This window comes from Chanos chanos, chromosome 2 (assembly GCF_902362185.1).
Source record: "Chanos chanos chromosome 2, fChaCha1.1, whole genome shotgun sequence".
Lineage (NCBI taxonomy): Eukaryota > Metazoa > Chordata > Actinopteri > Gonorynchiformes > Chanidae > Chanos > Chanos chanos.
This window is the reverse complement of record NC_044496.1, coordinates 56653044-56725132: the sequence shown is the minus strand read 5'-3', so window position 1 is coordinate 56725132 and position 72089 is coordinate 56653044. Positions and strand designations below refer to the sequence as shown.

At 43.5% G+C, this 72089-nt stretch overlaps 1 protein-coding gene across 2 annotated transcripts; it reads left to right on the top strand.

Moving 5' to 3' along the window:
• Positions 1 to 17353: 17353 nt before the first annotated feature.
• Positions 17354 to 46190, top strand: tsc22d3 (TSC22 domain family, member 3). Of its 2 annotated transcripts, none has more exons than XM_030764688.1 (3): positions 17354 to 18182; positions 44109 to 44160; positions 44557 to 46190. In XM_030764688.1, exons 1-3 carry the CDS (start codon positions 17872 to 17874, stop codon positions 44809 to 44811), a joined length of 618 nt encoding a protein of 205 aa, XP_030620548.1. In that variant the 5' UTR covers positions 17354 to 17871; the 3' UTR covers positions 44812 to 46190. The 2 variants fall into 2 exon arrangements, with proteins under 2 accessions (XP_030620548.1, XP_030620549.1); XM_030764689.1 differs by lacking the exon at positions 17354 to 18182 and adding an exon at positions 43326 to 43698.
• Positions 46191 to 72089: the final 25899 nt, after the last annotated feature.

Genomic DNA, 72089 nt, shown 5'->3' with positions numbered 1-72089 from the left:
CATCAAACAGGTTTCGTTTCAAATCGTCATATCGTCACAGGGACTCTTTACAAAGACACATGATTTCTCTGCCTCAAGATTAAAGCCGTACTGAAGAAAATGCCAGAAAACAAAGCCAAGCTGTGTTTTGCTCCTGCTCTGTATTAAGTGTCCCATGTGTTTGTGTAGATTTCCGTAGTAACGGACTTATGTTGTAAGCACTGTGTAGGAGAAAACTGTGACAACAATAGCCATTAGTCATTAGTAATGTGTGTGTAACTAAGGTTTTGGCAAGTGGTGTACCTCTCTCCTCCGGATAATCCACCATGTAATTAAAGACATATGGTAATAACAGAGGTGTTGAACAGATACATCCCAATTCTACCACAGTGTTGACAGAGGATGTTGTTGACGGATTAGCTTGCTCATGTTTTCCCCACTCTCCTGAATGAACTGGAAAACGTCAATGGAAAAAGTTTGTTGTCGGAGACATGTTATTGTGTGGTTTGTTGTTTTGTGGTGTGTCTAACACTTCGGTCTGTTTTTGTGTGTTCTCTCCACAAGCCTTTTTTTTTTTTTTTTTTTACGCCAACACAAAACGCGGAAAACAAAGCCGCTTCTCACATCACGTAATAATAAAGGAAGAAGTCGTGTTCTGGACTCTCTCCGAGGCAGGACACGTTGAGGCTATAAATAGAGAAAGGGAGGGGCCTGATGGGACGAATATACCTGATTCTTCTCTGCTGTCATTTCCCCACACGGACTGGGAAGCGGCATCAGAATGCCAGGGAAGCAAGTGCCAATGGAAATTCAGTTCTGCCCAACAAGAGCCCTCGTCACTAAAGCTTGGAGAGAATAAGGGGCAGATGTGGTATTCCTTTGTCCCGTCTACTCTTATCACCCCTGTGTTAATCCAAGCGTTAATCCAAGCTCTCCTGCTCCCGAAGCCAGAAAACGGCAACAGTCAACAGGCCTTTCGTCACCTCCAGCACTCCAGAAAGAATGTAGTCTATTTAGCATGACATAAGCCGCCTTGGGAACCTGTCAGTTACGACCTAACAGCTTGTGCAGCAAAACAAAGTGGAATGAAAAACTTTTCAGCGCACCACTGTAATAGTCAGCTCTCTCTCTCTCTCTCTCTCACCAGTAACAAGCTAGAGCATGCTACAGTTTCCCCTCTGTGTTGATCAAACACACTGTCAGAGCACAAATCGAAAATTTGTTAGTCAATTACAGAATAAGGAAAAGGGAAAGTTCTCCAGCTCGCTAAAAATTGACGTGGAACAACTTTAGCCCAGGGCCGATACAGAGAAACTGTTTTTGAAGCCGTGTTTTGAACCCCGGAACGCTGAGGCATCCAGTCTTAAAGGGGATGCGTATGACTCAAAATAACACAGGCGGACCCAGACTCATTGATGTTGAAAGCGACGGTGGAATGGAAAAACACTCCCTGAAGAGCACGGCAGATGTTCAGCCTCTCCAGTTTAAGCGTACTTTCTCAAAACAGCCTGCCTGGGGATCGGGAGCTAAATTACAATTCTGTGCCCAACAAAGAGAGGGCTCAGTGCTCTCCACATCGGAGGGCCTGAATATTTCTGCGCGAAAAAAAAAGTCTAAATGCTGCTCTTCAAAGGTGAGAGGCAACCTCAGGTGAGAGCGGATTAAATTTTCAACAAAAGAGCTCCAAGCTTCGATCAAGAACCTTTGTGATTCCAGAATTTAATATTAACAAGAGAAAACTTCAAAGTCACGCTTTAAATGCCAGTCAAGTTAAAAAAGAGAAAGAAAAAGAAATGGTAAAAAAAAAAAGAAAGCCCAGTGAAAAACTGTAAAATGAAAGTGTAGACAGTCCTGGAGATTCATGTATTCAGGATACATTTCCTGCATGGCACTGCTGTCAGGCACATGGTGCCCCTGCCAAAAGACTTGTTTTTGGCCACGCTTTGAGAAAACACAGAACCCTGTTTTTCCCTTCTAATAACTCTCAGATACACACATTTCTCATTATCGCATTGTTTCTAAACCTTGCTCCTGGGGGCCTCTCTCAGCTCTAATGCACCTGCAGCTGCTAATCAAGGGCTTGATCATTAGCTGATGAGTTGAATCAGGTGTGTCTTCGCAGGTAGATCTGTGGAATGTTCCCTCCAGGATCTAATTTGCAGGATTTGCTCTGAAGAAATTCACCATTAGACAACAGCACAGAAATGCTACAGTAACTCTGGAGCAGCGTTGGACAATTCTTCCAAAATCTTTTCAGCTGCAGAGCATGGTATAAAATTCAGTGACCTGCATTTATTCAAACACCTCATTCGAGTGACCCCAGACATGAAAATCTCTCTCAACATGACAAGCCGGGACAGTGAATGAGGCTCAATGCAAAATCAAGAGGGACACCTCAAACAGATGGAAATACCGTTAGGGTTTTGATTGACAGCTGACCTGTGGACGGCTCGAACAGCGAGGTCAGACGCAGCGGAGACAGAAGGTCACCTATGACCTGGATTTAAACAGAACAAAGGTACAGTTGTAACGGTGCACGTGTTTTACATAAATTTTGCTGTGTGAGTGGTTGGCTCACAGTCAGTACTGTCTGGATCAGTGCTTCACTCTGCTCGGGAGTGCTCAGACAAGGAAACAGAAGGGAAATTATCCAACCTCAAAATAACTGGCCAAATACCTGCATATTTACTTGTTTAGTGTGCAGCTGTAATGCTTCTCTGAGGATATTTTCAAGCCAGTGTAAATGTATAAATAGCTCTAAGGAGAAACTAAGGAATATCAGAGGAATGAAAAGGAAGATATCTAGGGGCAACATCTTTATTGTACGTTTAATATTTTTACATACGTTTTATTTGTATTTTATGAACACGTCTGTCAGTGTGTCTGTCTCCCGGCCTGCCTGTCTGTCTGTCTGTCTGTGTGCCTGCCTGTCTGTTGATCAATAGCAGCGCCTTGGCAAATCCACAGAATCCGATCTAGCACATGCTACTGCTAAACTTGCTAATGATGACTCTTGGACTGTAAAGCTGGTACAGGCAGCGGTTGCCCTGACCCCTGATCCCCGACCCCCGACCCCTGCCGTGTACTCCTTCTCATCCAACTGTATGACCTGTGAGAATGTGAGCAATGCTAAGAAGTACTCTGACGCTCTGCAGGGTGCCCCCAGGGTCACGCTGACCTGACCCCAGGTCAGACTCACAGCAGCCTGACCATCTGAGCTCTGAGCATTGTTCTGCCTTTAAAGTTAACGCTCAGGAAAATCACACACAGAGGCCACGCAATGGACCCCAGGATTATCTCAGCATCCATCTGAGACTGACCCTCAATGACATCACTTCCTTTTTGTAGAAACAGAACAATGTATGGAGATATATAACATTTACAAAGAGAACAGCATTGCCAGAGTGAACGAATGCCCCTGTCCGCTGTGTTAGAGAGGACCCACACATATATTACCACTCATACTGACAAGAACAAAATTATACACTCATCTGACAGCAGGTGATAGGGCTGAACTGAATAAACATTTTCAAAAGTGAAACAAAACAAACTAAAAAAATAAAACAGGATGTGGAATATAGAAACCAACAACAAAGCTATGAGGCATACACGAGTTTGCGGTTTTAATACACATTAAATAAGTTTTCAGAATAAGCAGTCTTTGGATCCAGTGGAAGCTCAGAGTGGATTATCGTCAGACGAGGCGTCGAAAGAGTAAAGACATGACGCTGGCGTCGCGGCCCCTTGGTGCGCCAGCGCTATGTACCATCTTGGCATTCTGCATTCGTGCCAGGCACCCTGGGTCACAGCCATAAGTGCCTTTGATTACATGTCCAGAGAGAGACATCAAACGCCTGAGCTGTTCCCATAGACACGCAGACCCACTAAGCGCATTCACATGCATGTTAGATAGCCGCTTCGTGCTGGAAGGAAAAGCTGTTTTTTCCCTTTATGTACTAAACAGGCCAGTGTCAGCTTACTTGTGTACAAAGGCTATTGAAGTGGTTTCCAGCATAACTAATCAGCCTAGGGGCCCCTTGGATCTCCGAAGTGGGGAAAACTGAAAGCAAACAGAAACATTTGTTTGCGCTAAACAAGCAAATGGAGGAACTCTAATATGCGGTATTTAAGGCCAACATCACTCTATTACGTAATGTTGTTTAATAATGCAGGGTACTCTGGCCTCTCGTGCCATTGTGTACCACGATATTGCTCTGCCCGAACGTGTTTGCATCTCCATAACAGTAAATCTCATGGACAGCACATTAATGTAGCCGCGGAAACAAAAACAAACAAAATAAACCACTGTACACTTGGCAGTAACATAACTCAGTATGACATGGGCGTGAGGGTATGGAGGTTCAAATGAATAGAACATGTCCGTGTTTACTGTGTCTACATTTACCTAAGTGGCTGGAGTGTTTTTGTGCTGTCACTGAAAACGACATTTCAGTGCTTCTGATGCTGCTTTTGATTTGAAAATGTTCAGTCGTAAACTTTTGCCCTTGCTTTATCAATGTATTGATCTTTAGTTATTTATGAATTTATTTATTCTTAAAATGTTTTTTTTCCTCAGTATTTATTCAGTGTTGTAAATCAGTCATCAAAGCCTCAGTATCTCTCTCTCCCTCTCTCAGCCCGACGACAGTCAGATGAATGTGGAATATTGTTCCATGTGAGACATGACGAGAGGGTGAACCACCGAGGAGTGCAGAACAGACTGAACATTGGGGGCACCCACTGATGGAAATACGAGGGTCAGTGAAAAATGCCCCTCATGCTCCTCTGCTGGGGAGGGGAGGGGAGGGGGTTGGGGGGGCATTAATGCTAAACACAATCGCTTTGTCACTGACAACATACAACTGTCGCAGTTGCTTTTTGCTACTAATCGCACGTGTCATGTACTGAAAACTGACATTGTCAACGTAGGTCATTCATCTTACATATGACCAAGACGCGGCGTAATTCAGTGGCGTCGTTTTGTTGTCTTTGAGAATAGCATGTTTCAGTCCGTTCCCGTTTTCACTCCACGTCTCTGATCCGTCAGTCGTGCAGTTGTCATGGAAGCTCTTAAGGTGACGGATGCCTCCTCTCAAAAAGCGGATAAAAACTAATTCGGTTGAACCCGAGTTTCTGTCAACATAAAGCTGGAGACAATGAGCCAGCGAGGCAATAAACAAACACTCTCTCTCTGAGCATTGTGTGCACGGGTTGCCTCGGTTTGGCTATTATTAGCAGCGATGCCTTTAAAAGCCAAACGGGCAATCAATTTCTATTGCCCGAAAGAAAAAACAGAGGGGTGGGGGGGAGATTCTCTTTAGCTAGTGGACATAATCCCAGGATGCTTCCAATCAGGGAGGCAGACCGGCCAATTTTCATCACAAACACAAGACCCAGGGAAAACACAGACAAAAGAAAGCACTGTGCAGGAGAGGAAGATCATTACAGAGACGAAAAGACATGACAAACAAACATTGTTTGGAGGACTATGAAAAAAAAAATATATATATATATATATATATATATATATATATGTGCACTCTTCTGTAAAATGTTTATGAATCTGAGATGGAGTGTGTATGAAAAATGTAACCACAAAGCTCATGTTTTTTTACATTTAATTTTAGAACCTACTAATTATTTTAAGAATACCACGGTTTGAGAGGCATCGTAAGGACTTTTATCTGAAAGTGTATTAGTCACAGAGGGACTTAGTGCTCAGACATACAGAAGATTCGCTTTTGACAAAATGTTCACAGAGAACTATTTGTGTCTCTCTATGGAGTAGTTTTTTTTTCTACCTCAGATTAGCTAGAAACCAACGAACATGACAGATTGTCTGTCTTCGTCTAACATTAGCACCATAATAAGAGTAAATGAACGAGTGCTCTTCAATGTAACATTCATTTTAAGGGACTTTCATTAAGGTCTCCCCGAAGTGGAGTCTGTGCATTAAAATATTAAGAGATCGTGGCACAGCCATTTTAAAACAGCGTTGTTAGATGTCTCTTAAATGTGACAAATTGCATGGATATAAAATCTAGCATTTGCCTTGAGGGAGTTTAACTCTTGTACCTCCATTAAAGGGAATCAATTTTTCATTGATTTCTGTTAACATTTAACAGTTCCCTGTCTCAACACACATACACACACACACACACACACACACATACACAAATTTGATGAAAGAGGGGGCAAACACCCATAACGCACACCCTGGGATTTTTAGAAAACTTCATAATACGTTTAGAGAATTTGACGACGTCAGTTTAATACTTTAAGTGAACTTTACAAAGGGAGGTTGCACGCCAAATGACGACTGTGGTCACATACATGTCATTCAGTTTTCCTGTAGTCACTGTCAGGACATGCCCTTGACCTTACGTAACCGCTGACAACCGCCTCAGTAACAGAGTGAACAGAGGAGTGCAGAGTGCAGAATGTTCCAGTCCACACGCCGTTCGTCAGGATGGCAGCTTAGCTTTGAGGCTACAGAACTCACAGCTTCTCAAACAGTTACCAGGCAAGTTAAAACACACACACACACACACACACACACACACACACACACAAAGAATCTCTCAGAATCATTATCATATACTGATGAACAGTGAAAATTCCTTTACCCATTCCTTTACCCCACCCCCCCACCTCCCACCTGATTTCTCTGAAAGAGAAAAAAAAACCCAAAAGTTAAATCAGATGACAAGTAAATTCTTACTGAATTTGGCAATATGGAAGCCAAGGCTATTTCTTGCTTTGAAAAAACAAACAAACAAAAAACAGAAGACAATACCACGGTAGGCAGCGAGCCAAGGAGCCAATAGAAATGTTAAGTTGAAAAATGACCAAGTGACTACGGAGTCGTTTCTGTGCTGCTGGGTGCTTGGTCAAACACCATAATCAGTGCACTTCACTTTCAAATGGACTCTTTCCTTCACAATGTGATGAATGGAAGAGGATCAGTAATGAAGTCAACGGGGAACTCAGAGAAGACGATGGTGGCACCCAGTCTTAATGAAAGCCTGTGCGCATGTGTGTACACTTCAAAGGGTGCTGTGCTGCCCCCCACCGCTACTCAAAAAAAAAAAAAAAAGAAAGAAAAATTGTGTGAGCACCACTGGAGGCCTTATGAGAAGTGAATGTAGCTGGAAAGCTGTGATCTGGACCACACAGTTTTTTTTCCTGGAATGTATAAAGCCGTAACTAAAGTAAAGCTGACCGTGATCTAACCTGACTGAAGATTTCGTACGCATGCAATTCATGTTTTAACCTGCACGATTAAAAAATATATTATAGTCGCTTGACAGAAACATGCTGCTTTTGCTTAAAAACGGGCCGTGTGAGCGAGTGTATTCTGTTGGAAATAGAGCAAAGCGAGATTTGAACATTATGTTTGGCTGCACTGTTTCTTAGGGCAGTGTGTAACATGATGTGTTCATGTTGGGTGCACTCTAGATTTAAAGCTGTCATAAAGAGATCATCATCACCTCTTGCCAGACAGACGGGGGTTGTGTGTGTGTGTGAGTGTGCGTGTGTGTGTGTTGGGGGGGGGGGGGGGGGGGGGGGGGGGGGGGGGGGGGTGAGTCTATGCACCTCAGGCTTCAGACGCAGCCTCGGATAAGACAGAAGCTGCAATCGACCTTGAGCTCTCTCACCCTGGAAACTGCCTGAAGGAGATCTCCGGGTTGTTCTCCCCTTCTGGAACATTCCGAGGAAACCGAGGTAAAAACTGAGGTCTGTATCCAGGGCCTGGCACGACAGCCCCTGTCAGGCAGATTCAGGTGGTCTCCTGAGTGGTTCTGGCATGTGGGGCGGGAGTGGGGGGGGGGGTGAGAGGATCGATGGACCCCGTTGGAGCGGGTCTGCGACAGAGACCACTCGATGGAGACGTGCACTGCTGTGAGTGAGAGCCTTGTTTTCCAGGCCTGTGGTTAATCTGGCCGCTCCGCTTGCTTAGCTCATTGATTTTACCTCCATAAACATCCGAGACAACGCCAGACTCTGTTACTTTAGGAAAAGCGCTTGAATGTTTCAGACGATGAACTAATTAATTGGTCCTGACGTGCAGATATGTGGCCACAGGCCTCAGCCATCTGCCCTGGATTTACAGCGATTACTTAACACAATAAAAAAGGGAGGTGTTATTGACAAACTAAAGAATACAATTACAGAAATCAACTACTGCTGGTGGGAAGACAGGAAAGGCTCTTTGTAAATCATGCTTTAGAACCTCTTTTAAAGAACCACTGTTTAGTGGGTACTTCCCTGCTACACAGTACCAAACGTAACTTTCGGACAAAACCAGTGGAGTCTTTAGGTCTGATCGTTCGGGGGTCCAGCCCCATATATTTTAAGCCTAGCCCCGAATATTATCGCCCTGAAAAAGGAGGTGTTTATAGCAGAACAACAGACAGACTGTGAGTAACAGAGCGGAGTTTGACTTGTAGTGTCTGAAGGAGGGGGGAGTAATCAAGTGCTGCACAGTACACACAAAATCGGAAGACGCGCAAACCCAAATTTTTATTAGCCCAAGACGTAGCCCCGGATCTTTTCAACAGCTAGAATCGCTCCTGGACAAAACAATGAGGTAAGTAAAGCTACTGTAATGCCCTTCCAACGGGTCTCCCAGCATGCACAGTGAAACCCCTACAGATGGTCCAGTACGCAGCGGCGCGTCTGGTTTTCAATCAAGCTGAAAGGGCACACGTCACACTGCTACTCATTGACCTCCACTGGCTACCCGTGGCCGCCCGAATCAAATTCAAGTCAATAATGCTCGCTTACAGATCGACTTCAGGGTCTGCACCCTTCTACCTGAACTCCCTAATACAGGTTTATGCTCCTTCTCGCCCATTGTGTTCCTACAAGGAACATCGTCTGCCGTTACCATCTCCACACACAAGGCAATCTCAGCCCAGACTGTTTTCATTTGTGGTTCCCCGATGGTGGAACGAGCTGCCATCTGCCATCAGGGCAGGGGTGTCCCTCTCTGTCTTCAAGAAACTCTTGAAGACTCACCTCTTCTGAGAGCACCTCCTCTCCTAACACCTAACACCTCTAACATCCTAACGTGCCTAACTCTCACCTACTGTGTTCTTCTCTATCTAATCTCCTTTCTCCTAAAATGAAAACTCACACTAATTTCTTGCACTTTGACCTATTGAATAGATGCAGTACTTACTGCTTACTCATAGGTCTCTCACTATACTGTGGCTTGAATTGTTTCCCCACCTGTAAGTCGCTTTGGATAAAAGCGTCTGCTTAATAAATGTAATGCGATGTAATTAAAAGAGATGACATCATAACCGAGATATTATGACACTGTAAAAGAGGTATTATGTCATGTGTTGTTCTTTATCTTCAGATGTGTGAAAAATGTGTAAAATGTAATGAACTTCCATGAATACACAGAAATGTTTACTGAAGCAGCCAGCAGGACAGGGCACATTTACAGAAAAATGAACGCCTATTTATAAGATGGCAGAAAACTAGACTGTACATGGCTTTCAGATATAATAATAACGAAGTAAATCATATATTACCACATCCACTTCAGTTTATGTTCTTTGTGCTCTTTTTTAAATTTTTAAAATGTCAAAAATATAACAAACATCCAGAACTACACAGTGATGTTGTTCTGAACAAACCAACCATATGACTGAACAAAGAGACTGTTTATGAGCTGTGGACATCAAACACTAACCTCTGTGGACTCACGATAAGTCCCTGACTTTACGCTAAGTCTCCTGCTCTACCAGAGGACTCTCTCTGTGAATGGAGACACAGACGGCACATCGTTCTCCCCAGGCATCACTCAGACATGTGGCCTGGGAATAGCGTGTTCCAGCTAAACTTCCACGGTTTTCCACGCTCTTTCGGCCTGTTTTCCACCCTCCTCGACTAAGTGGAGGAGGCCGAATTGGGCAGAGTTTGAGAACGACCCCCCTGGTAGGAAATTCAGAAGGGCATGTAAAATTATGACAGATCCAGAAATGGCAACAGGACAGTTATTTAGCTTGGAAACAATGCCCTCTAGTGTTGGGTTTGATTGTTGCTCTCAATTATAAGTGAAGGCGGGGAAAAAGTGACCTTTGTACAGTTGTTTTGTGAAATACAGAGAGATTTGATTTCTCACAGAAATAAGCAACTAGTGGAAAAACAAACAGGACAATATCAATATGCATCTCCACATGCATCTTCCCACAAAGTTTTTTTTTTCTTTTTTCTTTTTAGTTCAGAGTTTATTTTCTTTGTAGACAAAATTTGAAATGTCTTTCCAACTGCCAGTGCAAATACAGTTGGACATTTGATACACACTGACAGTGCCAGACTGATATCAGACACTAAAACACATTACAAAAGGATAAATGTCCATGACAGGACTAAAAGAGATGGAGGTGGCAGTTTCAGTGTGTAACGTAGTGCTGGGATGGAGCTTTTTCCCTTCTAGTAGTACTGATACAGGGTTCCCTTTTGACAATGAGAAATGCTGTTACCAAACAAACAATTAGTTTAGTGCAATAACAACCCCCAGAACGCCAAGGCTACCATCTGATACAGCCTGGGGCAGACACCCCCCCCCAAAATAAAGAGAAAAAAGAAACAGGGATAAACGATGTGTGATTTATTGTGCCTTTCCTCAGTCTGCCCTACTTCTCTGGTCCTCATTTCTCTCTCTCACTCTCTCTCTCTCTCCCTCTTTCTTTCTCTCTCTCTCTCTCTCTCTCACTCTCCCTCTCTCTCCCTCTACCTCTCTCTCTCTCCCTCTCTCTCTGTCTCACTCTCACTCTCTCTCTCACTCTCTCTCTCTCTCTCTCTCTCTCTCTCTCTCTCTGAGGCCCAGAGTGAGCTAACCCCCGGCCCAGGTTTTTGTCTGAAAACACTGGTAAAGAAAAAGAGGAGATAGGAGAGCAGCATGTCTGAGTGGAGACAGAGAAACAGCTTCATGCATTACAGCCTGCATTACGACCTGGCTCCGCGCTGAGAGTTCAACATGTTCACTGTTTAGACGCACTGCATTTCCAACCCCATCTCTTACAGCCAGGACCAAAAAATAGATTTCCTCTCCTAAAAAGCAGACATGTTACACATCTAGGAATGACCAACAAAACACATTCATCTTATCTTGATTCATTAACACAGAGAGAGAGAGAGAGAGAGAGAGTAGTCTTTAAGGAGGTGAAAGAAGGAAGTATAATTTTGTTCTCCAAAAACATTTGACAAACAAGGATGGGGACACAGCGACCCACAGTAAAGCGCAGCTTCTATTAAGAAGGGAACATGGATCCAACAACTTGGAAAGAACAAGTTAATTACTGGAGTGTAAACAGAAACAGAACACGGCCTAATTGAGTAGTGACTGCTGCCTTTTTTTTAAGGCCTTCAGGAAAACTTAAGCTGCTTATGGCGTCTCATCCTCCCCAATGACTGGACCTTTTCCAGATTCATAGCTTTTCTGGAACATATGGCTCTTCACCGTGCCCACAGTAAATGATGAGCTGGCCTAAACTCTGAAACCAAGTCTGAAGCCACAGTTGGGCTAAATAAATATTGATAAATTATTTTTTTCCACAAGACACGCAACCGAAACCTTCCAGGGTAAATGTAACCCTTATTTTCCATGCTATATGGCTGATTTGAGGAATGGACCAATAGGCTAAACAAACATATGTAACCTATCCAACAGAAGAACAGGCTGACCTTTTGTACAACAGAGATCGTGAAAAAATCGACTGAGACCGGTCTTGCTCAAGATTTGTTTTGCGCACCTGTCCTTTTGCCTTTGTACCGAATCTGCCACGCGCATGGAGTATTCCCGAATAAAGGTCACTGACGGTCGGTCGTCGTACACATATCGACGTAACGAATCCTATGTGCTACGTCGCTCGCTGCAACACTATGCATCTTGTACCGTAATGATGCCATGTCTGGTGTCCCACGTACCAGAGGAAGCGTGTAGCAAGTACAAGCATCAAGACGCAGGACGTTGTAATTTCACATAAAGCTTTATGTGCTCTTAGAAGTGTCGAAGAATGTGACGACTTAATATTGACAGCATAGAAGTATTCATATGGCTAGATTAATAGCCACGAATGACTGAACTGAAAATGGATGAATGAACACGAATGGAACATAGCATTGGAATCTGTAGTTCAATATGATCAGACCTAATCTACGCTGAGTTTCAACATGCAAAGAGATTTTTAGCCAGAAGAGGGCGGCAAAGTCTGCGTTTCTGAAACAGTAAGGCGCAAACAGGCAAACAATTGCACTGTTACATGGCTTAGCAGGAGTGAATTTGTGCTAAGTTTTCACTCAAGCAAAAAAAAACAAAAAAAAAATTAATTGCTTCGAAATTCGCATAAAACTTTCTGCACCTTTAGAGATGCCAAAGAGTATGAAAACTTGATATATAAAAAACCTTAACTGATTTATGAACAAAAATCATCGCCCTAGGTTCTCTGGGTCATTGCAGGTCATACAAAAATACTGTGTTTATGTAACAATCAATTAGAGGTCGAGTGTTTAATGTTAATATTTGCCTCAAGGGGAGAAAACCTGATTTATTGGCCTTGCAGGTTCTATGGTGAAAAGAAAGAAAGAAAGAAAGAAAGAAAGAAAGAAAGAAAGAAAGAAAGAAAGTATAAAACATAATTATTTTGATTAACTAATGTGCTGCTTTGGCTGTCTTGTTGATGCCATGTAATAACTCCTATTAAAGGCAAAATCTGATCAGGACGTCCAAGCGAAAACATTTTGTTTTTCTCATCCTTTGCTCTTTACATAAATCAATAGATAAGGAAATGCACTACTGAGTGCAAATCTTAAGTCCCGTTAGCAGTGTGAGTACTGTTGGTCTGGATCAATACTGTGTCTCTGTGGTCATCCAAACATGTACATACACCGTCCCATCATTTTCAATATGCTTTTGCTTTCCTGTTTTTCTCATGTGACGGACAGGATTTGGAGTCAGTCGTTTGGAAATGGGCTTGACCTAAATGAAGCGTGATTGATTAATTGATAGCTGAAGGGAAGATGATGGCTCAAAACCTTGACCACAAAGAGCGTTTGTGTGGACAGGCTGAGATACTTGGCCCTGGAAGACGAGAGACATTTGTGTGTGCGTGTGTGTGTGTGTGTGTGAGTGTACGCGTGCACACGTGTGTGTGTGTGTGGTGGTGGTGGGGGGGGGGGGGGGGGGGGGGCGCTGTGGAAGACACAAAATTGTGTTGGTTGCAACACAAGAGTTGCAATTGTATCACCTGCTAAATGACCCAATTTCACAGTGTCACAGACAAATACACAGACAGAGAGGCACACACACACACACACACACACACACACAAACACACAGACACAGGCAGCCAGACTCACATCCACACACACACACACACACACACACAGAGACACAGGCAGCCAGACTCACCTCCACACATACATGCACACACACACACAGGCATACACACACAGGGTTTCAGTAAAGTAAAAGACTCACAGACAGAGATGAGAGAGCCTACATACTTCACACGTTTATATTAGTGAGTGTGAGTAAACACACAGCTGCTGAGCACACACTGGGTAGGCATTAAAGAGACTAAACGCAGTCCGTTCTGTGCCGTACACAGGCTCCAGGTGCGTACAGCCTCACACATAAACCACAGGAAGTTTGGATCCTGTAATAAGGCCCCTTATGAAACAGCACAGACAGGTAAAAGCCTTGTTAAACTCCGCTTTGACCACGTGGAGCGGATCCCGTTACCGTCTCAAGCTGGAGAGAGTAAAAACACTCAGTGGAATGACTGTGAGATGTACCTGATACACCCACACAGCACAATGCTCAGGAAAAGCACAAACCGTTCTCAGGAATCAGACTCATGGCCATTATTACTGACATAATTGTATGGTTACCATGGCCCAGGCTGATGGCTCTGTGTTGTGAAACCATTTAGATGGGGAGGAACGACTCAGAGTTGTTACTTGACTGACTTAATTTATGGCTTTACCCCGAAGGCCTGACACAAAGAGAGAGAGATGAAGAGAGAGTTTTAATTTTTTTTTTTTCTGTTCCCATTGCTATCTAGAAGAACAAGTGTGGTAAACAAAGGAGGAACTTAGGCAAACCACCTATTCTGGACTTCTCTAATTCATCTGAGTACCACCCCCCCCCCCCCCCTTTAAACTCACACCCTGTACAGACAAACACATCAATGTCTTTGCATAAAATGAAATCAGGAGATATCATATGATATCAAATGATGCCATAAGGGAATAGACCAATGACTGTGAGTGTGAAAAACTCCTACACTGACATACCCTGAATGCTCCACTAGGGGGCAGTTCAGATTTCATTTGAGACCTAACATACCCGTTACCTCAGGACGACATTACACACTCAATAAAACAGTTATAATACATTTAGTTTCTGCTCCATTAGTTGCATTGTGAGGTTTTTCAGCAAGACATGCCAAGAGTGAAAGTGAATTCATGCTGTGTATGACAATAAACTGGGGCCTGTGGCATTGTCTCATGGGCTGTAGCTCTTCAGTGCTTCAGACGGAGCTGTAGCAGCCCATTGACCAAGGCCTGGAGGAGACAGTACAGCACAGAGACCTCTGCATCTGCCTCAGCTCCGCTCTGAAACTCACCGATCCACCGCAAAGCACGAACGCCACTCCACGGTTCTTTAGCATGTGACGAAAGCAATCTTTCAGCTGAAGAAATCATTTAGATCCTTCAAACCACAACAACAATGCATTAATTCAAAGATTTAGCACCCGCGTCGGGCTTGAACAGCAATGTATGTTTCTTTTGTTTTCAGATCTATATGGTTATAAAAGCTAATATTATGCTTTGTGACCCCTGTTATGTTAATGTTTGTGTCTGTTACATAACACAGGCTTCACTGTTAACCGTAATCCATTACTCATTCTTCCTTGTTTTAATCTCATAATTCCTAACTGAGTTATCTAATTTGATTAAGAAAAAAGAAAAAAAAAATCTGGCTCTGCTGAGTGTCTGTGTGTTTTGTAGTGACATCACTAATCTCCAAATTCAGGCTCGGTGTTTTGTGAAGATGGTTTGTGTCTGAGCAAAAGCAACGTGTCCCCCCCCCCCCCCCCCAATTATTACTGTAAAACAAAGCAGTTTCCATTCACTGTCCACTGTCACCACGAACGCATGTGAACTTCGAGTGTGTCACATGAAAATGAAATGACTACATTTGTCTGAAATGACCAAGACTGAAATGCATAAGCATCTCTTTCCTGATCTTACCCTAAATTTTGACAACTTTTCGACTCTAGTTTCTCACTAGTCACTCATATCAAAAACACAACCAAAGCTTCCTTTTATCACCTCCGTAATATCGATAAAATGAGGCCCTTGATGCAGAAACCATTGTTCATCTCCCCCCCCCCCCCCCGCACACTGCACTCTCAAGATTCTGGACTGTTAGTCATTAAGAGTTAAAAAGAAGTCCCGTTCCAACCAAACCTTTTCCTACCGCTCTCCCTTCCTCTGGAATGGTTTACCTACAGAAACGAAACTAAAGACTTAGCTATTTTCACTAACTTATTGATAATATCATTTTGATTTGACTTTGTTGTGGTCATGTAAAGCCCTTTGAGACTATAAATAGTGATATTGGGCTCTAAATAAACTTACGTTATTATTATTATTATTATTATTATTATTATTATTATTATTAAGTATGTGAGCTGCGAGTGTGTGACATAAAAGAGGAAACAGAAACGTTTGTCTAAATATGGATTACACTGCTGATTGGATGGACTGGACTGTATTGATAATTAACGTGATCACATGTTTATGATATTTTTATTGAGGGAGCACTGGAGACAGAATTTACATGGAATAGTACAGATGGACTTTGCACAATTATAAATAGCTCATCAAATTTTCCACAGAATTGCTGTAGAAGCATTTCTTGTAAACACTCTCACTCTATCATTCAGTAGTACATACACACACACACACACAAACACACACACCCACCCACCCACCCACACACACACACACACACACACACACACACACACACACACACACACACACACACACACTCACACGTATGTAAGCACACATTTAGTCCTATAGACACTCTCACAGACTCGAACATGCTTTGGTAAATAGATGCGTGTTAATGGTGTTAGTGACAAACGGTTCCATGCTTCACACACACTGTTGCTTTTACATGTGTGGGCATGCGTCTCATCCAGACAAACTACACAAGAACATCTACAGTCTGAACTGGAGCATAGAGCATGAGGTTTATGTTGCATTTATGGTGCTCGTGTGTTTAATGAAGTTCAAAATCTGAACATAATTTTCATTTGGATGTAGCTTCAAAAGCAATTTGGGCCAGACTATCAAATAAGAATGGCCATCAGTCATCAATCAAAACTGTAGAAACAAACAAACAAACAAGAGGAAACAAACAAATAAGAAGAAACCAGTTTGAAAGGCCAGTGTGTGAGAGTTGGCTATATACTACTTAGACTTATATACTTACATACTTGGACTATGTATAAATTATTTATATATAATATATTTACATATTATACAGATATATTTATATACTTATACTTCTTCTTACTTTGATCCTTTATTGTTTCTCGGGAACACAGTGCCCTAGTAAGCCTATCGTAAAACGTGCAGGGGAAAAGTTTTATTATTTCATTGAAACAAACGAAGTAGCAAACATGCTGACCCCTGGAAGAGACTTTAATTGTGTACAATAAACTGAGAGGAAGTCCTGTCCTTGGCTGTTAGTCAGAGAATGTCCATCTGTGTGTGTGTTTGTGTGTGTGTGAGTGAGTGAGTGAGTGTTGGTGTGTCTGTGTGTGTGTGTGTGTGTGTGTGTGTGTGTGTGTGTGTGTGTACGTGTGTTTGTGTGTGTGTGTGTGTGTGCGTGTGTGTGTGTACATGTGTTTGTGAGTGTGTGTGTGTGTGTGTGTGTTTGTGTGTGTGTGTGTGTACGTGTGATTGTGTGTGTGTGTGTGTGTGTGAGTGAGTACATGTGAGTGTACGAGGGAGTTTGTTCTGTCTCTGTGGAGACAGTCAGTAAGACACACAGTGAGCATGCTTTGACTTTTTTCCCTCCCCTGTCACTGTAACAGTAACGTGGAGCTTAGCTTAGCGTGCGTGTTTGTGTGTGTGTGTGAGAGAGAGAGAGAGAGAGAGAGGGAGGGAGGGAGGAGGGCTTCCTCTGTGAACTAAAGAGAGTCTCTTTACCAATCACAAGGGTTTCCCCACCCTTCCCTCCTCTCCACTCCCTCTCTCTCTCTCTCTCTCTCTCTCGGTCTGTCTGTGGGCTGCGTGCAGGCACAGGGGGCAGAAAAAGTGCACTGCAGGAGGAGAGAGGGAGGGGGAGGAAAAACATAAGCAGCTTCTGGTTTTGCTTTCAAACACATTCCCGCTGAATAACCGCTCTCCGTCTCCACTTCTTCTCACACACACACACACACGCACACACACAGGTACTCACACACAAAACCAGCGTAACACACTTACGTACACTCAGTCGATCTCTCGTCTGCTCAGTCACTCACTCGCTCACTCACTCACACACGTCCACACTCTGTCCGTCGCGCTCAGGGAGGACCGACGTGCCCAGAGCTGTGCCTTGGAAACCCAGGACATTTCTCTCTCTCCGCCGAAACACCTGCACCTACAAGCAGTGAGATCTGAGATTTTACCCAGGGAACGCCTTAGCACGTGAGCGGACGCACACACAAGCAGACACACACTGTGGTCTGGTGCTGTGATACGGTGAAGGAGGGACCTCTCGGTTTGGCCGTCGTCACTTTTCTCCACCTGCCGTCAGGATCTCCGTCCGCGTTCACCTCCGCTCCCGGGGGCGCCGGCACCACCATGTCTGACGAGGAATGCCGCTCACCCATCGGACTGGACTGCTGCAGCTGCTGCCTGGACCTGGCTAACGGCTGCGAGCCGGACGCCGGACGCCAGAGACACGCCAGCCTGGGCAGCCCCACGGTCAGTCACTTCAGACAGCTCCGCGACCAGCTGCTCTTTCACAACCTCAACACAGACAAACTCAACAGCATCATGAGACAGGACTCCCTGGAGTCTGTGGTCAGAGACCCCTGTTACCTGCTCAATGAAGGGATCTGCAACAGCAACATTGACCAGACCATGCTATCCATCTTACTCTTCTTCCACAGGTATGTGCTCGTCTCTGTCATAGACACACACACACACACACACACGTTCTCACACATACGCACGTACACTCACAAACACGATTTTACACATGTACACGCACGTTCATAAACCCACACACATTCACAAACACACAGTCACACACATGTGCTGAAATGCTTCCTCCCTTTCTTTTCTAAAAGAGAAAAAGGAAAAAAAAAATGTCATATTGGCTTTTCTGTGTGAGTGACTGAAAGACTCAGGGGAGGGAACTCTGTGGCAGGAGCTGAAAAGTCACTGGTTGTGAGCTGTTGTTTCAGAGCTCCGGATTCTTATGTAACTTTAAAAAGGAAGAGAAAAAAAAAAGAAAAAACTCCTTCAGAACTCTGCTTCATCTCTATTACAAACAGTCTCTCTCGCTCTTCCACACTGGTCTTTAAAGATTTTTCCTTCTCCAGAACATTTATGTTACTTAAACATTCTTCTTTTTCATTTCGATTGTTTGCCCTGGAATAAATCTGTAATCTTATTTTTTCAAAAATAAGATTACAGTTAAAAATCCTCCTACCTGTTTATGAACTAAGACACTCAAAACAGACATCAGACGTCAGTGACACTTCTGTTCATTCCTACCTTGTCTTATTGCTGCTAAGGATTATATGCAAAGCCAAAGCAGCTTGTCAAATGAGTTTCTCAGAAACTCTGTGCGGAGGAATGTTCGTCTTTGTGTGAAAGAATGTATGGGACACTCAGGGGAAGATTCGGTGACAGTCAGAAAAACCAGTCCCAGACTGATATAAAGCGACACCCCAGGCGTTGTGTTCTGAAAGCCGCAAACACCATGTGAAAATTTCTGATGTCCAAAGATGTCAGTCAAACATATCTAATACAAAGGAAAAAAAAAAGAAAAGAAAAGAAAAACTAAAACCTCAGAGTGAAACATGACTTAGCCTCAGGGCTCAAAGTGCATGCGTACGTAATTAAATTTTATTTCCCGAAGGATGCATGCCATTTGACTAAATTCACTTTCACACTACAGTTAACACTAAGCAAATAAGAGCTTTAAATTAGACATGTGACTCGAATCTTATTTCGCCGGTCAGAAACACGCGTGTTTATACATTTTTGCGGGCAGGACATTTATTCAAAGACATGATTTTAATGACGTTCTGGGAGTCTGTGACGTTTCATCAAGGCCAATCATTGACAAATAGATACATTATCATGTTCTGTACACGACCGCCACTTGTTTGCATGGATTAAATTGTTGAGAGATTAACACGTGATCAGTTGTGCCTCTCAGTTACCTGCAAGAAATGTTGTTGTTGTTTTTCTTTCCCTTCAGTAAAACACATATTACACTATTACTGAAGCTACCCTTATGATGTAATAACTCACGGAATACTGTCGGCATAAAACAGAAAAAGCCAGAGACACAGCAGGAAGGAGTGGAAAAGAACTCTTATGAAATCCTCTCAGCCGTAACGAAAACGAGCGTGGGGTCGGCGCTGATAACAACCTATTTCAAATGTCATTACCTCTGTAAATTCTACCCTTGGACTTCCAAATCCCTAGAAATGCCTGATTTCGTGTCAGTCTGCGGAAGACTGACATAACGTGCATGCCGACCCAATGGCCCGAGGTGATGTAAAACAGGTAGTTAAGTCTTAAAAAAACGAAAGAAAGAGAGAAAGAAAAAAAAGGTTTTTCGTCTTCGGTTTCCGCTGCAGAGCGATGTGGTGACATCACCGTACACCTTTGCTCGTGGTGTCACCACAAGCTCCTTCTGAATATTGAGAAATACTGCAGGTATCAGCAATCAGCAGCAAACACTCTAGGCTGTGATTCATCAAAAAAAAAACAAAAAACAAAAACAAGCCTAGTGTAGTTTAAACAACGCTTCTTGTCTTCTGGTCAAGGACGCACACTCAAAAGAGTCGTTGTCGACCAGATGAATGAACAATTAGAAACCTGTTTTGAATGGGCTTTTCGGGCCTGCTTGTTCAGAGTTAATGTAAGTCTAATGAAGTGACACGGACACTCTGTGTTTCTGTCACAAAATCCTCACGAGCAGATCTCTGAGAAACGAGCATCAACACACTTTGGCTTTGGGACTTTTTCATAGATGTAGGGTAATCGAGGTGCCGCTATCCTTCAGTAAGGGGGGAGTTCATTTACCAAGGCTACCTCCAAACAACTCGGTTAAACTTTAAACCTACTTATCGTTTAAGCGCATTGCACTGAAAGTGGACGGTCAACATGATTAATGTGGGCTGATAGAGGGAAGCTGGGAGCTCGAGTGAGATTGGTGAGCGTTCAGTAAAGACGCTGTCTGAGCGACACATGACCTTACGTGAGAGAACCGAGAAGCCATTCAGCGTGCTACTCTGTCAAATGGCTTTTCCCAGCTAAAGCACTGCCTCACTGTTGTTCTTTAACACTGGGTCTGTTTTTCAGCACGTGTTAATAGGAAAAGTAGTTCTGTTTGAGGCGGCTTGTCTGCAGCTCCACTCAGGAACACTGACCTTGTGAGGCAGGAGTAATTTAAACACGTGAATAGCTTCTTCTTCTCAGGGCTGGGATGTGCCCCCCCCCCCACCCTCCCCGCGCCCACCCCCCACCCTCCCCGCGCCCACACCCCACCCTTCATTCATCTTATGTAATGTCTCATCCTTTTCTTTAAATCCGAACCACAGCAAAAAAACAAAAAAAAACAACAAAAAAAAACACACACCCTCTCCTTCAGATAAACTCAATCCCATTTCTTTCATGCCTAGTGTCATGGAATACAAAGTCCTTGATATTCGCATTGGGAACACAATGTTATTGATATTGCCGTGATAAAGGCGGTGTTTTCTCTTTAACAAGGCTTTGGAACAGGGAGGGACTTGCTGACTGGCTTAAGTCTAGAGCATAGGAGGAAAACTCTGTGACCTAAACTCTGAAACACAGACTTGTTTACTTAATGTGTTGAAACGCAGTCAACTATTTAAAAAGCCAGAGGAAAAAAAAGGAGAAGAGATGAGTAGATGGGTCTGTATACAGTGTGGCTGTTTGGCACCGAATTCCTCAACTCAGGAAACAGGAAAAACAATCTTACTCTAAATGACCAATCCTTCCTTATATAAAAGTCCAAATAAAAAAAAAAGGAGAGCATCACTATGACGACGAAATGTCATCAGCCACGAGGGAAGGAAGATAGATTTTAGATCAGCGACTCACGATAAAGTTGCAACTTTTTTTTTTTTTTTTTTAAGAAACTGTCCAAGCTGCATCTTGGAATACAAACTACAATAATCAATCCGCATCGCTCCTGCGAGGCAAGCCGTGTTCCAAAATGGCCATCAGCAGTTTGTGGGTCGCTGGGTCAAAGGTTAAAAGGTAGTTGGGGACATTACTTTGAGATAGCCCGGCTTGCAGCCTGATAAAGCCTGTTTATTGGCAGCTATTCATCAACTACACAGCTCTCTGGCTCTGCCCAGGCTGACCTGCGTGTCCGGCACAGACCAAACAGCTGGACTGACAAGCACCAGCCCGAGAAAGTGTGGCCAGAACAGTGTGTTCCCAGGCATCCGTCTCCTGAGCCAGCTCCCTTGGCTGTCACTGTTATTAGAGATTCTGGCCACGTTAGAGCACTGAGCCTCTCTGCCTGTGTCTGAGGTTCCAACAAATGTTCAAGCGTCCACCCTCACAAACAGCTGCAAATACACACACACACACACACACACACACACACAAATGCACACACGTGCATTAACGTATGAACACACACACACACATGCGCATGCACGTGAACACACACACACACACACACACACACACACACACACACACGCATGCATGGACACACGTTTTCTGCAGCAAGTGTGCTTGCTCACACACAAACCTATTCATGCACATGCTCACACAGACAGACAGGCAGACAGACACACACACACACACACACATGTGTTCTGCAGCAAGTGTGAATGAGGGAGCAAGATGAGCCAACAGAAAACATCCCATCTAACGCACGTGGAATCAGAGTTGGAATAGACCATAATAAACTAAAGTTAGCCATATGAGAACACTCACTAACTCTATGCCAGGAACAGAGCTTGTGCAATTCCATTTAAATATGTCTCGTTAAAAAAAGAGGGTCCAAATGAACAGTAAAAACCCTATTTATCAATGACAATCTGCTGCCTTCAGTAAACATCATAATATTAGTTATGAAAGCAAAGGCTCTTTCAAGCGCAGGGCACAAGAGGATTCCTCTGTCTGTTCACAGGGAGCACGGGACAGTCCTGTTATGTAAAGACTGTTAGACCTGTACAAGCACACAGAGATAGTGTGTGAGCCTCTTTTTTTATAGAAGTAGTTCTAAAAAAAAAAAAAAAAAAAAAGACGGAACCCAGATTTGACAGAATAAAATGAAGGAGGAGGTGGTAGATTTTGAGGAGCTTAGAGGCTGACAAGCCAACTCCCCTTTTTTGGTTCTCCACCGACTCTGAGATCTGTTTGATTGATGGGATGGTCATCAGCAGGAGAGATCAGTAGCATGTAGCATGTAGACTGAAGATGGTCGTGTCAGTTTTCACTGTCAAAAACACCTTGTCAAAATGCAATTTGAGCTGTTACATCTAAACACCGACAGATTACATCTGTTTGTTTCAACATCAGCGTTATTCTGGTCTGTTTAAAACACACACACACACACACACACACAAACACAAGACAGGATTTCAACACAAATACACAGAGTTAGAAGCACTCAGTTTTTGCAGAGGTTTAGCTCTGTTGTAACAGTGCCATTAAAAAAAAAAAAAACACACACAGATAATGGTTAACTATTTTGGAAAGCATAACTTCAAAAAGATTTCACAACTCATACGTGGCTCTGGGGACTACAGCCAATACTTCTACGGTAAACCAGATGACTCTTAACTTGGTTTTGACTACAGGGGTTGAAAATGTCACATCAAACCCATATTAAAAGCATCACAAGTTTTTGCTTAAATCAGTTCTCTCTCTACTTAGATTGCGCTTAGATACGAAGGATGCTGCGGCCAGCTGCCCAGCTGTGTTAGTGGGAAGGGAAAAACTTGGGCATGGCAAGTGCCAGGGGATGAGAACGTTTTGGCCACAGCCAGTCCAGAGCTGCTGAGTCAGCGTGTGATCCTCCAGCTGAGGAAATTTGAAATTATAAGATTCAGACGTCTCATAAATGCGGGATATTAGACTGAGAAAAAGGCCAGCGTCTTTTGGGATCATTTATGAAAGAGATTTTGCTTCCAGAAGTTCTAGCGCGCAGCTGTACCTGTTAGTCGAAAAACTTGGCGCCGTAGCCCAGAGAGAAAGTTGTGGAAGTAGCTGTTTTGCATTGGTTAGGGTGACCATATTTTGGTTTTCAAAAAAGAGGCCAGGATCGGGGGGGGGGGGGGGGGGGGGGGGGGGGGGGGCGTGATGATGCGTTCTCCTCCTAACTTATGGGGTAATTTAAGTGTATGTCACTTTCGGTTCCTGTCGTTGCACATGTAAGGCTGATGCTTGACAATGCAATGTGAAACTCCATCTGTGCTTAACTGCCGCAATACATAGCCGGCTAGTCTTTAATAAGACAAATAACTGCCAGCATAATAACAGTGGCAAGATGACCTTATTTCTTTCCATTCAAGTTTTGGTGGCGTTACGTCTTTCTTAAGGTCTCTTGGCTGTTGCTGCGGTGTCAACAGTAATGAATGAGATGCAGTTTAACCAATGTTTATGGCATGATAGTGCACATGACCATCCATTGGTGGCGTGCGAGAGGGTGTGACCTAAAGAAAAAGGTCAAAGCAATGCAAACGCACACGCACACAATGAATGGCGACTGTGGAAAGCAAAAGCCAAATCCCGGACATTTCTGGCGATTTAGAAATCCCATCATTATTTGGTCCGAAAAAGAGGACATGTCCGGGACAAAGAGCACGTATGGTCACCCTGGCATTGGTGGTTTTGATTACACTCACAGTTCACAAAAAGAAACTCACCTCACCTGTCTTGCATCAAAAAACTAGCCGATCCAACTCGAATGTTTAAAGGTAACCTGTAAAAACACTTGTGTATCGACCAAAAATAAACAACACACCGCCAGGAGGGATCATCGTACCAAAAAAATTCCCTTAGGGGGGTCATTTCGATTTGTTTGTGCGTAAATGGTTTCTTTCAGACGTTTTTTCACAGCCATGTTCAAACGACCACGTACAGAGGTATATAATGTCCCTTTAACGGACAATCTGAATGAGCGCTTTGTTATGGCAAGGCTAACGGAGATTTGTCTGAGTGCCAGTGGCATGCGGCCAGAACCCAGAGCTTTGTTGCCTGGTGTAAGGTGGTGCTGTTCTCGGAAACCAGTCGTCGGGGGCAACGACAGGCACCGTCTTCACCATCCTCCCCCCTAACCCCCCGAGATAGAATTCTGAGTTGGGGAGCAGTCACGGGGGTTCCCCGTAACCCAAACATAGGCGCCTTTGCAGAAACAGCGCGGTTCTAGCTTGGCGCGGTGAGATAACGGACCCGTGAATATGGTTGGTTCAATAAGAGGGACACTGTTTTTCCAGACACGCAGGGACACATGAGCTGCCAACTCAAATGGACGCCATGCTGCAATATGAGCTGGGGAAAAAAAAAAAGAAAAAAAAAAAGCTCATTTTGATGCTTGTTCAAACTGGGATGGTGGGATTAAAGTAAAGCAAAGGGCAGTACTCATTCACAGCACAAGGTGTCTCCTGGGATATGAACCTCCCAATGAATTGGGGAACGAGGCAGGTCCACAAAAAAAAATCATTACAGCGCGTTTGCGTCGGGGCTTCGGCTTAGAGGTCAGTCCGTCTCTGCTCCAGAGTAAATAGACATGCTAGCTTGTGAAACAGGGCTAAAGGGTCAGGGTTTATTGACTTGATAAAATCCAGACTCTGTCTTGGACTCTGTCTTCCATTGCTGTTTACCTCAGGAATTTGAAAAAACAAAAAAAACAAACAAACAAAAAAAAAAACCTGATCGTGTTGAACTGTCTGCCGAGTCAGACACAATAGCATCCCAATATCGAGGATGCGGGGCCATTCGTAATCTTGCCCGCAAGGCCAGGGTAATTATGACAGCTGGACATGTCAGTTTTGATGGAACTGACATAGAAGAAAGGCAAGAGAAAGGAGTTTGTTTCGCTGAAATAATTCACTGTTATTACTTTATCAACTTTAAGCTCAGAGCAAGTCATGAGCTACTCTTACTTCTTGTTTAGAAAAAAGTCCTGAAGATGTCACAGAGTGTAAGTTTTAGACTTGAAACTTTTTCTTTTCTTTGTTCTTTTTTTTTTTTTTTCAATTTGATTTGTGAACTAAAGGGAATACACTTCTACACAACGAATTCCTGTCCGTGACCTCACAGGACCTTACCATCAACAGCAGTAGCCGCCCTGGGTTTAAAACCTGCGAGGCTTAGCTATTCTCCTGGATTTGGTGCGAAATACTGAAAAGGACAAAACCCTAGTAGATGTGACAGATAACCCACACCTCTCTCCCAGTCTAAGTCAACATTACGCGTCAGGGCACCGACTGAATCAAGTCAATGTAAGAGATAGAAGTGAATACAAAAAGGCTTTTAGGTCAATGTTTGTTCGATTCCGACAAATGAGGGAGTGTCACGCATTTCGTTCGTTCCTTCTTTCTTTCTTTCTTTCTATCTTTTTTTTTTTTTTTCGCTTGCTTGCTTGGTTGCTTGAATGTTTGCTTTCTCTGTTTGCTTGGTTGCTTGGTCCATTTGGAGTCATGTGATTGAGACGAAGAGAGAGAGAGGCTTATGTAAGAGCCGCGGGGACGAGGCGTAAGCGCTGAAGGCTATCCGAGGCGCTGGACCACGCCGTCTTATCAGCCCACCCTCAGGCAGTGTTGCCCACTGAGATAATGAGAGAGAGTGCCTGTCAACAGGAGCCATCTTCCCGGAGTTTTTCCCTCAGCCTCGTATCGGTGCCAGGCAGTCCCAGGGCACGATCCGTCCGGCGGCTGAGAACCTTGGCATTCGAAGAGGTTTGGTAGACGCCGCAACACACTGTCTGGTAGTTCAGCTAGTGCTGAGTGGCGCTGTACCAACCTGACTTCTGTTGCAATCAATCAAAACAGTCAATTAAAAGGAAATGTCTCAAACAATCTACTGCCACGATCTATCGGTAGTGCCAGGAGAAAGTTTTTTTTTGTTTTGTTTTTTTTTTTTCCTGAAGATTGTGCTCTCTGATCTATCGAACCAGGGACACTTGCCAAACTTCCTCTACCTGTCCTACTAAGAACTCCACCCAAACCCCACTGACAAGCCCTGGCTGATAAAAGTTCTAGTCCACCAAATCTAGGACACCGTGCCCTTGCCTGTAGGCCAGTAGGGGAATGAATGGGCCAGTTCTTTTTTTCTGGGCTTGTCTTTTGTTCTGCTGAATTTCCAGAAAACATCTTAGCTCTCTGTAGCTCAGTGTGTTCCCTGCCTCGTGCCTTCACATGCTTCCATGAGTGTCTCTTCTGCCACGGCCCATATTCTGTATATATACGTGTTAACGTCCTGCCAGGTGCGTGTCTAGCCCAGGGAACACGTACAGTTCATTGTAAACCAGTCGTAGAGCACACAGAACATGACACTTATGCAACAAAACGTTTTGTTTCAAAACAGACTGTTCACAGTAAACAACTTTAAAATCTTTGTTTTGGTCTCTTGGCCTCAAGGACGTTTAATTATAGGAACTCGGAGAGTTGAACTCCTCTCTCACGCAACCCAATGAAGACCATATTTGAAGATGCAAAAGACTCGTGATTATCCACCAGCTTTAAGTGCTTGTTTGCTGCTGTTGGCAGAACAGATACATTACCTGCAAATGTGCTGGTGTGAATCAATGCAGTTTGACACGTTGTGGCTTGTTTGCTGAGTAAGACTAACATATAAGACTAACACCTAACACTAACTTTGCAAGTAGCGAATATGAAGTAACAGATCTGGCACAAATCCCTGACGTACCTGTACCTGTCCTCACCTTAATATCCATTTTCAGCCAGTTCACTGATAAATTATTAGAACGCCACCCACACTCAATTGCATAATTGTTTGTGAAAGGCTCTGTTGCAGCAAAGCAAAGCAAAAAAAAAAAAGAAAGAAAAGAAAAGAAAGAAAAAAACCCTTGAACAGTGAGCAGTGGGAGAGTGGAGGTGTAGGTTTCAGTGTTGAGAATAGGGCAGCAGCGGTCAGACGAGGAGAAGAATGTTCTCTGAACTTGGAAAGGAAAAGCAATATTGAGTAACTGGTACACAGGACATGCAGCAAACATCCATTTCTTCATAACTGGGACAGACTTGCACACATATTCCTCCATACTTCTGTGAGAACAAGAGTAAGAGCAGAGTGTGTGTGTGAGAGAGAGAGAGGGGGGGGGGGCTGAAAGAGATATGGAGAGAAAAGGTAGAAAGACATGCTTGATAAAATGTCAAACTGAATCTTAAAAAAGAAAAAAAATATTTAGTAATGGCCCCAAAAACGGCATTTAAAAATGTTGAGTATCCGATAATGACACTAACAACACTGAGCCGGCAAAAAATTGGAGTGAGTTCATTGCTATAAAAGTCCCCCATATGGTTCTAATCTATCTTTGTTTTCAACAGTGACTGTTTTTTTCTCGAGTACATCAGAACCAAAGCTGTGCTCTTTATTTATCACACACACACACACACACACACACATACACACACTTTTCTCACTGTATTCACCCCAGCTGTGGGAAAAGGCGTCGGGCTCTGAGGAAACTCAGAGCCATTTCTAGGCAAACCACCTCTGTTTTTACAGGAACTGTTTGGCTGTCCTGGAAAGACACAGCAACGTGTCTAAACCAGCAGATCCCTCACCCTGTTTGGTCTGCAGCCCTGCGCCTCCTCAGATTCACAATGAGGAGGGCTGGCCGTAAAAACCCCGGCTTATTTGTTCTTTAAGCTCCTCTGAGCGTGGTTTGAGGTCTTTCCATGTAGCCCAGCGGGTACACCGTACGGTCTGCCAAGTTCTGAGAGCTCTCTCTCTCTCTCTCTCTCTGATTGTTTTTGGACGTCGCCCAGGTAAGAAAAAGCTGGCAGCTGATGTTTGAAAATTACAAGCAAGATGCATCCTGTCTGAGCCTTCGCTTTTGTTTACAAAACCTGCCATTACGAAGACACTTAGAGAGGTCCAAAAAAACACGGAACCTTCTGGAATGTGCTAGCGCTTCTGCTGCCATTTTGCCCAGACGCTCATTAATAGCCAGAGCTATTCAGTCTCTCGGCGACAACATTTTTTCCACCGAGATGTCATAGACTGACTCATCGGCTGAGGGATAGTCTGCCGTTAACAGGCAAGTGATGTAAACAGAAGGGTTTGAAAATAAAAAAGAAAGACGAAAAAAAAAAAAAAAAAAAACTGAGTACACACAGAGTTCCGTGGAACACGGCACTCACGCAGGTTAAGAGGTGAAGGGATCGCTCTGCAAAGAAACGTAAGACAACCAAGAGCTGGAGCGTGAAAACCACGGCAGTCCACTTGGTCCAGAGGACCAGTTTCCTGAGACTATTTGATGGGGCTTTTAAACCGTGGAAACGTGGCCCAAACAGTGTACAGTCTCATCTCTGAAACGTTAAGCGCCTTGCATGTAAACATCAGCTTTCAGTGAGCACTGGGTTATACTCGTTTGTCGATTGCAGCTAATGCTGGTTTCTCTCTTAACGTTGAGTTGACAGGTTCAGCTGTCTACCTGCTCTTGGGATCTGAGAGGGTGCGTTGCTTTAAAAGTGAGGGTCAAGTGAGGTCTCTGGTCCCTTTCCCATGGCTCCACACTGCACTGTGCATTAGACTGATAGAGGATTTCCTGTTTTACAAGACTCTATCCTGTCTTTTCTTTTCATACGAGGCTTGACAATTCGGAGGATGCACTGGAATCTGCCTAGTACAGACTAAAAAAAAAGTACACAAAACATTTCTCGGAGACAATAAATGAACGCTACCCACGTAAAAACAAACATCAAAAAGCACGCCTTAAAAATGTTTTCTTTTACGACATGGGTTTTGTTGTGCCAAGGTTACCGTGGACGGGGATCCTGTCCCAACTCTTCTTGGAAAACATGTCTGTGAATCTACAAGAAAACAAACCCAACCTACTTCAGAGAGTCCCTTTAAATCAATTGTGGGAATTACCACATGAGACATGATTGATACTCTCAGTGACAGGTGTGATGATTTTGTATGAGATAACATGTTATAAAGAAGCCAGTCTTTTCCCTACACTGTTTGTTTTCCTTTCAAAGACACCTAATCCTTATTATGCCCTTGGTTTCCCGTTGCAAGACAACGATGACGATATTTCCCCCGGCACGGCTAAAGAGCACGAAATTTATTAGCCCCTGTAGCTTTCAATGCCTTCGCAACGCGCTATAGTCTTAGGTACCCAGTAATCCATATGTTTGTATGTACACAATACGTCAGATTGCTGGTTATTCACCTAGTTTCATATGAATGCAAAAGGTATATGTCGGGGTTCTGGGAGAGACGTAGACATGCGTGTGATAATTTGCAATTACAATTGTCTTGGGAACAATGTCGTTTTTTTGAATAACGAGCGTCTTAAAGCGGCATACCTAAACACATTTCTAAACACGCAACCGGCTAGAAACTTTTCTTCTCCTTTATACACGGTAAATGGGCTGTGAAGGCTCGACATTTTGTTTGTCTTTATGCTGGTTGAAAGATCTCAGTTTGTTACATAACAAAAGAATGAAAAAAAAAACAGAGAAGTGGCAGTCTAAGAATAAATGAATCGTATTGTGTGATCGTTTTTCGTGATGCTAAGTGGTGGGTGCAGTTGGTCAGACTGTAAAACAGCGTATTTGCATGTCTGAAGCCTTGTAAATAGACATCTGCTTTACTCGACATTTTGCATGTTGTTCGACAGACAGACTGACTCTCTCCATTGATCGTGAGGATTTGCAAAAGAACCGGGTCAGGTTTCCACTTCTGAGAGAGCGAACGCTATTCAAGCGCTGGACATCCGTCCCAAGTTAAGACTTATTTTTAGTCTGTCCGTTGCGTGCAACGTACTGCTTGCCCTGTAAACATATATTTTTAAACTCTTAAGATAAAGTAATACGGTGAAAAACATATCAAGTTCAGTTCGTAACAGATCCCTGTGGTCTGAGCCAGATGTCTGTTTAAAAAAAAAACCCCAAAACGCTGTAGACTCAATGCAATTCAAGAAGTCATTAAATTTACCGCTGTTTCTGCCATGCTGCCATGACAACCGCGGCGAGCAACGACCTGGGACGCTTGTGGGGTAGTTTTTGTTCCCTCTGCATTAGTATTCTAGAAAAAAAAAAAAGTTTCAGATGCATCATCCATTAGGCCTGTTCTCTCGTGCACCGTATTTACCACAGATTACCGCATTAAAGATGGCTCCATACAATAATCCTACGATAAGAAGCTAAAGACTTTTCCAGATGTCAGCAATGTTCACCCGTGTGCCCAGTGACGTCTTTTATCTGGCTCAACCTATAGATTTACATCCATTAATGTATACACACACACACACACACATATATATTTATTGGTGTGTGTAAATGTGTAGCTGTGTATATGTAAAAACAACGTCCGTTCAGTCAAGAGTGAGTTTGAGGAAAAAGTCAAAGCGGATAAAAAGATTTTCTCTCTCTCTTTTCTTTTGCCTGCAAAATTGAGGGTGTTGTTTCATATCATAGTCGTAACCTTCCTCCAAGCCTCAACCTGCCTAAAGCTACACAAACTCATCCAGTGTCCTACTGGTCTGAAAACCTGGTGCAGTACTGGCATCTTTTTGGTTTTGATGAAAAGGCGTCCCAAGGTAATTGTGTTTTTTTTTTTTACGGTTTACCTAAAGAACTGGGAGTACAGCCAAGTTCTCTATCAGAGGAAACACTGCAGCACAACAGCTGTGAGCCCGCCCACCCTGCCTCTCTCTCTTCCTCAATTTTTTTTTTTTTATTTCCCTATTTCGGTGTTCTCTCTCTCTCTCTCTCTCTCTCTCTCTCTCTCTCTCTCTCTGTGACTCTCTCTCTTTGTCTGTCTGCCACTCTCTCTCTCTCTCTCTTTGTCTGTCTGCCACTCTCTCTCTCTCTCTCTCTCTCTCTCTCTCTTTGTCTGTCTGCCTCTCTCTCTCTCTCTCTCTCTCTCTCTTTGTCTGTCTGCCTCTCTCTCTCTCTCTCTCTCTCTCTCTCTGTCTGTATCGCTGTCTCCGCCTCACCCTTGTTAGTGACTGACACAGGACACCACTCACACACATACCAGCTGAACTCAGAGCATGTGAACTGAGGAAAAGGGCACAGTAATGCCTCAGTAAGCACGCAGCTGAATAACCAAAGAAAGGAAAAAAAATCTAAATCTAACTTCATAACTCTAATTAGAATTTTTTAAAAACGCAATGCATAATTCATTATGTCCAACCATATTTTCTAATGTGTGCAGATGATCTGCTCTTATGTATGTTTTGGCTGCCAGTCACTGTACAGTTTTCTCCCAGAAAACTCTGCAGCTGAGAGAGGTCAGGGGTATTCAGAGACAGAAACGCCCTTCGTGCTGGGGTCATGTAAGGCCAGTTTCATGTCAGGGCTTCCTCAAGGTTGTCCTCACCAGTGGGTCACACATCGTCTTATGCTGTAGTGTGTTTACACTGCCTGTACTGGGAGGAAACTCGTGGTTATTGTGTGTGTGTGTGTGTGTGTGTGTGTGTGTGCAGTGTGGTATTGAAGTGAGAGGAATGACACACTGTCTGTACTCAAACATTATGCAAAAGGGTGGTGGACAGGCGCAGAGTGAAATGTGGCAGCGCAGGGCTCTGGGATGAGGTTTGGAGACAGTGTAAATATGATGTGTTGAAAAGCAAGCACACATGGAAACATGAGGACAGAGGGTGGGAAGTGGCTGACTTTGCCCTGCAGCGGCGAGCGTTCGTGATGTCAGGGCACGACAGAACATGGAACACCTTCACCTGAGCCAGAAATAGCAGCGTGCCAGACAACAGACACACATAGGAAAAGTCAAAGACGCGGTAATTATCGGGCAGGAGGACAGACAGGCTTACGTCTCAGACGGGATGAGACTAATATATGGACACAGGGCTCAGTGAGTGTCGTGAGTGGCAGGCTGGAAGTGTATTTATTAGGTCAAAAGGTTTAGAATATCGTGAAATGACACATAGGTGTCAAGGAAGTAGTTACGGTATTTCAACAACTGTGCCCTGTCCCCACATACTCTTTCATGGCTCCTATATACCATGTGTGTCCTTTTCTGCTGAACGTGTTGAGGCAACACCAAACAAACATTGCATGAAAGCCTTACGGAGTGTTCAATCAAAACTGGCCATTTATCCTATTAAGTAAGGGAACGAGGTGACAAGGTGAAGGAGTTCACTTAAGGGAATTGGGACACGGCCAAGCCAATCAAATACTTCACATACTTATCTACCCCTTTCTTTGTGACATGAGCCTCTTGAAAAAAATGTTGATTTTTAAGACGGGGCGCGGTGGCTTTTTGTCGGCGGCCAGGTTTACAGTTCCAGTTTTCTCTGTTACGTCAGTAGGTGCTCTTGTCTTTGTCACTGTCGCTGAGCATTAATCTTGGCTTTCAGACGCTGTCTGAGTCTGTTCTTCATGGGCTGAGTCCTTGTTATGCTTTTTGTGATGAGATTATCAAGCCACACCGAGAACTTACTCCTAATAGGATTACTCTCTGAATAACGAATGAAAATCTTGTTATGTTTTCTGTTGACATGCCAATATTTGATAATATACTTAAGAGGGCACAAACATGGTACAGATGCTCACCTTACAAAAAAAAAAAAAAAATATATATATATATATATTTTTTTTTTTTTAAGGCAATGCCCCTTTTACAGTCTCTGCGTTTGAGTATAATCTCATTGGAGTAAATGCACAGTTGTGGTGATGTGAACAGTAAAAGACAAATTTAAAGCATTTAAACATCAATGCTAAAAGAAACACGTATTAAAAAACAGGTGTCAAAAAATGGCTTGACCAGGTCCCTTGTGCTTGGTGTTCACTGCCCAGACTGCTGATCGCTGTTCACTGTTCAGTTTCACTTTTCACTGCCCAGGGTGCTGTTTCTCTAATGAATCTGTAGACTTCATGGACAATCCATTAAAAGAGCATGTTACTCCTGTCTAAGCCGGAGAAGCAAAGGGGATGAATGCCGTCTCTATGCCGATCGCTAATTTATTTTTCTTTCTTAATCCGAGATTTGTAGATGCTGGGATGATAAGACTGCCTGCTAAATTAACAAACCTAAAAAATGCTGTCGCAGTCATTGTTGTTGCTAAATTGCTGGCGTGTCGTGCTGAATAAATAAAAATCTTGAGGATTTGAACGGGAATGAAATTAGCTGAGCGCGGGCGTGCCGTTGCACATTCCCATGTGAGAGAGCGTGTGAGGGAAAGTTCATCTTTACCCTCTGCGACCTCTGTGAGCGAAACGCGTCTGCAGGGCCGTGGCCGCGGGCCAGTCTATCGACAGCTTTGTGAGGAGCTCAGCCAATGCCGTTGAAGCCCTCTAGATCACAGAGGAGATAAGGGTGAGCCGTTGCAGGTTCCCAGTTCTGTCTACGTGGGCAAATCCAGCACATCAGCCGGTTTCATCTCTGCACAATTCACCTCACCTGCATGGTTACACTTCTCTGCCTGGTTTGCTGCGATTAGAGCCTTTTGCGTCATCGCCACAAATTCCTTAAGATGTGTTTTTTTTGTTGTTGTTTTGTTTTGTTTTGTTTTTTTTGTCCTTACCTTATTTGTGCGTTTCAAGCGTGGAGACTGCTCTCATTCTTATCGCCTGTCAATCACACTGAGTTTTATTTCCAAAGCTTCGCTTAGTTCACTGAGAATACACTTGATCTACAGCAATGTAGACACGTACACACGTATACACTGTTTACACTAAAGCAGGCGAGCTTACACATATACACCCCATGTAACAATGCAGGTAAGCACGTATGTACACACATGACTTGCACACATGTACACAGACTTGCAGACACACGCAGACATGCACGTACAAGAACTGGCCTAAATCTAAACGGATTTTTTTTCTCTTTTTGGAAGGATTTGAAGGCATTCTTCTTTAGCTGGTCTTCATTCATAAGCTGAAGCTTATCTTTTTGGGTGTGCTGTATCTGTTGAACACAGAATAATGAGAATAATTGTAAATCTGGGCCAGAAGCAGTGCATCTATTCTACTCGAGAGCTGAGAGCAGAATTCCGCCGCCCAAATCCACCAGACACGTGGCCACACAGTTACAGCGCCAACCAAACCGACTCGCGCCGAGCTGTTGCTCTGAAACTGCCCGAGTCGTCATGGAGACAGCTTAGAGGCTGCGGTGAACATGAGTGTACATGTGAGATGAGTGGCTGAACAGAGAACAGTGTCCTGTGTGAACTCTGTGTCTCTGTGACTTCAGCGGAATGAAACGGGAGATTTAGACGTGTGAGTTTTTCTGGTTGCTCAAGTTGCGTGCGTGTGTGTGTGTGTGTGTGTGTGTGTGTGTGTGTGTGTGTGTTATTGCTCTCATACACGATGTTGTTCCTGGAACATTTTTTGTGAATGCCAGCAGCACTAATACTCCAAAAACTGTGTCAATGTAACTTTTAGATTTCCACACATATCAAGTGGAACTTGAACCAAAAACTTTAATTTCATGCAATTTTTCACAAGATAATTCTCTATGGATCTAAAAAAAAAAATACACTGTGAATTTTTTGATAGTCTGAGAACAAAGGTTCAAAACATGAAGACTACAAATGAGAGCACGCATGAAATATTAGCTGGATCATAATATCGTTTCTTTTTTCACAATGATGCATCAGATGACGCCTGATGACTGTGATCACCCGAAAATTTGTAAACTCTCCTTCCCCAAATCAGAAACACTGCACTGAACAAAAATGTGGCAAACCGCAGTCTGCACATGACACCGACGCGCTGTAGGATGGGTTAGACTGATTCCCTTTATTGTTCCTCCTCTAGCTTTTCTCCAAGAAGTCACATGCCCACAGCAAACTCAAGGTTTTGTACCAGGAAACATTAGGAGAGAGCTATTGTGTTTGTGGGTCAGGCTCCCTCTTACCGTACGGTCACTCCTTCAGTCCTCACTTTCTCTGACAAACAAGTGAACTGCTTTAGTTAAAACAAACGCTCAGCACATCCACCAAAGGTTCGTCTTCCCCTAACGGACGTAAGCGAGTCGGAGACTCTGGCTTTACCGTAAGACGGCTCAGGTTTCTGACGTCTGCAGACGTGCGTGAGACCGGAGGCCGGGAGCCTCGTCCGACATCAGAGCGAATACGCAGCCGCACCAGCTGCGTCACGTTGGCCCTCCGCTCACGCCAAAACACTGGCACCGCGCGCTCAGCTTCAACTCACCACCGCCGGGCATGCGGTGCCAGGAAAGGCAGGGTTTCCACAATCACCCAAACAATTTTCTCTCCAAGAGTGCTCTCACTCAACTAATGCCAACGGGTGACGCTTGTTTTCTGCAGAATAATGACGAAGGTGTTTATATCAGTAAATGTTCACATTAATCACAGTCATCGTTTATAGGAAGGTTACTTCACTCACTGCCCCCTCACAGTCACCTGATACTGAAGACAGTCTCTGTTTTATATGCCTACTCTTACAGCACAGAGACACGTGCACGCACGCACACACACACACACACGTATGCAAACACGCACACACACACAGTAATTAACACAGAGCATGGGGAAGATGAAAACAAGCAATGTGACATGGTCTAGTGTAGTTTCTGGACTTACATAAAGCCCATGCATGTTTTATGAGTGTTCTGGGGAATAGCTGTGGTGACAAAATGAATGAAACACATCCAAACCCCGCTGCACATGAAAAAGCTCCGGCAAGCTTACATAACGCTCTGCCTTCCGTGACAGCGGGGGCCCAGTTTTTTTTTTTTTTTTTTTTTGCGGGAAGCTGTGCCCTCCCCCGTTGCCGTGCCAACGGGAAGCCGTTGTATAACGGGAGCCATCGATCAGAGCAGCCTCTTGACAGACCACATGTGAGTAATGCGGATGAGCAGTTTTTTGGAGCTTTCTTCGGAAAACAGTGCGTCTTTAATCAGAAGTTTGTACAGTCACAGATGGGACCGTGGAGACTATACGGTCGCATCTGGCAGGGGTCCATTTTCACGTCTGCACGACAGCGGTCACTTGTGGACCAGGGTCTTGCGGACACATAATGTACAGAACGTTCCGGAACGGCTTATGCACATGTTCTCGGATTCCGAGAGATTGGAAACTCCAAAACCCTTTTGCTTTCTTATTCATTTCCCACTCAGTAAAAACACATCATGCCTCTCCATTGACTTTTTTCATAAAATGCAATAATAATAATAATAATAATAATAATAATAATAGTAATAATAGTAATAATGTTGGTTTATTTAGAGCCCAGTATCACTATTTATAGTCTCAAAGGGCTTTTTATTTCTATAACAAAGTCAAATCAAATCAAATTATCCATAAGTTTGAGAAAATAGATAAGTCTCTGGTCTGGTTTTAAAGGTATGGAGAGAGTTTGCCTCCTTAACGTCTGTAGGTAAACCATTCCAGAGGAAGGGAGAGTGGTAGGAAAAGGCTCGGTTGGCAGTGGACTTCTTTTTAACTCTTGGAACGACTAACAGTCCATAGGGTGTAATTAAGTAGGTTGCGTAACTGATAGCTAAAGGCATATCAACAGTGTATTGTTCAATCAGACCATTCATAAAGCAGTTTGTGCGAAACAACAACAACAACAACAAATCTTTAGTGTAAAGTCATTGCTGACTTTACTTAAGTCATTCTCTTTGGAATTTCGCAGTATTAACAATGTGGCTACAGTGTGGTAAACTCTTTGGGAAAAGCTTGATTTGATTTGGTAGCAGTAGTTTGTGGACTGTGCTTTGTTAGGGAGAAAATAATCTGATTATAGTCCAGTCCAGTTCTGTGGAGCAGTTGGTGGCAGCTCTCTAGTCACATCTACTCCCTCTGCTGTCACGCTGAACTGCAGCCTCGGGGGGGCGGGGGGGGGGGGGGGGGGGGGGGGGGGCGGCTGGTCACAGGGTATAAACGTTCATTCTGTGCAGCTTTATCGACTCTGAGATTACATAAAAGATGAGTGATGTGCAATATCATTCACCAACATACTGACACATCCACTTTGCACTTGGCATTTCAAGGTTTTGCCTTTTTTTTCTTTTTTTTTTTTTTTTGCGAAACAGACCCGTCATCTGAACTCAACCGCCTCTCAATGGTCCCGCAGCGTCAAGTCACAAAAGCTTTGAGACAAAGATCACAAAGAACTTCTAGACAGAAGAGAGACAGACTAAACACTGTGCCTAACATGGGCAGTCAGAGCTGATGGCCAATGGTAGCAAACAGTGTGACGCAGTGTATAAAACAGTTGAGAGAGGGAACAAAAAAAAAAAGAGATATTCAATTCAAGTTGATTTTATTTGTGTAGCACAAAGAAGAATACTGCATACTGCGGTATAAGCTAGACATGCATAAATAATGAGAACACACACACACACACGCGCGCGTACATACATACCTGGTAAAGCGAATGGCCAACTGTTTTGTAAGTACTTAAACAGAGCCGTATATAAGCGACTGTGTTGACAGAGAACGGTCTGTAGAAGTGTAATTGCTCAGGCAAATCCCACAGGAGTGGACGAGATGGCCAGCGCGGCTACGGGCGTGTCACAATAGCCTATTTATCAGCTCGTACCTCTCCTCGCCGTGCACGATAACAGGAACCCACAGACGTTACAAAAGGCTGAGTATCCGTCAGCGGCCTCGGTGGCCGTGCGACGCAAATCCGATCCCCTTACGGAGAGCGCCTCACTCTCGAGGCAGATTCGCAAACGGGTTTCGCGTATTGACGTCCTAAGAGCGCAAAAAGAATCAAATTGTAGGAACTGTATTATTGCTTTCAGCGAAGCTTTTCATCACCCGTAATAATGGGTTATAGATTTTGTGGTGTGGCATAGATTTGACGTCGTACAGAAGTGGGATTTGGAAATCAATATGTTGTGCCCTGGGGGGGTGGGGGGATGGGGGGATGGGAGGCTGGGTGAGGTGGGGGGGGGGGGGGGTGTTTGTGAAGTATTGGATCGGGTGATGTCCATACTTTGGGCATAAGGCAGTTTACCAACTGAAACGAACGATGCCACCCCCAAACAGGAGGCCACTTCCTACCATTTTACTTTCGTGACCTGATTTCCTATTTGGCACATCCCTCTCTGCTCCTGATTTGCATATAAAGATATATAAATATTTGGATGACATATATTCTCCATGGGAACAAAGCTCTAGACAGCTGTGCAGACAAGACCGTTTAAAACCCGTAGTTCTTCTCACACAGACATGCTGTGGCGACATAAGAGATCTCAAGACTGGGGCCCAGACAAACTGCAAAAATGAGCTTGCAGATTAAGCCAATCCATTATGTGTTAAAATCAAAGCTTAACTGTTCCGTCGTGTCCTAATTAAATCCTTACATGCTTTTAAAGGATTAGAAAAAATGAGTTTCATCTGAATTATGATTAACTTACATAACCGTAGATTTGTTTCGATTGAGTCCTGCGACTCATCCGTCATTTCAGACAATATAACTGACAAAAGTAAATTACAGAATATTCCAGAACATTCCGCATGCTGTGTAGCCTGTGTCATTATCCTCTCATTTTTACCTTGATTCTTTATGTAAGAACCTGTCAGCGTAACTGTTAGAGGCTGAATCATGTCCACATCCCTGAGAGATGACACCACTGTATCACAAAGCTGTACAAACAAAGAAGATTTATAGAAGCGTTCAGATTGGTATTACGATAGTTACTTTCCAGGACAATTTAAGACAAAGGTTTTCAATAGAAACTCCCCATCTCTAATGAAAAGATTTCATCAGTAATGCATACATCAGATATATTACTCTTCAGATGCCAACATATTTTGAGGTAAAGCATTTGCATATTTCGCACTGATAAGACTTTCAATGCCAAAGAATATCTCTCCGAATCTCAATGATTCATATAAACAGGTTCTGTCAGTGACGTATATAGATGTTCCCAGTGATTCCACTCTCTCCAGTACCACTGCGCTCAAAGCTCCCGTCTCTGGGCGTCTTTGTGCTGCGAGAGTGAAAGACGTAGAAAAAAAAAGAAAGAGAGAAAGAGTAAACGCCGGGACGAGAAAGCCGCCCTGTTTGTCCACCCTCCTCCCTTTCCATCAGAGAGAGGGAGAGCGAAGCACTTTCTCTCCAGTCTTCACTGGTCTGACAAGACCAAACAGTACTCGCTCACTGGGTGTTTCGGGAGACACTTTACAGACTCCTACAACCCATCATCCGAAACCATGAGTTACCAGCCCCCATATTCACCTAGTCTGTTTAAGAGGAGAGACAGACGGTAAGTCTTCAAGCTGACTGGCTATGTGAGATTGTCCACGGCCCACTGACAGGTTGTGATGGAGAATAGTTTTGTGTGTGTAGTGAGAATGAGTAAGGGTGTGGTTTTGATGGCTTAAGATGACTCTAATTTAGTACTAATAGGTTCATGCTAACAAAAAAAAAAAAAGCTGAAAAATGATACATTTGCATTGGTATAAAAATGGGAACAATCTGTCCTCTCTGATGTCAACATTGACCTTCCTCATATTGTGTGTTTGTTGGAGACGGTTGTGAAAGAATGATATGATGTTCTTCTTTCTTTATCTTGCATATCTTTGGAATCAATCATTTCAAACCCTAAATTTGTGCATCGAAGCTGCCGTCGTGTTTACAGTACCAATGAAATAGTCGAGTCGAACCAAGGTTAGTGCCGTTCACGTCTCACAGAAAAGAGCATTAAGGACGCGGCATGTTTTACGATTGTTTGAATGCAGAGTTCCTCAGGTTCTTCTCTTTGCCTTGAGGTGCCTTGCGCTGAAATCTGAGTTTTGCAATTCTGTAAACGCTCTGTTTGACTTCATTTTCTCTGCAGCAAGGCAAATGAGTACAACTGCATGGTTGCACGTACTCAAGTGTTAGATATATACCTCTGGGATCCTGGGATTACTTTGCAACCAAGACGTGGTAACCTCTCCAAATTTATGCCTCCAGTTAACTGCCAACCTTTAATATAACTCTGGATAGAACTACTTGAGAATTTACTTAAGGGTGACTCTACAACATGGATGTGGTATTTCATAACATATCATATCAGTATTTTTTACCAGTATTGATAAAAATGTTGCCACAGTAAGTGGTTTGTGTGCCAAGACTGTGGTCTGTTTGTTTACAGCGCGGAGTGAGCCAGTGACATCTCCACCCTCTTTGCTATGTCACTCGGAGACGTCCTGTACCGTGATGTGATGCGCCACCGATGGCATCTGCCCACAGAGCAGCTCTCTGTGTGGAGGCCCCGCTGATCTCTGGGCCCGTTAACCAATCACGGCAGAACATCTTCGGTCGTCAACTTAGGCGCAGAATTAAAAAGCCTCGGTCGTAATAACGTTTCACTCGATTGACACGGTCAGCGGTCAATCTCACACATTTTTTTTTCAGTCTTTCTGCAGTTGTACTGGGCCCTTTCTAGTTGCCAAAGGTCAAATGTGTTGCCAAAGGTCAAATTTGTTGGTTTTTTGAGAGCGCAGAGATGAGAGCGGAGATGTCTAACACGTCTGGTCCTCAGAGACTGAAGCCAAGAATCTTTAATCAGAAGCTGTCAGGATTGCTACACTAGAGAGAAGTAGAACAGAGGAGACATGACACTAATACTCTGGCATGCTAACACTTTGTTACTGACAGGACACACTCCTGAAGGAGAACCAAAGAATAATAATCATAATAATGAAAAAAAGCTTCTGACAGTTGAAGAAAGTGTGTCTTGTTAATGAATGGCAGGTTCGCTGCATCCTACCAGCTGTCTGTCACTCAGAGGTGGAGCACTTTAAATCGCCGTGAGGCTTTCGTTTCCCCTTTTATTTCCTCCAGGCTGTGATTCTGATCTCTGTCAGGGCACAAACATAATTACACTTCTGCAGTTAGACTGATTATTATTACTCAAGCTTGAAATGGGTAAACCACACCACAAAGGCGAGATGTAAACTCCTGCTGCATGCCTACTGCACTGGTGTCAAATCCAACCCGACAGCTTCACAGCCTTCCCACGAAATGAAAACTGACAGGCACTTTTGACATCGACGTGTGCTGAATGCTCCTCTTTTCAGTTTCATTAGCCAGGATCAGCCTCTAGTGTTATCTTTTGATTGATTCTAAAGTATACTGTGACTACAGTGTGGACTTTCTCTCCTGTGAAAATGGCAAACCACACCTCTAGAATGAAAACACTTCCATCAAGGAAAACAACTGACATATGTCTCTGGCTGTGATTTGGCTAGAGGCGTAACACTAAGACAAATATTACTTTTTTGTTTGAAGTCGTCTCGGTGGTTAGGCAGACTTTTGTGGTTGTCAGGATAGCACAAAATAACAACAGTGATTATAGCCCACTCAAGTGGAAGCCTGTGCAACAGCGTTAATGCATAAATTGAGTCCATCAGTTGAATTACATCTACGGCTGCATTTCCTTTCATTCCAAGACCAGCCACGACTTTACAGCTCCATCAAGAATCCACTTCATATGTATTCCGTCTCTTCCAGTGCATCTGTGGGGCCTAATTAGCAATTTTGCTGATGCTATCAGCCCGCAGAAACACCACAAATCTGTCTGATATCGTCGCCTAGCAACAAAGCGGTTCCTCTGGTGCACCTGCTAGCCTGGGACTGTATTAATAAAAGTAAATAAGTAAGGATAATATGTATGTGCGCGTGTGTGTGTCTGCGTGTGTGTAGTCTATACATATACTGGTAGGCAAAATGAGTAGCCTATCATGTCCCATGTCCAGTTCCGGCTCACTGTGCACGGAGCTCACGCCTCGCCTGCCGCATAAATCTGATTCATTTCAACGCGACGCATATTGCATCTGAGTGACTGAGCTGGCGGTCAGCTGTCACAAGTAGCAGCTAATAGTTACCTATACAGGGTTAGAAATACAAACCGTAGCAGAGAGGGACAACCACTTTCCTCTTCGCTTTGAACTCAAATGACCCCTTTGAGTTCATATTTTTGGGGGCTGCATTACAGTACATTTGAGGGTGTGTTTGAATTGCGGTGTATGTCTGACTTGGCTTCAGTGCTGAGAGCGCTGTACTGAATCGGAAGATTTCGCACATGTGTAGCAATATTGTTACAAAACCCTTCTCCTCTGAGAGTCCTAGGCATGTACCGCAACGTGCCACTCCCAGGACAATTTGCATGTGTGCCCTTGTCTCTCTGTCATGCTGAGAACGGCTGGTAAAAATAAGTTTTAAAGTTCATGCATTTTCCGTTTCAAGTTTACCCATGTTTACAATGAGTGGCAAGGGTGAGGATCATAGCTGGAACGTGTCGGCAGTGTTAGCGAGAGCACTCAAGGCTGGCGGCACGGTAATCCTGAGTATGTGTAATACAATTTTTCACCACTAGAGGCCGAGATTGATCCGACAGCGGAGAGGGAAAATTACTCAGGATATGCGTGGAAAACTACTGTTCAGCAAAATTTTCCCATCATGTCCAGGAATGTAAAATTCCATAATTATTGAAAATTGTGGCAAAATTTTGAAATAAGTGAAAGGTTTTACTCTATATCCCTTTTAAAAATATGGTAACAATGCTTGCGGCATTCATGATTATTCGTATTTTTTAAGGTTATTACTGTGGCGAATAAGCTTAACATTGCTGTTTTGGTAGATGTCACTTTTGGAGCTGTCTGTAACAAACAGCTCTTTTTGGATAAATTATCTAGGGGAACAGAGTAGCCTATTTGAAGCGTAGAAGAAACCGCCTGATCTATTTCGTGTAAACTAGTGAAGGATTCCCGTGAACTTTTGTTGGATTACTGTAAAACTACTTTTCTACTCTATTCAATTTGCAGGGTTTTTTTTGTTTCTGTTTGGGTGTTTTCTTCACTCTTGCCTGCGGGTTTTTTTTTTTTTCATGGGAGCACATTGTTCTTCACCCGAGTTCAGGAAGGGGGCAAGGCGAAATCTATGCCACCAGACTCATTTGAATAATATATTCACACGCCGTTTGACGTCACTGTACAGTTCACTTATAAACCTCTGTGCGGCAGAAATAGTATCAGTCGCCGACAGAGTTTCTCTGAAACCACATTAGTGAACACAACACCGACCTTTCAACAGCCTAGCAACAGATCAACAAGAAAACACACAGGAACCTTACTTAGTGATATAAACAAGTCGCAAACGTGGCGAGAAGCATTCTTCAAACGGGTTTAGTCCTCAACATGAGCACGGAGATGTTCAAATCGCCAATGGAACTGGCTGTTTATCAGCTGCATAATTTTTCAATCTCCTTCTTTTCCTCGTTTTTGGGAGGAGATGTCGTGTCCGTCAAACTTGACAACAGGTAAATACAACATCTCTTTTGGTGCAAATACTAGCCTGGCAATTGTGATATTGCTTCTCGGGAATCGATGTAGGGTTATGCGGAGCGAGTGAGAATTTGTCGTTATTGAACGAAACCTTAGATGATCATTTTCGGTGGGTCTTGGGGAACGCTTCAGTGGATGTAATACACTTGCCCATAAGAGCAGACATGAAATTGAACTTCCTTCGCTGTATTTACTTTCGCTTTGCAGTCGTTTAGTTCGCACGGAAAAAAAATCATAGTTTTTTTTACTCAACAACGAGGGTACATTGCACTGAAAACTGAATATGTTTACCTCTGTCTTAGCACACTTTCATCCTGTGTTTTGTACGACAGTTTGTCGGATCTAATGGTGAGATGTACTAATGGTCTCTTTTTCCTATTTGTAGTGCCTCTGGTGCTAGCGTTGTGGCCATCGACAACAAGATCGAGCAAGCAATGGTAAGAGACACTCAATTTTTGAACAATATATGTCTTAGGTAACTCAGTCCGGTTACAATTATGGGGTTGTTATTGCTGTGCTGTAATGTGGTGGAGCGTTCTGTAGACCAGTGTGTAAACGTCAGAGCGTAGGCAGCAGCGACGCGTGCCCTCTTTGCGTGCAAGCAGCAAACTTTCGCTTTGGTGTCTGATTTTGACCAAAAAGTGCAACCTCAAACTCTGATAAGTTCCCTATTGCCGCTATGCTGCCTTCCAGATGTGGGCTAAGCAGATTAGCCATAGTGCAATACTTGCTCTACCCAAACTGAAACCAACATTCTTTGTTGTCACTGTACTTCAGGTCAATAACCTAGGTATTGCTTTCCACCCCTCTCTCTCTTTCTTTTTCTCTCTCAGGATCTTGTGAAAAACCACTTAATGTACGCAGTTAGGGAAGAGGTAGAGATCCTGAAGGAACAGATCAAGGAGTTGGCCGAGAAAAATAACCAACTGGAACGCGAGAACAGCCTGCTGAAGAATCTGGCCAGCCCTGAGCAGCTGGAGAAGTTCCAATCACGACTCCCGGCCGAATCTCCCCTTCCCTTAGAGCCTCAGGAGGTGGATAACGCGGAGGAGGAAGAGGACCAGTACAGCACGGGTTCTGCTGTGTAAGTGGCTCTGCTATGGGGCGGGCAGAGCCACCTCTTCTTACCTGAAATGGACCTCCCAGTTGTATTGTTGTGCAACTTCCAAACCTAAAAGCAAATGAAGCTGGCTGTATAGATGAAACCAGAAACAAAAAAGAAAGCATATGATGTTCCAGTGGCCCGGCCTGTTCTGTAATATCCGACAATCTCTTTGGACTAACTCGGAAAAAAGAGAGAAAGAAAGCTAGAGAGAAAGAGAGAGAGAGAGAGAGCGCTCTAGATGCTTGAGGTTACAGTTCAAAAAGGACAGACAAGGCCCATGTGACACGGGCGCCCAAGTCCAGTCTTCTCTACGAGAGAAGACGAGAGGGCCCAAAGAGCCGGGGCTGGCCCAGTGATCAGAGCTGTGTGGCTTCACAGCTGAACATCCTTGGCTTCTACATCCACGCCACGCCAAGGGAACCTATAATCCCCAGAGATGACTCTCCAGTCTCAAAAGAGCCCCACGTGGAGATGGTTTTTTTCTTTTTTATTCCAGCCATGATGCTAGCAGTCTGGGCTCAGAAGATGCCGTGGCTTTTGTCTCTACGCATCATTCATACTTACACGTTCTTTGGTCCTTCAGACTCCACAACCAGATCCTGAGTAGTTAAGGACTGCTTTGGACTCTTTCATCTGCAGAGCACGAGTTCACTCTGTCTCAGTGCTGCTTGGACACCACAATAATTCATAAAGCATTGCTTTGTATTCTCTGCAGTTGGGGCTTGCTGCTTATGGGGAAAAAAAAGAAAAAATAATTGCTTTAGTTGTTTTTGTTTTTGTTTTGTTTATGGAAACTGAACAAAATCAAGTTGTTTATATGAGCAGCGTGTGTAAAAATGATGATTTTTTTTTCTATCGAGACAGAAATCTGTATACATTTGCATAGTTCTGTAAATTAGCACATTGTGTAAAGTTGAAGCTCATGAGATGATGGGGATAAAACAGCGTGTGCTGCTTTAGCTGCGGATGCACTCCCGAAATGTCTGGCATTGGAGTTCTGTTATTACACATACCATCTTACTAACTGGCACGACTTGTGTGTGTGTATGTATACGTCTGAATGTGTGTTTGTCTCTCGTTTGAAGAGGACAACATATTTCTCAATGAACTCTGTGTGTGTGTATGTGTGTGTGTGTTTTTTGTAACTACCAAAGACTTGGCTCACACTCACAGGACAAACAGGACCATGTGTTTCTATCCACAGGGAGAAGTTTTGTCAGCAAACTTTTTTTTTGTTTTTGTTTTTTTGTTTTTGAAAACATAGGTATTGTTGCTTCATTGTGTCCATTTGACAGGCGTTTTTATTTCAGTGTATGGATACAAAATGCACATTGCAATAAACCTTATGTTTACACTAAACCATATCTAGTTTCTGTTGTCTTATTCTACAGTACATTGGCCTTTCTACATAAGCTTTTTCTGTCAAACAGTGATAGTAGTGATGCATTTGGATCTAATGTGTGTAGGATATCTGTGTTTTTATGCTACGTTTTACCACCTGGTTTGCCTAATTTCAGTTAATGTGAAAGCCTTCATGGTAAAATATGGAAGTAGCCTAAACGAGAACCTCAAAATACATGATAAACAAGGGCAGAAATAATAAAGTTCCTCTAGGAACATGCTTTCTCAAGATCCTCCGCCCTGTGGGCTTACGTAACTCATCCTCTGCTTCGTAAGGGGAAGAAATGAAGCTATCTTAGCATGAGGTGTTCTGTGATCTGAGTCAAAGCAAGCTGTCGCTCTGTCTGGGCAGACTCTTTTTTTTTTCCATAGCTTTAGCCTAAGATTTCAGCCTCAGCTTTTCAAATGTACGGCTGTAAGATAGGGAGCAGTTTACTGCAGGAGCTGAGAAAGAATAGAGAAACTTTTTTCTTTTGTTATGACTAAGCAGTAACCACAAGACTCTTGTTAGTATTTCACTATCAGTACCATTACCTATGTTCCTTATGCAACACGTTGTGTGTCACTGCCTATCCATCTGTAACCTATGTCCCTCTGCAAATATAGAATAGGTCTTGGTCTTTCTGGGTATTAGTAAATGTATATAGCTCACTGGTTCTAATGTGTAACCTACACAGGCCTTGTTGAAAGCCTCAGAGAGCATCTGAGATTGCGTGTGAAAGACACAGATCTTTTTTCCCCTTCAGCTAAGGGCACCCAACCCTCACTGGCATGCCCCGTGTAACTGGAGCTCTTGTGGGTTTTCCTGCTGTGAGTGTGCCTTAGAAAAGCATCCCCCCCCCACCTCTGCACCCCCTGTCCCATTTGAGGAACACACCCTGTGAAGGCAGAGAGAGGGTAAACAAATCGATTCTCCAAAGGTTGCGGGCTTCAGTTGTCTCTCTTGCTATGCACATTACTCATTACTCCTAATAGATGACCCCTGTAAAAGGAGCGGCCTTTTGCAGTGCTGGGACATGTCTGGTCACTATGTTCTGAACAGGAATTAGTGTTCTGCTGCTTTGTTTTTAAGGTCACGGCTGGACGAGATTCATGCTAACTACAGAACTCAACAGAGTGACATTTCTTAAGGAGCTTTTAATCCTTAGAGGCAAACACAAACACATCTATAATTTTGAATATTTTCTTAATCTTTTAACTGAGGACCACAGTGGGTGTGATATTTCTGTGGAATCTTAGATAGTGGTACTTAAACTGACTACATGTGATGTCTTAAAAATGATAAGATTTATGTGAATAAAGCCAGTGATTGAGACTAACATGACTGGCATTTTTGCTTTGCCCTCATTGTCAGCCTTGAAGGAAGGGCCATGTACTGAATGGATTCTTACGTTTGATTGGAGCAGGCAGAATGATTTCCTGTGTGGGTACAGTTAGCAGGGAGACGGCTGCTCAAGTTCAGCTCTTATGCAACTCCAGAGAACATCTGTTTCAGATGGAAGAGTCTTAGGCCGCTGTGGATGCCAAGGCCAGATCGAATGCGGTCATGGTTTGCATGCAAGACGACAGTTTCGCTGCATTCGATTTTTAAACAATTTTACGGCATGTTTTTCCCGCCTTGAAAACATGTAAACAGAGAAAAATGGTTTGACAAGGGCGAATTGGGCCATACAAATCCCACCGTTCTGCCTGCCCCGCCCCCCCCCTCCCGGACCTGGGAGTGACATCATTCCCCAGATCCCCTGTCCGAGAAGCCCATTTACGGAAAATCAGCAGGCAATACGGAATTTTCTATTCATTCTTTGTGAAAGGGTTTTACACAACAAACAGCATGGGTTCTGCCTCTAACCAGGTGTATCCTGTAGAAAAGATGAAATGAGAGAGTGTTTTTTTTTTTTTTATCAGGAAGATGTTCTTTTATAAGCTTAGAAGAAAGCAGGGAAACTAGAGAGATTTCAAGGCCTTATAAAGGCACCAATACACAGAACAACCCCCCCCCCCCCCCCAAAAAAAAACCCAAAACAAAGCAAAACAAAACAAAACAAACATCATGTCTCTTGAATAAGGGTCCAAAACATGTGCTTTAGTTACAGCTTGAGGAAAAACCATGAAAACATTGCTCAAGGATTAACTTAAGGTGCGACTGAAAAGAATAGATTTTTACTTGGCAAAGTTGCGGATGTTACCGATGTCCCTGTTACTCAGCATTAGGCTACATGAAGGTGGGATGCACTGCTCTCTGAGTCAGGACCTAAAACCAACACACTGCTGAAAACACACATTAAGAGGCCTATCTCTGCTAAGCAATGCCCTGCGCTCTGTTTATGAGAAATACACATTGGAAAATTCTGGAAGGGCATCAAATACATTTCTGTCCCAGCAGGATTAAAGAAAGAACAGGCAGGCCGGCAGGTACCACGCAGGGTACGGGCACGCTCAGCCAAGCCGCGCTAAATTTAGTCCTGGCTCTCAGACGCGAGTGAGGTAAACGAAACAATGTCTCGGCCTCTTACATCAGCCACGCGCTGGACACAGGTACAAAGTGTGATATTATGTTAGAATGTGCTAGTTAGAATGTTAGTCAAACTATTCATTCATTCATTTATTTATTTATTTATTTATTCATTCATTGACTTATTTTCACATACAAGTGAAATACAAGTTTGATGAAAATTAAATGTTTAAAAAAAAAAAAAAAAGATGCATGGGAGAAGAGAAAATGCGTTTGCTAGTCCGTGTCTACTTTATGTAAAGTCTGTGTGTATGCTGTATTACTACAGCAGAGATCACAGGTGATTCTGAGAACACAGAAGAGGACAGGGCTGGGTATGGAGTAGCTATATGTAGGAACATATTGCATGGCACATGAAACCGTGTGCAGGCTTATAGCTTACAGCTTCTGGCTTTGGACAAGATATTACCACAGTACGACCACACCGTATTCATGGTCTGTCCAAGCTCCGGACCTAAGGACTTAAATGAATCGACCAGATTTTTGTGTGGAGCATTCAACTGCCTTTTCTTTTTTTTCTTTTCCTCTCTTTTCTTTTCTTTTGCTTTTTTTTTTAAACGTTGGCCTTTACAAAATCCAATTGCTCAGAAAACGAAGCCAGTTTCGTAACAGCAAATTTAAAAACACTAAGTATTTGAGATGGAGACGGAGACAGAGGGATACTCTCTCTCCATTTTGGTATGGTCATCTGGCAAAACAAAAGCCTTTTTCTTTTCGTTACCATCTGATTCCTACTGTCCTAAATCTGTAGCGCCCTTAAAGATGGATCCACTGACCAAACACACACACACACACACACTCATCATAGCCTGACAAGGCCTGTGTATTTTCTAACTTAAGGCCCGCTCCTGTGTGTATGTGTGTGTGTGTGGGGGGGGGGGGGGGGGGGGGGGGGGGGGGACATCTCTTGACATTACTGTGTTGCATCCCTGGACTGTGGATTGTGAAAGTCACTTCTTTTCAGAGTCACAACCAGCCCGAAGGGGTATTACCACACTTAAGTTAAAGTTCCGAGAACCACCCCAAACGTCTGTGCCAACAGCGGAGCTGCTTGATTAGGAAAAATATTCCACTGTCATGTAGGCAATTTGACGGATGGGCACGATTTCAAAACATTCAGACGCTGTAATGTTTTTGAAAACTCTTCTAATTCACAGGTGTGAGTAGAAGAGAGACGTGTTTAAGAGAGACTTTTGTGTCCTGCATGTTTAACAGTTGCTCTGTTGTCACACTGAATCATTTCCCTGCAGACTGCTCTGCTACTCTATTACTCCACCAGTTTAGAAACAAAAACACATCATTGGTCTAAAGTCTTAAATGAAGCTTGTGGTTTAGGACCCTCAAAGGCAAGCTATTGCCCTTGTTTTGACACAGAGAGAGAGAGAGAGAGAGAGAGAGAGAAGGAGTGTTTTTCTTTGTGGTACAAGTCTCTCTCATTTTTTTTTTTTTTTTGAGAATGTGGTTAACTCAGAACATTTCATTCTGGTCAAGTGTAGCAGAACAAAGGTCGCCAGCATGAGGTCTGGGATTTGAGGTAAATCCTGGGGACCCTGGTCCCACCGTGGGTCGGTCACGACCGGGGCTCTGAGGATCAGGCCTTGCCGTGATCCAGCGCTGACATGTGTCATACTTGTAATTTGGGGCTGGGAGGTGGGGGAGGGGTGTCTGGATTACATAACCTGAAACCTACTGCGGGGGGGGGGGGGGGGGGGGGGGGGGGGGGGGAGGGCTGCTGAGGTGTTACAGTTTAAGTTTGCGTAGCTGCTGCAAGTTTGTTCTGCGTCTCAGACAAGAGCCAGGAGCAATACATGTTGGACAGAATATGTGTTTGACTAATTTTCTTAGAGGTGTTTTCTTTGTGCCATCAGAAGGTGTGAAAAATGAAGATTGTGTTATGGTTGTGTTATACAACACATTAACATACCGCTGTGTGAGGGAAAGAAAAACACCTCTACTGACAATTACCTGAAACCACATGATCTTTTCACGTCAGACCAGATCCTCAAGCTACGACGGGATCAAACGTGACAGAGGTCAAGGGTTCTACTTGACACAGTGTTACGCAACACCTTTCTTCGCCTTTCACCTTTCAACCTGGGCGTTCCCCCAGACGATGTGATGTACAGCCAAGACGAAAAAAACCCCCCCAGAAAAACACAGACACACACAAGTTAATCGAGAAACAGATTATTCCAGACGACGCACGAGTTTGACACGTTTATATTTGCTTTCGTTGCGGATGTTGAAAAAGCTCTCATAAATGTGCCAAAGTATTTCATAAAAGTATTATGGCAATATGACTGTAAACAAATTTACCAACTGAATGAACCACACTGTTTTTACAAGGTAATTACAGACCAGATTTACTTAGTTTATTTAGTTAAGCTCTATGATCCTAAGAGGCAGGACACAGTTATATATAGACATTTTTTTTCCACAATATTCGCACGATACGGTTCTGTCTCTTCTCTGCCTTTGAGTCGGGGGAGGGGACACATCCACCCGCACTCCTTGGCGTACAGAGGAAAACGAAAGCCTGTGCCAAATGAGAAGGAAAAGACTACCTGTCCTCTATTTTTCCCCGCTGGTTTGTTTTCAAAGCAAAAGGTTTCGGAAATGGGGGCTTTCGTGTCAGCAGCTGACGGGTCATGAGCGTCGCTGTGACAGAAGGAATGGTGCACGGCCCTTCTGTACACGAGGGGCCTCGTGACCGTCACGACCTCGCACGCCCGAAAACGACGGCACCCCGCTGCGTCTCTCTCTCTCTCTCTCTCACTCCCTCTCTGACCCACCTGTCAGTTCCCATCTGTACTCTAACATTGGTACTAACGTCTGTACTCTATCTCATCTCTGACCCATCTGTCAGTTCTTGTCTGTACTCTAACATTGGTACTAACATCTGTACTCTAACTCATCTCTGACCCATCTGTCAGTTCTTGTCTGTACTCTAATTCATCTCCAGAATATCAAAACTTCCATCTCTCAGACAAGTGACTGCTAAAGAAAAACACAAAACAAAACAATTATTAATTTAAGTATAACAACAAGACGGACTGTACGGTTGAACGTTTTGACTTTTGAGGGGTTTTTAATGTGAAAAGAAGCTGCCCTAAAGCCTTACTGTTTTGTGGGTTAAGAGCATACTTTGTGTGTGCACTGTCTTGCACGCTGTCTAGTCGTGCTGGTGAGTGAAGCATTTATGAAGTCTGTCGAAACGGAGACTGACACCTCTGCGTAGTCTGCATGGGGAAACCCCAACTACAGCCTCAGGCTTTGGGTGACATTTTTTTTGGGAGCCAGTATGTGATAGTGCGTGTGTGCGTGTGTGTGCGTGTGTATGCGTGTGTGTGTGTGTGTGTGTGTGTGTGCGTGTGCGTGTGCGTGCATGCGTGTGTATGTGTGTTTGTGTGCGTGCGTGCATGTGTATGTATATTTGTGTTTGTGTGTGTGTGTGTGTGTGTGCGCGTGTGCGTGCAAAATTTTTGTCAAAATTTGACACACATTTTGGTAGCACTTTATGTAAGCCATCGAATACAAGTAACATGAAAATGATTACAGAATTTATGAAAGTCATTGACCGGTTGGTTATCTAACTGCTTTGTTCCCCAAGTAAAGGCCATAAGCAGATGGCGTAAAGCATTGGTTTGCCGTGCTGATGATAATAACACATTCTATGGACTTACACTGATAACAGATTTAATGGTAAACGACGAATAGCACAAAGTCTTCACAGTATTTTGTTTTGTTTTGTTTTGTTTTTTTTTTAATTGACTTTGGTATGAGAGCCTCTCCACAGAGCTTTCCAAACAAACAGGACGACTGTTGCTCCGCGGCTGTGAATTACACACCATGAGACTGACTGGAAAGTCAAAGCTTTCACAATGTCTTGGAGCTTAATAGCAGCATGCCACCTTCTCCTTGGAGAATCATCTGAAACCTATTTTTTTACAAGTCTGTGACGCCAGTTCGAGTGGTATGATGATGACGGTGGTGGTTGGAGGGGGGGTACGGGGTGCGTGAGAAGGAATAACAAACGTTCGAACTTCCCGCTTTTTAAAAACGGAGTTTGAAAAAAATCCAGCTTAATTCAACCAGAGTTCAGCTTCACTTTCTTTGTTTTTCTTCCTTTCGCATACCTCCGTGAATGCCCAGCTGTTCCAATAATACACTAACCCTCTGTTCTAGTTTTGCCGAAAATGCCTTCCGCTTGCAGGCACTTTCTCTGGATTCTTCAGCAAAGTAAATTTACAGCCCGTTCCTCCAGAGCCTTCGCGTTTATGTAATTGCCTCTGTCACCGGATCATTGTTATGTGAGCGATGTGTTGCGGTTGTAAACCATATGTCTGCTCTAATTCCAAAGGATCTCAGGAAAAAAGGTATGTCTGTAAACAGGGCAGTGGAATTTGGTAAGGAGGTGACCCGGACAATGGGCGCCATGAATAGCACGGTGTGTGTTTTCTAAACGCGGTGTCCGGATATTCACCTCCGCCATGGCGATGTTTGTTGTTTCCTCCTGTTTTATCATCAAAGTTGTTTCCGTATTGGAAAAAAAAAAAAGAGCGAGGTAAAAACAAAGCATCATTTCACTGCCTTTAAGCTCTTTCCACCACTCCACGGCTTTCAGGTTACCAGCCTGACTCCTCCACACTGTGAGTTTGCCCCGGGCCAGGTACCTGTACTCCTGCTCCCTTATTATGCGTTAGAGAGATGACCCTAATTTTCACCTCATGCCTCTCCAGTGGTTTGTTTTTCATATGACCTGGGATTGGCTTTGAATTTTCTGAAAAAAGAAGAATGAACTGTGTTGTTTGGGTTGGGTCAGTGAGCAGGGATGCCAGTTAGCCCAGTCAGGAGAGACTGTACCCATCAGCAGTTTTCCAACCGCCAGTTGGAAGAATTTAGTAACGTTTTCACGGTCCGGCGTTATTTTTAAACCAACCAGACTGCTGAGTTCCCCTTCCTGACCGCAGTCAGGAACAGAATCATGGATGTTCTGACGCAGGACGGGCCCTTTAAAGGAAATCAGTGCATCTCAGGAACATTCAAGGAGGCTTTGATTAAAATAGCATAAAGGAAGGTATCAGATTAATAGGTCATCAGATAACCTTATTTATTTATGGGGTTATGCCTGGGGTTAAAATGCCCACGCTGAAACGGTGAAATGAAAACAAGGCCAGATGAGCCGTGACACGCAGCATAGAAGGTTCTTTACAAACACGTCCGCTCAGAATAGAATCTGCGACGCGCACAAGGATACTTTGCCGTCGACTGGAGATTCGTGTCGACCTTTCCATTCCCACGGTCAAGACGAATTACAAAAGATCCTGTTATGCATTGTGTATGGCTTGCGAAATATTCCGAAACAAGGCGCAGGGAACAACTGTCGCGGTTGAGAAATTGAATTTGAATTTCTGGTGAACTCTGGAATGCACAGACTCTTGGTAGTCCGATGATTTTCTGGGCCTGTGTTACCGTGCTAAACAAAGCGGCAGTAGTGTGTGTGTGTGTGTGTGTGTGTGTGGGGGGGGGGGGGGGGGGACACGCAATGTTTGTGTGGTCTTTGTTTTCCCATCAGTGGTTACATGCTGAAAGAATGACGGTCAACCACAGATGATAGATTAGAAGGAAGAGAATGTTAGGCAGTCCTCCCCTTAGATGCTTGAGGTGTGGAATTATCTAGAGCAAGTTGCTGTGGAGAATCAGTGAGACAGTCGAAAGTTGTCAGACGGTTACATAAGTCCCCACCTTTTTTGGCACCTCTCTCTGTGGTAATAAAGGAGGCATTTCTATTGAAGGACTCATTTAGTCCTCCCTTGGCCATTGAATCTCAGCACATGCTTAAACTAACATTTATGGTCTTCTCATTTCGGAGAAATCATTAAGTATGATATTTCACTGGCAAAAAGTGAGAGAGAGAGAGAGAGAGAGAGAGAGGGCAGTAATCTTTTCACATTAAGTTATATATTTGGAAAGAGACTCAAAGCTCATGAAGACTGCGTGCGATTTACACTGCAAACAGACATAGCTGACAGGGATATATCCACACGCACGCAATGTGTTTTGACCTCCAGCTAATGTTCCTGTCTGTCACTATTTTCCCCCTGGGTTGTATCTGCCCTCAGGCACAGCCAAGTGTCACTGTATCAGTTCTTTAAGTGTTAGGACCTCATGCCCTATACTTTAGGGGAAGGACCTGACTTGAAAGATTCTCTAAGTTCCTCAAGATCGATTCATTCCCAGAATTCCTTCAATCGACAGGACTAATTAAGTCATAAGATGTCATACAGCCATGTGGAGTTCTAAGAACTAAAATAATAATTAACAATCAATGCCAGGTGACCTTCAAAAGCAATTATTGTGGGTTGTAAAGATAAATATTATGCTTTAATTACAGGTGCGGATGTGAAAATTACACAGTGCGATCAGAGAGGGGCTGTCGTTATGTTCCTGTAAGCTTGCCAAGTTATGGGAGACGGTTTGTGTAAGTTGGTCACATATGAATGCGGTATGCCAAGTGAGAGCATGTTTGTCATATGTTATTATGCTGTACAATGTAATCCTGAGTGAGTTAATTTCCCTCCCTCCCTCCATTAAAGGCAAGGATGCTTTTGAACTCTGTGTGTGTGTGTGTGTGTGTGTGTACGTGGGAAAGACAGAGAGAACAGGGTGTTCTGGATGGAGTTAACTGCTAGCCTGCAGTTTAGTGGCCTGTACTGTTCACAGGGAGATGTAACACGTTCGTGTGTGTGTGTGTGAGTGTGTGTGTGCTGAAGCTCTGAGTCAAGTGCTTAGGATGGAGCTTTGCTGAGCGCTTATTCAACGCCTCTGTTTGTTTATGTTTTTTTTTTTTTTTTTCCTTTCTTTTTTATGTAACGACTCGATTCTTGTGTTTATTAAGTGCGGACGAGGAGATGCTGTAGTTTACCAACAGTGGCATACACGGCCTATTCCAGAGCACAAAATGAGGATTTTGCACGGTTTTTAATTGCATTGTCGTCTTATTAGAATGAAAAACACTGTCTGTGGTTTTTTTTTTTTTTTTACAGAAAAAGAAATCTTGCTCAGAAAACTTGCTCAGTGAACAAAGTCCTCTTTCTTACTGCAATGTTAATCATGTTGTGTAACTTGTGTAACTATACGTTAAAAAAGACAGAAATTGCAAAAAAAAAAAAAAAAAAAAAGAAAGAAACAAGAAAAAACCTAAAAGACATAAAGATGGTGTAGTGCATGCATTTTTGGACAGGGAAAGACAAACATTGCGGAGCTTAAGCTGGCAAACATTTCTGCTGTGACTGTCATGTGAATTTCCTGCGTGATGAGTGAGTATTCTGTTGAATATCCATTCGTTCTCTGCATTTCCCTGTGTGTCAGAGCGCAGGCCAAAATCTCCTGTCAAAAAGCTATGACAGACTCTTCTAGAGCCAACAGGTGCTCTTACATTAGTGTGTGTAATGGCTGAAGCTGTCACACAGAGCAAAACAAACCAAATGTAGCCAGACAGGCCAGGAAAGAAATGTCATTTTCTCTCACAACATTACACGGCTGTGGCTAATTTTTTACAAGCGAAGAAAAACAAAAAAAAACCCCAAACCAAAACAGCCAAATATTGGAGTCGTTCTTTATTTGTGTGTTTAATGTGTGATTAAATTAACGTTTTAATTTATGAGAAATGTCAATTCTTGCAGAAGTCAGGAAGTTATGGGCAAATCTGTGCTTGCTTTCCTCTCACAGGATATTACCACCTCACAGAAAAACAACACTCTGCCAAAGCCATTCTATACATATATATATATATATATATCATAACAACACTCTGCCAAAGCCATTCAATACACACATACACACACACACACACACACACACACGCACACATATACCACCTCACAGAAAAACAACACACTCTGCCAAAGTCATTCAATACATATATATATCATAACAACACTCTGCCAAAGCCATCCAATACACACACACACACACACACACACATCACCTCACACAAAAACAACACACTCTGCCAAAGTCATTCAATACATATATATATCATAACAACACTCTGCCAAAGCCATTCTATACACACACACACAAACACACACATGTATATGTGTGTGTGTGTGTGTGTGTGTAAACAAGCAAATGTTGAACTTCAGGTTGGTAAACCGGGACTAGCCTAGAGCAAACTGTAATTTCCTGAATTTCACGTCTTTTTTCATTCAGTTCAAACAAAATGTAATCATGTATCTGAGATTCATAATGAAGCACGAAATCTAGACAACAAAATGTCGACTGCACAGCGCATATGCATTTTTAAAAGATGGCAATTAAGAGAAAAAATCCATGTTTTATCCTCATCAAACATATTTTATAATCTCTGAGGAAATAAAAACCTCCAGGATTGTGCTGACATGCATCACACTTGCCTTTCTGCTTTCAGATATAAAACAATGACATAAATGGTATAAAATGATTTTTTGAATAACACTCTGAGCTGACAGCCCTGTGCCCGGAGGCACACAGCACAATAACATTCCCAGCTGTTGCTAGGGACCAGGGTAATGTACCAGGAGACAAAGTATACACGCAAAGGGCCTGACTAAGTACACCAAAACTCACACAGACAAACACACACACACATACGCGCGCACACACACACACACATACACACACACACACACACACACACACATACACATACAAAGACACACACACACACACACACACTCTCACACATGCACACACACACACACACATACACACGCATGCAGTATTGGTATGAAAATATGCCAAAAAGCCTTTAAGGAAGATAATATATGTACATGGTATATCTGCATGCACACAGCCCTCATAACATAGTCACTCCAGTCTGTGAAAGCAAGAATTTTGTTTTGAATCTGTCTCTTCACATCAATAGAAATGACATGTATGAATGCCTGAACTGGTTCACTTTGCACTGGTCCAGTTTGCCCAACTCCTGTCACTGTCACAAGCCTTTCACAGACTGCCTCTCAGAACATTATATTTGATCAGTCAAGCAAAGTGCACGCCTAAATGTCCTCAAATAAAAAATATATTGACACAGCCACAGTGTCTAATCATTAATGAGGTTGATTTGTGTGTGTGTGTCTGTGTGTGTGTGGGTGTGCGTGTGTGTGTGTGTGTGTGTTTGTGTGTCTATCTGTCTGGTGATGTGGTCAATGCTCTTGTCCACTGTCTCTGGATGCCACCCAGGGCGGGCACTATTCCACTGCCTGAACATTCAGTTCTAAAGGAGCGGAGTGCCTTGGCAGCTAGCCCGCAGTAAGCCAGCGGAATCAGATTAGCACAAACATGGTGTGACTCCGCTAATGCAGCGAAGACTCATCTCTGACTCACTGCAACAATTCAGCCCATATCACCATGATAAATACGCCTATACTGACCCACACCCCACACGCGCGCACACACGCACGCACGCACACACACGCACACGCACGCAAGCATTGAACTGTTTAGTACTCAAATCCTTATATAATAGCAAATGAATAAAAGCTCTCAGACTGTGTCTGACGTTCTGATCCAGCCCATTCATTTGGGTGGACAAAGAGTGGGTTGCCATGGCGAAGGCAATTAAAAATCTGCCAAAGAGGTCATAGAGCATGGGCGAGGCCTTAGATGTTGAATATTCCAGTGTATAAATGTCAACCAGCAAAAAAAAATCCTTGAGAGAACAAAACGCTCCTCGGCCAGACGTTATGCAACTGCGAATCGTAACGAGGTTTGAGACGTCTCCCTGCGCGCACTTTCATCTGTCAGGGGACATGCTGCAGGGTGAAAAGGATCAGCACAAATCTGAGACTATTTTGACAGCTCACTTAATGAATTGCCGTTTCTGACACCATTTTAAGAACTTTAACAGCGTGCTTGGCGTGTTGGTATGCAGGAAGAATCCAATTGCCCCAGTGCATGGATATATCCAGCAGCAACCCCCATATGTACAAATGAGCTCTTGACTGCACACAGAAAACTGCTCCGCTTTCATGCACATGCGTAGAGTTATTGCCTCGCTCTGATCCGGTCCACACACTGGCCTTATCATTCAGCTGAGAATGGAGTGAAAAGTTATGATTAATCCACTGTGATATTTACAGTCTAATTAACCTGATCTGACAACATGTAAATGCATTGGCTCTCAGCTTGGATTTTTGCACTGGAGAAATTAGGCCATTCATTAGAACATGTGACATGAGACGCACGCGTGTGCACACACACACGCGCGCGCGCGCAAATGCACTCACATGCACACGTATGCACGTACACACACACACACACACACACACACACACACACACACACAGGATTAAGGGTGTAGACCTCCCTGTCTGCTGCCATTGGTTTCCCATAAGACTTTTGCTGTGAGACACAGAGCCTTGGTGTGGTTTGTGCCTCTGGATGGGCAGAGAGGAACATGTTGCCATTACACAACAGGGTGCTGAACACACACACACACACACACACACACCACACACACACACACACACACACACACACACACACATACACATCACACACACACACACACACACACGAGCAGCACCGTACCAGAGTGCCATCAGTGACAGCTGTGTTCACATTGATCCGTTAGCGCATGTGAGTGGGTGAGGCATGAGACCAGGAGAAACACACTGTCCTAGTTTGACAGACGCTGCCTCTGTTTGGCCCTGCTTCATATTTGAGACCTTTCTCATGAAACCCTCATGTCTCAGAGCGCTGCCCTGCATGACACACACACACATGCACACGCACACACACGCGCACACACACACACACACACACACACACACACACACAAATGGATACATGTACGGATACGCGTGCACACACACACATGCACACACACAGACACAAACACACACACTCTCTCTCTCACACACACACACACTCTCACTCTCACACACACTCACTCTCACACACACACATGCATACATGTACGGATACGCGTGCACACACACTCTCACACACACACACACACAGAAGCGGAGATTCACACTCGGTCATAGTGAGATTGATGAGGTTGGTGAATATCTGTGGTATGCAGTCCAAAAAGAGCTGGGCTGTTTGTGTAAAGCAAAGCTCAGATCAGCTCTGTGAAAAGCCTATCAGATTACCCTTCTTTAAACATGCTCTCAAGGACTGTTGTCATTGGCAGACGAGACTTGTTTGTTGAGAGACATGTTGTTTGTGTGCATGAACACATGAACTTAAGGCAAATGAGTGTGTGAGATGAGCGTCTCGACATTTTAACCAATCTGTTCACAGAGAGACGAGACACATTAAAGGAATGATGCAGGAAATGGGAAAGGTGTTCACGTCCTCCCGAGCTCAAGGCTGATTACAAACACAAAACGATAGAAACTCCCTGTCTTGTCAGATGTGTTTTGTAGCTCATTTCTGCGACCTCTACATTTTTCTGGAGCTTTTAAGGTCAGGCCAAGGAATCTGTGAGGTCCACAGGACGGTGGGTCACAGAGACCAAGCTTTCTGAAAGTAGAGCAGGGGGCAGGGGCTTGGGTCAGGGGGTTGGTTATGTAACGCAGGAGTCTGGCTAATGGAGCAGGGAGGAAGAGCCAGGGCTCCGGTGCACGGCGGAGGAAAAAGACTGCAGGGCATGCAGAGCAGACAGAACACACACACACACACACACACGCACACACACACATGCACACTCACACACACGCACACGCACGCACACACACACACGCAAACACGCACGCTCACACACACGCACGTGCACACACACACAAACACACATGCACACACGCACACACACACAGACACACACACACACACACACACACACGCACGCAGACGCACACACACACACACACACACACACACACACACAGACACACATATACACACACGCACGCACACGCACACACACACACAGACACACACACACACACACAGAGCTAAAGAAAACACTCTTTACATTTATTATAATGGACTTACTGGCACACCCATAAAGACATGGGAATTGGTCTTGTGTCCTTGTTTTCCATATTCATGTCCAAATATAAACAAATATGGAAAAAAGGGGGTTTTTTTTTCCGTGTGTTTTTGTTTTTTGCCTCTGAGGCAGCCATCAAGGGACTGAACACTGTTCTCACTGAACGCTGCTCCTGATTAGCCTAACGGAAAGAGGGTGAAACTGAAACCAGTCTGAGCTCCCTCACCTTGCTTGGGTTTCACCAGAACGAAAAGTCGAAAGCCCGTGGGTTAGAGCAACTCTGTGTACTGTTCTGTGCAGAGGGATTCCAACTGATTTATGGCTTGGGAATTGTAATAAAAATGCATACAGAGTTGAGTTGAGCATATAGACACACCCACTGTAATGTTTTAAAATAGAAGGCGGTTCGTTTATACTTTATGTCATCATAATGCTGATTGTCAGTCTGAGAGTATGCTTCTGTGGGTCAAGCCATCTGACCCCATTACAGAAAGACCCGAACATACCGCTCTCTCCCCCTCGGGACCTCAGACACACTACACGGCCCCTAAGAACGACACAACTGCTACACACAACACGGCCCATAATAACTGAACTGCTACACACTACACAGCCCATAATAACTAAACTGCTACTCACTACACAGCCCATAATAACTGAACTGCTACACACTACACAACCCATAATAACTGAACTGCTACACACAACACGGCCCATAATAACTAAACTGCTACACACTACACAGCCCATAATAACTGAACTGCTACACACAACACAGCCCATAATAACTGAACTGCTACACACAACACAGCCCATAATAACTGAACTGCTACACACTACACAGCCCATAATAACTAAACTGCTACACACTACACAGCCCATAATAACTGAACTGCTACACACAACACAGCCCATAATAACTGAACTGCTACACACTACACAACCCATAATAACTGAACTGCTACACACTACACAGCCCATAATAACTAAACTGCTACACACTACACAGCCCATAATAACTAAACTGCTACACACAACACAGCCCATAATAACTAAACTGCTACACACTACACAGCCCATAATAACTAAACTGCTACACACAACACAGCCCATAATAACTAAACTGCTACACACTACACAACCCATAATAACTAAACTGCTACTCACTACACAGCCCATAATAACTGAACTGCTACACACTACACAGCCCATAATAACTGAACTGCTACACACTACACAGCCCATAATAACTAAACTGCTACACACAACACAGCCCATAATAACTGAACTGCTACACACTACACAGCCCATAATAACTGAACTGCTACACACTACACAGCCCATAATAACTGAACTGCTACACACAACACAGCCCATAATAACTGAACTGCTACACACTACACAGCCCATAATAACTAAACTGCTACACACAACACAGCCCATAATAACTGAACTGCTACACACTACACGGCCCATAATAACTGAACTGCTACACACAACACAGCCCATAATAACTGAACTGCTACACACTACACAGCCCATAATAACTGAACTGCTACACACTACACAACCCATAATAACTAAACTGCTACACACTACACAGCCCATAATAACTGAACTGCTACACACAACACAGCCCATAATAACTGAACTGCTACACACTACACAGCCCATAATAACTGAACTGCTACACACTACACAACCCATAATAACTAAACTGCTACACACTACACAGCCCATAATAACTGAACTGCTACACACAACACAGCCCATAATAACTAAACTGCTACATGTCAAATGGAGGAATGAAAGAAAGCAGGCAGTAGCTTGAGGACTTTTAAGACTTTTTTTATCAAGATGTACACTGTTCTGACATGCGGGAATTTAGCAGGAAATATATATATATATATAAAAATGTATATATATATATATATTTGTATATGTGTGTGTGTGTGTGTATGTATATCAGTATACACACACACACACACATATATGTGTACACCTCACAGTGAAAAGAGTACTTTCAGTTACCCAGCAGGGTTGAGTCATCCAGAGCAACTGCAGTCAGTTGTCTCTGACGACAGACATTGTCTCTCCTCTTCTTTTCTGAAGAAATACAACACACTCGAGGGCAGTGCTATTCATTTTTTTAATTTGGCTGCCGACACACAGCTCTGGTGTGATTTAGAACGATAATTTGTGAGATAATCCCAAGAGCGCTAAAACCCAGGGTGTTACGGAGCTTCGTGCTTTGCTCCAGCGAACACTGGTGAACCACCACGTGGGGGGTTCAAACCCAACACCTTCTGGTGACCAACACGCTTCCCATATCTCGGCATCTTCACCGCGATTTGACTTTATCTGCCGCTGTGTAGGCACCCAGCTGCCACAGACCAGTGCTGAGAGAGAGAAGATGAAGGAATCCTGGTTGTCTCAGCCACCAATGGAATTTTCCATCATGGACTCTTGGTTCCAAGCAGTATGTGTGGGGTAGAGCTAACCTGGAGTCTCAGTTGTTTGTTTGTTATTTTTTTTATTGTACTTGAAAGGTTTAAGGTCCTGTTTGATAGTAAAGGCCAAATATGATCCACCCAACGCGAGTTCCAGGAGGCTTTATGAAAGTTGTACAGAAAAAATCCTCACAGATTTAAGACAGAGCTCATGCGGCCTTTCACTAGAAACAGCTGCCCTTTTCCTCTTCTTCTCCTTCTCTCTTTCGGACTGCATGGAGAGAAGAAAATACCTTTCCCATGAATGGATTTGACAAATCTGGAACTTTGTGCCTTACATAACTAAGGAAACTATATTGTTGAAACTGTCCTCTATAAGCCAGCTGGGCTGCATAGCTTGATCCCAGAAAGCAGAAACCTGAGAACTCTGTGTTTATGAACTTGGCTAGTTTTCTTAACTGCATTGCATGTCTGACAAAGCAAACTTTAAACAAACTTTTTTAAAATTTTTTTTTATTTTAATGTTGCCATCTGCAATGGCTTAAACCAGGAATTCTCCTGTAATTAAACTGAAAGCACACTGAAACTGTACAAACCCTGACAGGTCAAGGATTTTGGTAGAAGGGAAGAGAAACACCAATATTTAACTAAGGTCTTCAGTATCTCTTTTCCAGCACTTTCCATTTTGGGCAGGATATGCAAATATCCTGACTTTCTAAGCCAATCAGAATGGAGAAGAGTATACAGGCGGGTTAGGGCAGTGAGTTACATAAGAGTTCAAACAAACATCAGAGGGAGAGACAGAGAGAGAGAGAGAGAGAGAGAGAGAGAGAGAAAGAGCGGGAGAAAGAGAGAGAGAGACAGACAAACAGAGAGGGAGAAAGAAAGAGAGAGACGTCTGGAGCTGCAGACGGCCACTCTGCAGGTATCAAACCGGGAAGAGCTTACACCAGAGCAGTCAAAGACATCTGTCTCTTTAGATCACCCCACATGCAACCTAGAAAACAGACACAAAGGGAGAGTTTCATTTGTGTAAACATGCCCAGGCCTGATTTGTTTACAGCAACGAAAGACGGTTACACAGACGCACGCGTCTCTCAACGCACTAATTAACCTTCACTTGAACTTAAGCCCTTAGCCCCAGGCAATACTGATTCACCAAGGGCACCAGTAACTCCACACATTCCATGCAACTGAAAGTGTTCACAAATATGAGGCACTTCTGAAGCATCAGGCTGATCGTAGACCAACATAGTAAATATTTATTGTTTGGAGTGGAATAGCAGACATTCTTGTTCTAATTTGCCACACGTCGAAGACGCGGAGAGACAGATTGAGTTAAAGAGTGTGAGGGCCGGTGTGTGTTGATGAGCAGTGAAATCAGAGAAAGTCATGAAGAAAACATCTCAGTCTGGGCACATGATGACGATGACGTGCAGACTCTTTCATACAATACTACACTCACCCGCCTGCTACCCGCCACGCTTGGCCATTGTTCCAGGCTTTTCCATGATATCACCGTTTTTTTTTGTGTGTTTCTTTCTTCGAACCGAAGCTCGTGCAGATGGTCGTCTGTGTGTATATGTTTTTTCCGCTGTAGAAACACCAGACTGAAAACAACTTCTCTGACCCCTCCCAGTCTTCTTCTGTTAGCTGGCAGAGCGACTACAAAATTTAAAAAAAATAAAAAAAACAAACAAAAAACAAAACGTTTATTAGTGAACTTCAAGCAGTTTGATCATGATTTGCATTTTATTAATATTTGGTGTTTTATGAAGATTGTGCTCTAGGTTTTGGATCAGAAGTGAGTGACTGTCAAGAGCTTCTGTGCACGTTGGAATGGTTTTTTTCTCTTCTTCTGTACCCTCATGGATATTTTGTTTTTCAGCTTGCAGCCTCAATACTAAAATTATTCTTAAATCCCTGAGTGTGGTGGTCTTTATTTACATTTGTTTTACGTGCACTGGACTACAAACAGAAGCTAGAGAAGAGAACCTCGCACTGTTCCGAACTGCCTGCAAACGGACCAGAGCTCACACAGCTGAGTTGGCAGCTAACAAAAAAAAAAAAAAAACCCTCCAGACTATCACACCTTGCATTTTTCCTTTCTTTTCTCTTTTTTCCTCCTCCAGTGAAAGCAGGAAAGACTTGCTCAGACCTTTTCCTTCCAACTGTCAGCACTCCGGTCATTTAGAGAGGGGGTGGGTCAGCCCTCATGCTGGGAAGTGCAGTTACCCAGGGCCACATCTGCCCCCCCCCGATGGACTTTTAGGAGAAGGAGTGTTTGAAAGCGAACACTGCGTCTGACTACTTTCGTCAGGTCTGCTAATTACATTTATGATGTGACACACTGACCAAATTGAATGACCTAGTTTGGGGGGAGAGAGAGAGAGAGAGTGTCACATGCTCTGAGTACCAAGCTCATAAACACAAACATTCCTTTGATCAACGATGTACAACCATGTCTCATGCGTGATTACTAATATATAATTCTTCTAAAGGAATTCTCGGCCTTGTAAATCCTTTTGTGTGTATGCAGTGACTACATGCAAATAGGTTAAGGTTTCAAATCTCTTCTGACTCTTTGTTCTGGCTGGCCTGGCTTTCGGTGCATGGCACACTGCCTAATGTCAGTCAATACTTTTCCCGACAGAGAGGAACACAACAGAAAACAAAATGCCTTTTGAATTATACCACTGCTGAGTGTCCATAAATACTTATAAAGCCATAATTCTGACATGAACTGTGTCTGCACAATTAGCTCCCAAATAAAATTGAGTAAATGCACTTAAAACGCGTTTTAAAAAATGATTATTATTATTGTTGTGTTTGTGAAACAGTTATTAAAAATAACCTTCACAAAAAGGAACTTCCTGGGGCGCGCACACACAGACACACATGCAGGAACATGCACAAGTACACTCACTAACTTAGGCACGTACACGCACAAACACAGCAGCCAAAGGACTCAATAAGACAAATAGATGAGTAAGCAACTTAGTAAGTATTATGTATTGGCCACAGGATGTAATGAATAAAGACCCTTCTTTGACATTTAGTTAAATTTAAACGTCCTTCGCCTGATTTCCTCATCGATACTGGAACGGACTACATTAACCTCTTGATCTGTGATACGTGTAAGCTTTGAAAGGAACACGTTCTGTTTGTCTGGACTCTACCCGCGGTAAGCAGTGCCAGCCGCTAGCCCGTCCTTCCCTTGTGTTTATATTGGCAGTGGCTTTACAGCTACAAGGTATTCACAGCGCTGTGGACTGGTCATGTTCGGTTGTCTCTCTGCGTAAGCGCGGCTATCACAACTTACTTATTTATCAACAGTTCTGCATGTGTCAGCAAGGCAATTGTGCCGTCAGCTATACAAACGTCATTGTGTCTGTTAAAAGGCACTTTTTTTCAACCGCGCAACAACAATACGCAAGCTGCGCGCACATGCCCAGATTTCATAAACACTAGCATTGCATTAGCTACGTCGAACATGAAGTCAAGACTTAAACACTGTAGCAGGATCGCGAACAGCCTGGCAATGTGTCAGGTTATACAACGCGTTGGCCTATGCTGGTGCATTTACCGGTACAAAAGTGAATACTCATCAAATGTGACATTACAAAGAATCAGTTACACACTGAGTACGTGCCAGGGGAAAGTCCCAGGTGTGGTACTTAAGCATTCATGAAAAACTTTCACCAGTTAGGACACATGCCACAGACATTTCTGACTTTATGCTTTGTAAAGTTATAGAAATATATCTATTTATATAAACATGTAAATGACTGTAAACTTTTTTTTATAAGTCAGAATGCATTCTGGAATATTGCCTTTTTCTTACTGTGTTTCAAAAGGCAATGTAGTCTAGTGCTTTATGCTGTAGATAGCACCTGTATAAAGTTGATAATTTATTTTCAGTTGGATATTTATCAAAATATTAATCTCATGTTGTGTTTTCTCACGCTTTAGCAAAGCAACAGATGTGTGGCTGACAGCAGGGCTGCTATAATTTGTTTTTGTTATCGGTTTGATAGAGCAATGGGAAATTTGCAAAGCCATCGATTTTTCTGCTCAAGTTCATGGGAGAGGTGAATCAATCAGCTCTGTTTTAAACGTTGCCAGCCAAAAACAACAAGCTGATGCTTCCAGGTATGTTTGTGTGTTTGTCCAAGTGGACAGCCACACTGCCACAGTCTCTGGCATGATGCAACACGTGAACTTTGTGACCAGTAAGAACCTCCTGGTGCTTGTGGTGTTAGGAAGGCTGCTTACTCTCTGATATAACCGCAGTTCTGCTGACTTGGTACCCTCAAAAAAAAAAAAAAAAGAATTCCCATAAGACCTTGCAGCGGGAGGTCTTGAAGCCCACCAACCTCAAAACGCTACGGGGACGGCAGCGTCCACCTACATCTGGAGCGGACGAATAGCAGCATAACTAAGCAAAACTTTGCCTTGGGCATCACACAGAGGGAATCAATTGTCCCCGACTGCTTCAAGGCTCGTTGTGTGTTTTCACAGCTGCACTGTGCTCCGCCGAAAAAGTCCTCACTAGGGTTCATATCAGATCTAATGAATTCAATTTAAAGTGATATCATTACATAAGTAGACATCTGCTCAGACCTTATTTGTTTATTTGTCAGATTTCATGTTCTTTTTTTTTTTTAAAAAAAAGAGGGTCATTTTAATTTACGACGTTACATTCAGTACATAGCGCACAGTGTACGGTTAACCACTGACAGTGAGGACAGTTGGCCAGTACCAGAGGGAGGCAACTTGCAATCTGCAGTTAAAACTCGAGGGCTAATTCCTCCTGTGATAGGCATCTGTGCGTAGCTGGATTTGGATCTGTGGTCAGGGTCTGACCCAGATCCTCCTGGGAAAGAGGCTGGGAAAAGATTACACAGGCCTGCTGGACCCGATTCCTGTAAGCTTTGGGCCGGCCTAGCGTGGATAATGTATTCGGCCACATCAGTTGCTCCGTTAGTAGGACAGCACATGGTGAAGTACATTTTCTATTTTGACCAGACGCTCCTTACCCACCAGTTAGTTTCAGTTGCAGCCTCTGTTTATTTGCCTGCAGTCGCTGTTGCCATGGCGAGAGAACTGTGGGAAGAGATTATGTAAATAGAACGGGTGAGACAAAGAGAGATGGTGTTGAAGGGGAAATTAAGAGTCAGCGCTCAGTGAGTCAGCCTGACTGTTTCAGATTGCAGTGCTGTGATAGGGTTCCTCTCTAATGCATTTCAGGAGATCACTATGTAATAACTCTGCACCATGTGATCCTGCATAGGGGTTCTAGAATGTTTGTCAACTAGAGTGATCCACTGTAACTATGGCAATATCGAAACTATTATGGTGGAATTACCTCGACGTTCGGTTTTGAGACATCTTTGCGGTTTCGAGACATGAATGACGTTTTATCTTTAGATCTTGACTTTGAAAAGCAGATAAGAAACCAAACAAACAAACGACACGAAACACTCATCATAGTCATCGCTGGGGCAGGAGTGATGGCTGTACATTTTTCTCTCATGTCTAATGTGGCTGTGTTCTAACTGGCAGCAGGTAGAGAGAGCACTGTCATACTTTCACAAGCTCATTCCCCAAGGGAAGCTCGGTCAGCCTAAACCAAGTCCTCAGACGGCAAAGCCATCGTAGCCATGGCGTTGACCTCTGCCGAGAACAGGCGGAATGCTCGGGGAGCGCTGACAGACGATCCTAATTCCTGTTGGGAGGTAGCGGCCCAGGGCCCTTTAGCCCGAACATAAACACACAATTCCCCACCTGAGTCTGGAAGGGCTGCAAGTACTTTTATGGTACCATGTTAATGGGGTGATTCAAGAACAAGAAAGACAGCCATTTTGAAAATGCTAGCTGGTGTAGGGACAGCATTCTCACATTGTTTACGACATTGTTAAGGGCTTGCTAATGTCTTTTCCACGCATCTGGTCAGCCCCTTTCCATGAGCTCCTTTCTAAGGTAAGAGGTGAACTGTTTCCATGGTGGCAGACGAATGAACACTGGGAACCCTCTGGATGGGAAAATGCACAATGCTTATTTTGCTTAGCGTTGTGTGTTCTCCGTATGTGTTAAAGACAACAAGAGGACTCAAGCAGCGTATGAATGTAAAACACAAACATTGTACTAACTAACTAAAACACAATTAAAAAAACAAAGAGAGAGAGAGAGAGAGGGAGAGAGAGAGAGAAAAGACTTTGAACAGATTTACGCACAAGGCACTGAACACCTGACTATTCCCTTGTGTTGTTGAATTGATTCTATCCCGTTATTGACACACTTCAGAACAACACACCATCTCTGTGCATAAGACATAGGCCTACGCATATTAGACAAGTATTCACATTTGCGGTTAACATTACATAAAGTGTAAAATAGACCCTCTAACTGTCTCAGAGAAGCTCAGGAGCTGCCTCAGGACAAGGAGCCGTTTGTGTTGGCCGCGAGGAGAAAGTTATGACCTCAAAAACGTAAAGAGGACGGAACATTACATAAAAGATGTACTGTAGATGTCTCATGTCTTATGGTGTGACGCAGTCCTCTGGCTGTAAGGACTTTTAACCTGTGACATGTGATGACTGCATGCTAAGGCTGAAGAGGCATTCAGAAACCTTACACGTCGACCAGACCTCAGGGTTCGACCTGCATCATCTCCTATTGCTCTTTTCATTACATGCCATACAGTTAGACTCAGCTCATAAGTCTAAAACAGAGCATGACTGTCTTGTGTGTGTGTGTGTGTGTGTGTGCGCGCGATGGTGATCGACTGCTTATCAGATGAGACTGATGCCACAATCTTCCCATAAGTGCTTGCACGCTGCCGGCACAAAGCGTCACTTTCGGTGTTCCAGCTCTAGCTAAGAGATACTTCTGGGAGTCGACGCACGAGGTAATATAGCAGATGACAAATAGATGTTGAAACAGAAAAGGTGTGGAACGTGTTGTTCAGAGTGTTTGTTCTCTGCTCAGAGCCCGAAGAACGATCAGGAGAAGCGTCTGCTGAGGATCAGGATCCTGTGTGCGAGGCCAGGCAGTGCCAGCAGTGTACAGTCACCATAAACAGACACAACATACTTTTGCACTGAACTCAGTTCTTCATCTTTGCTGTTTAATTATCATGTCATCGGTGTAATATGTAGTCCTTATTTAGAATGATTATTGTAAATAATTAGCTAAGACACCTTAGACTGCTCAAGCAAACTGACAAACAAGTATAATCGCTAGCTAACCAACTAGCCAAAATCAAAGAACAACAGGAAAGTAGCTGTTCTTGGCCATTCAGTCGGAGTAGACGCTATAACTTGCTCAGTTCACACGAGTAGCATTGTCTAACATCCAAGTAATTTTGGTTATTTTATTCAGTTTCGCAACCATGTCAGTTTTAGAAGGTTTAACCCCTTGAACTCTGTTTTTGGGAATCTGAAGAGCATGACCCAGTAAAAAGCAGGTAATCTCTCACCACTAAAGTCTTAAAACCACATCTGGATATTTCATATGGACCTCAAAAAAACTCTCCTTATTATTCAACCTCCTGCCTCTACGTGTGCGAGTGTTCCGAACAACAGTCTAAAATAACAAAGCTAAAAAGATTTAAGCTCATTTGTCCTGCAGAATCGAGCTGAGATCAAACGTGGCGATTAAAGTGTTCGCTCTCAGCTCCACGTCAAACTCTCAGATTACTGTCTGAACCTGCAGAGAGTTTGAAAACAAGCCCCAGGGTCACTGCCCTAAAATTTATTCATTTATGACCTGGCAGTAATTACTGATTCAGATTAGATCAAGTTTATCGCAATCTTCAGTTTGACATCATCACCTGTACTGTAACCTCAAAACAATATTAATGTGTCTTTGTTCCAGAACCACTTGAGTTTTAATCACAAAAACATGCCAAGTAATAGGGCACTCTGACAACAATGGTCTGAAAACTGGGTCTTGTTTTCAGTTTGCATTGACAAACAAAGAGTAGTCTATTGTGGAGGAACTTAACGTGATATGTGAACAAAGCCTGAATTCCTTGAAGGAGAAAGGTTGAAGGTTTTGATTACACTCTCACCTGAAAAGCGTTTGCAGTGTTTAGATAAATAGTCATAGCTTATGGATTCGCATGTTCACTCTTACATAACCTCCAAGTGTTTGTTCAAGTTAACCACGCGTAAGACAAAGGAATAAAAACAACCAAGCAGCAGGACTTCCATCATATGCCCAGGAATATCAAACCTCTTGGCCATATGAAAAGCTACTGTGGGCTTTTCCTGTTTTGCAGCCCAGTCCTGATGTGTTTACGATCCCAGCCATTGTGATGTCATGGTCTCACAGGAAGTTTGCAATTAGAACGAATTACAGACATCACTACATTTAGATCTGAGCACGCAAACAACTTAAAGCCCTTGAAATTGTACAGATATTCACTGTGCGGCTAAGATGACCCCTAGTAAGCTTGATGGTGAATGTTGACAAGGACGCCCGATTTAGCTCCCGGGATCGTCTGTAAATACCCAGATATCTGACAGACCGTTTGAGAATAATTGCGGCAGCTCCTGAACAGCCCTGCACCATATGGGCCGACTTAGGCTAATGCTAATTGCTATGTGTGTCAGGAGAAACCCCAGCAGGAGGATAGTAATCACATGCTCTGGTGCGCCAATGCCTTAACGCGTATCCAAACAGTTGAGTCCTAATGAAGTACGTCAGGTTAGCCTACTTTGGTTACGGGCCCTTTTTAACTTATGGCCTGGCAGCCCTTAGCTATAAGCTCTCTGTACGCAGCGTCAGCCAATGTCGTAGCCTTTAGCAGCGTGGTTAGGCGCCGCACTCTATAGTTAGATTTGCGGAGAGGCCACAGATGACTGCACTTAGTCTAAATGCACTGATGAGGTTTAACTAGATTTGATTAA

What these genes read in the sequence shown, in the direction of transcription:
- tsc22d3 (XM_030764688.1), top strand. Translation starts at nt 17,872, where the DNA reads ATGTCTGACGAGGAATGCCGCTCACCCATCGGACTGGACTGCTGCAGC. An exon ending in ATCTTACTCTTCTTCCACAG is followed by an intron (nt 18,183 to 44,108) that starts GTATGTGCTCGT and finishes TCCTATTTGTAG; the next exon opens with TGCCTCTGGTGCTAGCGTTG. An exon ending in ACAAGATCGAGCAAGCAATG is followed by an intron (nt 44,161 to 44,556) that starts GTAAGAGACACT and finishes TTTCTCTCTCAG; the next exon opens with GATCTTGTGAAAAACCACTT.